Source organism: Humulus lupulus, chromosome 9, assembly GCF_963169125.1.
Source record: "Humulus lupulus chromosome 9, drHumLupu1.1, whole genome shotgun sequence".
Classification (NCBI taxonomy): Eukaryota; Viridiplantae; Streptophyta; class Magnoliopsida; order Rosales; family Cannabaceae; genus Humulus; species Humulus lupulus.
In genome coordinates, this window is record NC_084801.1 from 162,953,965 (window position 1) to 163,026,053 (window position 72,089).

The window sequence follows — 72,089 nt, forward strand, 5'->3', positions numbered from 1 at the left end:
AGTCATGCCACCAATTATATATCACATGTCCAATACTCATAAATAAGGTGTTCATCATGCTTACTAAACAGATACTAGTACCATTAGGACCATGCATAAACACAGAGACTCAAGCTCTGAACAATATCATACCCAGTATACAAAGCATGTCCTAATCAGATGTTTCTCATGCATCATATGCAATATATCCAACAATCCAACATGCACCAATAACATCCATGCATGTCACGTTTAATAGTCAACCAACATGCATCAATAATAACCATGCATGTCTCATATACACAGGGTGCAATTTTCTTACCTCAGATTCGAGCTAGAATGATTTAAAGAACAACCCTTGAGAATGATCAACTTTTAGTCCTTTAGCGGTCACCTAGTCATAACCAAATATACGATACCATCAATAAAAATGGTCAACATAAATTCCCAAATCAATATCTAGCCTCCGGGACATCAATCCCCACTTAACCGAGTACTAGGTACAACCCCGAGGCCTATGGCTTGAATCCCCAAGCTAAAAACACCATTTTGGGCTAAAATGACCTTAAGGGCCGTGGCCCTCCCCAGCTGCGCCGCGGCGCGCCCTCAAACAAAGAGGGCCTCCCTGCCAAACGCCAAGGGCCGCGGTGCACCACAGCTGCGCCGTGGCGCTCAGCCCAGACCAGGCAAAAAGCCAGCACGCACCTGAATCTTTCCCCTGTGTTTCCCCTTAAAACCAGTCCCTCAAACCTGTCTCAAATCACAACTTAACACCTAATTCAACCACCAAACATCCTCTACCACTCTCCCTCATCAAAGCCCAAAGAAAACATCACCCAAACTTCTATTAATCCAAGCTTTCTACAAGAAATTCACAAGCTGAAAACTAAAGCTTAAAAACAGAGCACACCATTGGAACTCACTTCAAACACGGTTTTGAATCCCCTTTAATGGCTGTGACAAGTTCCCTAGTTTCCCCCTTTGATCTCCAAGCTTAACTCCTCAAGGTGGCTTTCAAACTCCAAAGAAAAGAATGAAGAAAGACTTGCACGGGAGAGAAAGAGAAGTGATGAGGATAGGCTCTGTTTTAGTTCTATTTCTACAGCCTTCCAAACCCCCAAAAACAGATATAAATCCTTAAGGTCAAAAGACCATAATGCCCTTAAGCCAAATAAATCCCTCTAAAAGCTTCCGAGGGTAAAACCGTAATTTCCCACCTATCTCGTTAATTATAATTAACGCTCTCCAATTCCCGCTATTCTCAATATTCCCAAATACCAATAAATCATATCCCATTACTCTTTAATTCCCAGTAATGTTCTAATCATTAAATTCACCCCGAGACTCACCCCGAGCCCCGAACTTAAACCCGTTATGACTAGTCCGAACACTTACATCTCATGATCGTCTCATGTCGAATAGCTCGAACCAATCCACCTTATAATGTGGCTATATTAATTAATCACAGCCATGCACCCAAAATATACAATTACGCCCACAGTGACCAAATTACCAAAATACCCTTATAATAATAAATACTCCCATATGCATGCATTCACCATCACATAATAATATAATTCACGTAAACATGCATATAACCATTAAATACTATAATAAATCAATTATGGCCCTCCTGGCCTCCTAATCAAGGTCCTAAACCTTATTAGGAAATTTGGGGCATTACACAGAGCCTTTAGATCTTGGTACATCTTCTTCATGCCCGGATGTAGGGAACAAGGAGTGGTATAAGACTCATCCAGAATCTCTTGCCTGATACCAGAATCCATCGGAACACAAATCCGATTTTTATACCTCAACAAATTTGCCTCTGAAATAGTAAAGCCTCTAGCCAATCCAGCTAAGACATTCTCCTTGTGTTTCTTCAATTGAGGATCCTCCTTCTGTGCTTCTCTGATTCTCTCAAGAAGTGTAGACTGAAGGGTAACTTGGCTAGTTGACCAACTACCAGTTCAATTCCCGCTCTCGTCATTTCTTCAGCTAACTTTTCTGATATCTGCTTTGAACTAAACAACTGTCCTGAACCCCTCCAACTCAATGCGTCAACCACCACATTGGCCTTCCTTGGATGGTATAAAATCTCACAATCATAGTCCTTTAACAACTCCAGCCAACGCCTTTGGCACTTATTCAAATCCTTCTGAGTCAAGACATAGTTCAAACATTTATGGTCAGTGTATATCTCACACTTTTCTCCATACAGGTAGTGCCTCCATACCTTCCGTGCGAATACCACCGCTGCCAGTTCCAGGTCATGAGTGGGATACCTCTGTTCCTACTCCTTCAGCTATCTAGAAACATAGGCTATCACCTTTCCAGCTTGCATCAATACACTACCCAATCCATGCCTCGAAGCATCACAGTAGACCACAAACCTTTCCTTGTGTGATGGAGGACTCAGTACTGGAGCAGTAATCAGTCGCCGCTTCAACTCCTTGAAACTGTTCTCACATCTATCTATCCAAATAAACTTTCTCTTCTTACGCATCAACTCAGTCAATGGTATTGCTATTATGGAGAATCCCTCAACGAATCGTTGATGTACCTTGCCAACCCCAGGAAGCTTCCAACCTCTGGTACACTGCTTGGTCTTGAAAAATCTCTCACTGCCCCTATCTTAGTTGGATCCACTAGAATCCTCTCCTTACTCACAATATGGCCTTGAAATGTTACTTGGGGTAACCAAAATTCACACTTAATAAACTTAGTGTATAGCTTATGCTCCCTCATCCTCTGTAATACCAAACGAAGAAGTTGCTCATGTATTGTTTCTGATTGGAAGTGCATCAGTATGTCATCAATGAACACAATTACAAACTTATCCAAATAATCCCTTAATACCCTATTCATCAAATCCATGAAGGCTGCTGGGGCATTGGTTAATCTAAAAGACAGGACCAAGAATTCATAATGTCCATACCACATACAGAATGCGGTCTTTGGTATATCCTCTTCCTTAATCTTCAACTGATGGTAGCTAGACCGAAGGTCAATATTAGAAAATACTGTCTTTCCTTGTAACTGGTCAAACAAATCGTCAATCTTGGGTAGTGGGTACTTATTCTTAATAGCAACTTATTTAGCTCTTGATAATCGATGCACATTCTTAATGACCCATCCTTTTTCTTCTCAAACAACACTGGAGCACCCCACGGTGAAAAGCTGGGTCTAATGAATCCTAGATCCAGTAATTCATGCAACTGAATCTTCAGTTCCTTTTTCTTCATAAACAACACTGGATCCATTCTATAAGGTTCCATCGATATTGGTTCTGCTTCTAGTGCCAATTCTATGACAAATTCAATCTCTCGGTGTGGTGGTAACCCTGGCAGGTCTTCTGGAAACACATCAGGAAACTCACACACCAACCTGGTCTCACCCGGTCCAACTGAAACAACCTTAGAGGTATCTACTATGTTTGCTAGGAATCCTATGCAACCTTCTTGCAACAGGTCTTTAGCTCTCAATGCAGAAATCATAGACACTCGTGGTCCACTCATCGTCCCCACAAACATAAAGGGTTCCTCTCCTTCAGGATAAAAAGTTACCATCCTTCACTTGTAGTCTATCGTTGCCCCATACTTTGCCAACTAATCCATTCCCAAAATCATATCAAAATCATCCATCACTAGATCAATCAGATCCACAGATAACTCCTTACTGTCTATTTCCACTGGTAATACTCTAATCCACCTCCTAGAGACTACCAGTTCCCCAGTTGGCAACAAAGTTCTAAATCCCCTAGCATATAGATCACAAGGTCTACACAGATGGTTTATCACTCTGGCAGATACAAACGAATGAGTAGCTCCTAAATCAATCAATGTAGTAAATGAAGATCGAACACTAGAAATCTGACCTATCACGACCAAGGGACTAGCCTCAGCTTCAGTCCGTGTCAAGACATACACTCTGGCTAGAGTGAGGTTGTCGCTCTTCCTTGGCTCTTCTTTCTTGACTTATGGCGTGCCTGCACCATACACATTATGGGAAGCTTCTCCAATTCTCTCCTCTACCATGACTGCCACCAAAGGCACCCCATGCCCTCCTATCTGGGCCCGAAGGAACAAAAGAATATGGGGCCTTTCTCTTCTTCTCACTAGGGCCACTACCCCGGCCAAAACCAGTGAAGGGAGGAACCATCCTCCGAGCGTCACGCCTTGTGGTGCCTTCCTTCCATATCTGGTCTCCAACACCCTCAACAGTAAGGGCTTTTTCCACTACTTGAGCATAAGTAGTAGTCGTTGGATCCAGTGTTATCTTGACATCCCAGGCTATCATTACAATCAACCCCTGTACAAAACAATCTTTCATTGCCATATAAGTAGGCACCAAATCTGGCACGAATTTAGCTAACCGGTCTTACTTCAGAGCATACTCTGATACAGTCATTATATTATGTGTTAAACTAGTGAATTATCCGCCTTCGCAGCTCAAACTACAATATTGTAATACTTCTTATTGAAAACATCCATGAACTCATCCCAAGTCAAAGTGACCACATCTCTCCTCTGAGACACAACTTCCCACTATATGTGGGAATCATCTCTTAACATATAACTAGGACAAGCCACCCTCTCATTTCCTTCCACCCTTATAAAATCCATAATAGAAGTAATCATGTTTATCCACTGCAGTAACGTCCCAAAATTACCTAATAAGGCTTAGGGACTTGATTAGGGGGCCTGGATGGCAATATATGGAATTATATGTTTACTTGATATATTTAATTGTGATTATGTGAGTTATAGGATAATATAACTAGTCGTGCATGTTTAGGGATATTAAATGTGCATGTGGACCCGTTTCTTATTAGAAGGGCAACTTTCGTAATTTGGCCTGTTATGGGCATAATTGTATATATGTGCATATATGTGAGAGACCATATTATTATGTGGGTTTATTTGGATTATTGGCATGAGACGATCCTAAGGAGCAAGTTAGCGGGAAAGTCACAACAGGACCCAATACCCGACTCGAGGTTAGTCAAGGGGTATTTTAGGTAATTGGCATTAAATCGGGTTATCAGGTAATGGGAATGAATAATTGAGGATATATTTGGAGTTAGCGAGATTAGGAGGGAATAATGGGGATTTTGACCATTTTGCCCTCGGGGACGTTTTTGGTACCCCAAGCCTCGAGATTAGCTAAAGTAAACTTTAGCTTTAAGAAAACACAAAAACACTCAAACACTCAAACACCTCTCACAACTGACTCTCTCCTTCTCTGTTTTTCTCTCAACTTTTCTAAGGGAGCTCTTTGAAGAACTAAGAAGATTTTGGCTAGAAACTAAGGAATTGAAGACTTGGGATTAGAATTCAGATAGCTTGTGGCTAGGGGATCACCATTCATAGCTGAGGTAATGTGTTTAGCTGAATTTTGTTAGAATTCATAACTATTCTTGAGGTGTTCTTGAGCCTTATAGCTCAAGAGTTGAATTGGGAGTTTTTATGAGTTTTGCATCTAGGTTTCAGTTGGGTTTTGTTGCTGGGAAGATATTAAACTTTTATGTGGATTGAATTATTGTTTTAGGGTGAAATTGGGATAGTTTTGGTTGAAGAAAAATGGAGGAAATCTGGGTTCGCTGGGCCAAGTTGCGACCCTATTTTTGAGGGGCCGCGACCCAACCGAACCCAGGGCCTTGGGAGGCGCGTCGTGACCCTCAAGGGCAGGTTGTGGCCCGTGTTCCATTACCAGGGGAGGGGAGCCTTTGACTTGAGGGGTGCGCCATGACCCTTAAGGGCAGGTCGCGGCCCGCCTGGGTTGTATTTGCCATGGTGAGTTTTTAGTGACAGGAATCTTTTCCTTAGGGCTCGGGATTGATTCTACTACCCAGTTTAGTAGAGTTTGAGGTACCAGAGGCTAGGGCTCAGTTCAAAAGCCTTTATTTGCTCGTTTTTGATGGAATCTTATAATATGGTTATGACTAGGTTATCGCTAGGGGCTCAAAACCAGGATCGTGCTCGAGGGTTGTTCTTATTTATGTTATACTTGGACCTGAGGTAAGAAAACTGCACCCAATACGTTTTATATGTGATTAGGGCTTGGCCCGACAGTTAATAATAATTATGAATAGGGCTTGGGCCCCTAATAACGATTATGTTTAAGTTATCGTGTCACTTGTTGGTTAAACACACTTTAATATTCTATACATGCTTAAATGTTACATGACTGTTCCATGGGCTACGTGGCTAAGGCTTGTCCCCGTTAAATAAGCATGATTATTACTATGAATATGGTTATTTGATGATGTTATGTGATTAATATGTATGCATGCTTGTCTTGTTGGGGTATGCCTATCCATATGTTTCTGTGTTGATATTCAGATAACTAGTACATAGCTTGACTTATTAGTCAAGGACGGCAATAGCGCGCTACACACTGGTCGAAAGGCTTAGGCCTAAATCAACAACGTACTATTACGTTGGCCGACCCTATGGCCGTTGGAAAACCAAAGGTGTTTGGCTAGCATTATGGCTAGTTACCCAGAGCTAAGGGCGAGGGCCCCAGGTGACTCTATGGTTACATAGCTAGAGCATAGGGCCCCGAGGTTGACTCTATGGTCAACTGTTCAGGGCAGCAGCCCCAAATTGGTCCAATGACCATTTATATGTAATTGAATGACTGTATGAGTAGGTTATTACTGCAGGACATGCTTGATCAGTATCTGGGAATCTGTATTATCTGTTTATGCACATGCTTGAGTTTTCTTGCTGAGCCTTGGCTCATGGGTGCTTTGTGGTGCATGTGAGGGAAAAGGAAAGCTTGACCAGCCATGAGTTTGAGAGCTTCGATGGAGGTGTGTACATATGTGGCTTCTCGTCCACCACGATCGAGGATTTCTCAGAGGAACTAGGGTTGTAGCCCTAATTTTTCCTCTTAGGTCGGCCGGTTGTAGCTTTTGATGTATATACACCCTTTTAAACATTTGTTTGTTATATTTTGGGATCCCATGTATGTATGAAACTTTTTAAATAAAAGTCAATAGTTCCTTTGACCAAAATTTTTAACCCTAACCCTTGACATTAACCTTAGTTACATGTTTATAACCAAATGACTTGATTAGCAAGTCTGAAACAAATTTAAAATACACAGTGTAACGATCCTAGTTTAGGAGGACGTTACAACTACTCTACCTGCAGTGGGTCCGAACCGCCTTCAAAGGTAGGAGGGTGCTGCTTTCTGAACCTCTCATATAGAGGCTCCCACCTATTCCCCACTATAGGTCGGGCCAGCACTAGAACCACAACCTGTTATATTATTTTATAATATAATGTTTTAGATTAAATAAATGTGACATAGAGTGTCACATATTGTAACATATAATAGAGAGTTACATTATTTGGATATATGTGAAATATCCAAACATGTAACATATTTGGTGTTACAAATTCATCACAAATTTGTAACTCCTAAATATCACTCATTATTGTGTAGATTTGTTGTTACACAATATTGAGATGAATTTCTTAAAGCCATATGAGAAATGGCTGATAGAGATGTGATTTTAACTCCCATATTGTGTATGGAAGTTACAAAATCAAGTGGGAATAAATTGGAACGTTTTGGAAAAAACTGAAAAAATGTGTTGCTGAAATTGACTGAGGGCCGCGGCGCCTGGAACAAGCGCTGCGGCCCTAATGGCTGACAGCTTCATATAATTTCGGTTTTTATCCATTTTTGAACGATTCCAACAGCCAAGTAACTCCCAAATCTCTATTTTAATTCCATAAAACACCCAATTAATCGTTGGTAACAGCCATGGGGGTTGGTGGAATTTGAAATTCAAAGGGTGTCTCTAAACTCTATAAATAGGAGCCTAATGCTCACTTGTAAGACACACCATTTTTCTATCCACTAGAGCACTTGGCTAGAAACACCTTGAGGCTTGATTATTCCAGAAAGCATTTCCAAAATCTGTGAGAGATCCCTTAGTGCTTGAGTTAGGGGGAAATAAGCTTTTGGACGAAGGTTTTAAACCTTGTTCAAGTTGGTGATCCCCAATCCTCTTCACTTAGGTTGTGTAAGTGAGAGTTTGTTTGTGGTTTATGTTCTTCCTTTTATTCTATTGTTCTTCTTCTTATTCTCTTGTTTTATTTACTTGTATATTTTGTTTAAGAGTTGTAATCTTTTCATTTGGTCCAAACACTTTATTTTATTTGTAACTTTTGTTTTGAGTTGTATTTTACTATTCTCTTCTTCTTCATCATCTTCTTCATTTCCTTTGTTTTATTTGTATTTTCAGTTATAGAGTTGTAACACTTTATTTAATCAATCTTGTCCATTGTAATATTTTGCATAGAGTTGTAACATTATCTTACCATTTCCATTGAGGCAATATTATTTTTCTTAACACAACCTATGGAGCCTATATTTCAACATCCCGAGGAGGAGCCTGCTGTCTTAATTCTCGAAGTTCATCTTCTGGAGTCTTGCTTGCATTTCTGCGAACATCTGTTGTCAGTTCTATGGGGCAGGTGGAGGGTCCGGGCCCTGGTTATTATCTTTGGCCATATTTCCGTGTATTCGGTTTGATCGCGAAGGCATAACTTCAATATGCCTGCAATGAATAACGCCGCACATTAGGCACGACCACAACATCCAAAGAACCCCCCCCCCCCCCCCCCCCGATTCATCCGATTAATCACAAGTATAAAACCAATACAATATACACATAGCATAATTATATAACAATCAAGGGGCCATTCCATAGCATTATATACGCATCATGCTCTTTATATCAACAGGAAGATAGGGAAATTTAGATAAACAATCAGACAAATATTTCACTTAATACCGACCAACCCTAAGTCAAGCTTGTCTTTGTGCAACGAGCATACATATTCAGTCAATCTCCAAGAACCATAAACCTTGGCACACTCTTATACCAAGTTGTAATGCCCTACTATCCTAGAGTCATTACAATGTGGTTTTAAAATGTGTATTTGACTCGCTAACCGAGGTGTTAGACTCAAAAGTGTAACTAAATTAAAGCAAGGACTCATTTAATAAAACTTTCATATTAAAGGATTAAAATTTCATTAAAATCATAAAAGAGTTACATTGGGATCCAAAAATGTTGTTTAAGACATATTTAGAACTCGAAAGTCACTGTACTGTCGACCTAGGTGACAAAATCTGACATTTATACTATGCTCCTCAAAAGTACCCCAACCATGGCGGCCAGGTAGGCCAAACATGTACGCACCTCTCCAAGTCCTCCAACTCATGGTTGGTCGCCCTTTTCCTTGCCCTTACCTGCACCATAGAGCATCTGTGAGCCAAGACCCAGCAAGAAAACTTCACCAACATAGCATATAATAATTCATTTCAATAAGTACATAACTAATCAAACACAAAAGATAATCCACATGTTACCATTAAAATTCACAACAGCGGCCTAAGCCAGTCAAGGTGCGTTACTAGGAACAAAGTTCACGGTCCTAACCGAGCGGGTGAGTACGACACCCTTAGATGGCCCTGCCATGTCGGCCTGCATACAACATGCCCATTGCCGATCTCGGCTCTTGTCGCACAGTCACAACACATATAAGAAATACTAGTTACAACCATTTACACATAACACTAAGCACAGATAATCGGGTCATGCCCTGCTCTGCGTGCATAGACAGTTTTCTTACCTGAACTCTGTAAGTTATCGGTAAGCGACCTAGATATGATCCTCGTCAAACGCCCGAATCATCCCTAAGTCACAATAATATGGAACCTCCATCAATCTCTGGTACCTTAAATTCTACTAAACCGGGTAGTAGAATCATTCCCGAGCCTTTAGGTTTGAGTTGTCGAGCTTAAAAACCCCATTTGGCCAACATTTTCTATTTGAGCTGCGACACTCCTCAGAGGAGCTGTGGCCCTCTACAAGTCAGAGAGCATTCTTAGGCATTTCCGTGGACACGCGCCACGGTGCGTCTTGCCCAGCACCGCGGCGCTAAGGCAGTTTAGCAAACCCCCCTTAGACCTCTGAGTTCATGCTGGCCACGACGCTTAAGAGCAGCGCCGCAATGCGACCCCGTGAACCCAGATTTTTTAGCACTTCTCCTGCATTTTCCCCTGATCCAAAGTCACCAAATCTTACCCTAAACATATTTCAAAGCCAAAAGCAACTCTAGAACTCTTAACAACACAACATGGGCATCACAATTACCCCAAAAACAAACCACAAATCCTTCCCAAACTCAGCAACCAAAACTAATACTAAACTTACTCAATTGCTCTTGGTGTTGTATACACTACCTAGACCTATTGTATTTGGCTATTTTCTAGTGAAAGTCTTTTAACTTTCCTTTAAAAAAAACAAAAGACCACTAAAGGACTCTGTAACACGATTCAATATTTTAGCAATGGTTTATACTTTTTTGGATCCTGTGTTTTGTCCTATTACTTGTTTGGATCCTAAATTTTGACAACTTACTTTTTGGACCCGTATTTTGTAAAATAGTTTAAATAGATTCCTAAGCCCGATTTTGATTAATATTGTTTTGAACTAAAATCACAAATAATTCACAAAAATAACAATTATAGACAAAATCATAACTATTCTGCCTATTAATTGTGTTGTCATATTAAGTTTTTTCTTCATTAAAATTAAGTTTAGTGGTCTATTTTAATCATTTTAAAAAAGACAGGGTCCAAAAAGTAATTTATCATAATATAGAGTCCAAACAATTAATAAGACAAAATACAAGGTCCAAAAAAATATAAACCCTTTTAACAATGATTTACATTGATTTCATTTCAATAAATATCGTTACTTGTTACCATATTAGTCTTTCAATTTTTTTTTTACTAATATAGATTATTTTATTTGCATTCATTCAACATATTTTGATTGACAATGGTAACATGTTACCTATCGTACTAGTGAATAAATTTTTTAACTAATTTGATAGTGGTAAATGTTACCACCACACCAGTAAAAAATACACAACTAATTTGACAGTGGTAACTAATGATGGTAATATAACTCATGATTATACAATCTGAATGGAGTGAAAATAAACCATTGAAATAGAAGAAAAAAAATGACTAGGACTTAGATTTAGTCTTATTTTATAGAAATAGAACTGAGTTTGTTTTTTAAGGATTTTTTTTTTTTTGCTAATATACTAGAACTCTCATTTTTTTTACACTTGAATATTATAACTTTAATTTTTTTGCAGCGAAAGCACCAAATATTACCATTTATTGGCATTCCGTAGGCACCAACCACTAACTTTGATTTTTGACTAAAGAAGGCCACATATTAGCAAATGGTTGGTCCTTAGTGTTAATTAAAATATATATATTTTCTCAATTTTTAAATCTATAAAAATTAATAAATTTAATCGAATTCTAATATTAATATTCCTATTTTAATCATGTTTATTAAAAATTTTGTTATAAACATTAATATTCCTATTTCTAATAGGGAAATTTGAGTTTTTATGCATGATGAGGTCCCCTATTACAAAAAAAATGAAATCCTATCTATGTACACATGACATTTTCATGCTACTATTTCCCTTGTTTCAAAAAATGCCCCTCTCATTATATCTTTCATCTCTTTCTCTAGATCTCCTCCATCTTTTCCTCTCTCTGCTCCCATGGCCGACGCACCTCCATCACCACCCGCCCACCTCCATTTTTTTCTTAGATTCCCCCTCTCTCTTTCTCTCTTCCCCTCTTCATTTCTCATATCTCTTTTCCGCTCCATTTCTCCTCTCTTAAAGTATCAATGAAGACTAAAAAAATCACATGATAGTTTTTGATGATTTGTAACTTAAAACCCAAAAAAAAAGTTTAATTAAGACACAAATTTATGCATTTCAAACATATCTGGGCATGATTTTTTTTCTTCAGTTTTTTCACAATTTTTTTCAGCTCTAAAACGTTAAAATTTGTTGAAAATTGATGTACCTTGATGGGCCCTAAACAATCATGATTTTCATGAAAACACATGATTCACCTTGGGGTGTTTTCAAGATTTAAACTTCCCAAATATGTATGTTTATATCTTAAGCATGTAGATCTAAAAAAATTGCTAAATTAAAAAAAAATCACCTCAAATGACACCTAAGTGAAAAATTATGGATTTTCAATTAATTGCATCGAGATTTGATAAACGAGTTTTAGGCTCGTTTATGGTCTAGTTTTAGGTTGGTTTTCGTTAGTTTAGGATTATTTTATTGTAGAATTATGCTCGTTTGTTCATGTTTCAGGTTTTCCATGCTAAGTTGGTGAAAAGAGTGAAAATGAGTGAAAGTGGAAGAAAATATAATTAAGTTGGAGAAAATCTTGTTTTTCGGGGTTGATATGTGCGAGTTTTGATGCTGTCAATAGCGCTACAACGCTATCAAAAAAGCGCCATAGCGCTAGGAAGGATATGAAGGGCTGTTGAATTAGAGGTGAGCAACGGTCGATTTGGGCGGTTTTTTCACAACAAAAAATCCAGAATTCAGTTTTTGGTCCGGATTGGTGCAATCCAAAAACTGACCGAACCAAACCAGTTTAAAAAAAAACCGACCGTTTTGGACCGCGGTTTGGTCGGTTAAACCGACCAAACCGAATTGATTTTTTATTTTTTTTTAGTTTTAGTTAAAAAATTAAAAATTTTGGATTGTTGGAATCCATTTTTGTGCATTTTTAAAACATAAATATATAGAACATAATTACATTTACAAATTTTAAAGTTTGAAACATAATTAAAAGTCCATAAGAGCATAACATAATCTCAAATCACAACACATCATCAAAAGTCTAATACTCCAATATCTATTAGTTAAATCCAAGACACAACCCAATTAAAATTTAAAACCAAAAGACTACAATCACAAATCTCAACACATGATTAAAGTTTAAACTTAAAGTCCATAGTCCATTACAACACAAATTAAATCTAAGTCTAATCGACTACAACAACACAAATCAAGTTCAAATTTCAAAAGAATAGATAGAAAACAAAGTCCAATCCAAAATCCAGCATTCATTCATTTCATGGGCTGCATCAAGCAACCATGACCACCTGCTCCTAAGACAAAAAAAAAAATTATAATGTATATATAACACATGCTACATGGCACTTTTTAGAGAAATAAAGCTACTAAACTACAATCTTAGAATTCAACTAGTTACCTTGAGATTTCAATTGTTCTTATTGGTCCCACTCCCAGACCCACTGCCAAGATTCTCAGGTACATAGGTAATACACGAGCCATCACCTGACAAATATTCAATTAATACAAATAAGCTATAATATATATATATATGTATATATAATATTTCAATTAGAATAAGCTATTAAATAAATAAATACCTGGAAAAACTTGTTCACATGCCTCTAAACCATCAATCTCATCCATGTATTGTCGAAGCACAACAGGCTCTTCAGACTCACAAGTATACCAATTTTTAGAACAAATCAAAGCCTCCACCATCCTCGGGGATAAGGAACTCCTAAATGAATCTAAGATTCTTCCCCCAGTAGAAAAAGTTGATTCAGATGCTACTGTAGACATCTGAACAGCCAATACATCTTTTGCCATGCGCGCAACTATTGGATACTTGAATCCATTCTGTTTCCACCATCGTAGAATATCAAAGGTAGGATCAAGTTTCTCACGACGATCACTCAAGTAGTATTCAAGATCATCTTCTTCAATATCATCACTAAGTTGTAATTGCCCTTGAAGAAATGATTCTGTAGTGGAATTGATAACAGGCTGAGATGGCTGAGACTGAGATTGAGATGGTTGAGCTTGAGATGACTGAGATGGTTGTTGTTGTTTATAAAAAGCATATAGCTGTGCCAAAGTATTTGTCACCAACTTTATCATTTTTTCAGCCTCACTTGAAGTGTACACAAATTTAAAACCACGATTCACAACCTCTAATTTATACCTTGGATCAAGGATATTGGCAATAAATGTCAACATATTCAGCTTCTCAATCCTTCCCCAGTACTTGTCATACTTTCGTTTCATACTAACTGTCATAGCCCCTAACAAAGTATCAGGATTAGAAGCCATAGTAGTTAAATCAGCTTGAACCTTCAAAATATCTGGAAGGAATAGATTGGATGTGACATATAATGACCCACTAAATCGATTAGTAAGATCATAGAATCTCCTCAAAAAGTCGATAAATACAACTGCTTTTCCCCAGTCTAGGTTGGTTGGTGGGCCATCCATTCTTTCTTCATCAAAGTACTTTGTGTAGTTCACATCTGCTTCCAAATTCTCAAAAGCCTTCTTGAATTTTATAGTAGATTCTAACATCAAGTAGGTGGAGTTCCACCTAGTAACCACATCCAAGCATAACAAGGCTTTTGATTCAATGTTTGCATCCTTGCAACTTTCTTTAAATCTTTTCAGTCTAGCTGGAGATGACCGGACATATCTCACCGCATTTCGAATGCTTGAAATTGCATCATTCAACTCTTTCAACCCATCAGTTACTATCAAATTCAAAATATGAGCTGAACACCTCATATGAAACATTTCGCCATTCAATGGAATGGTATTGTCTTTGTCCAACAAGTGCCCCTTCAATTTTCTAAGAGCAACGTCATTTGAGGAGGCATTGTCAACCGTCACTGCAAAAACTGAGGAGATACCCCACTCATTAAGACAATTTATCAACTCTTTCCCCACCAAGTCCCCTTTATGGCTAGGAACTTGAATAAAGTTGATAATTCTCTTTTGCATTTTCCAATTATCATCAACCCAATGTGCAGTCAAACACAAATAACTAATATTCTGGATTGATGTCCAACAATCAGTGGTCAACGACACTCTGTGCTTCACCAAAATCGACTTCAACTCTTTCTTCTGATCTAGAAACACATTGTAAATATCTCTCGCAACAGTAAATCTTGATGGGAACTGAAATGTGGGAAAGAAATGTTTAATGAGCTTTTGAAATCCTTTTCCATCCACGTGCCTAAAGGATAACTCATCCATAATGATATATTCGGCGATCACTTTCCTAACAGCATTTTGATTAAACCTTAGCGGCAACCCACTTGAAGCAACTTCTTCTTCATTGCAGGTTGTTGTCTTTTTAGTAAATCTATCCATAGTTGATTGTTGCGTCTTACTTTGCTCAACCCAGTCACTGAAAGGACACTTCTTACATTTTCTCTCCACATGTGCCCATAGTGTGCTAGTCCCATTCAACTTTGTATCAGCAGCATAATCGGTGCCACAATAATTGCAAGCAGCTCTTGGCTTCTTAGGATCTCAATCAGGCAACATAGTGTAATGATCCCACACGCTCGATGTTTTCTTTCCAACCCTTTGCTTCTTTTCTGGTCGTTCAACCTCTTTCTCCTTTTCTTTTTCATTATCCTCTTTCTCGGTCTCTTTGTCTTTTTCCATATCTTGATTTTGTTGATCACTCCTCTTCTTTCGTACGTTCTCTTTTTTCCTTTCCTTCGCTTGTTCTTCTCCATCAGAACTTGACAAATCAGTTTCAGCATACTCCAACCACTCCCCATCATCCCTTCTAAATTTTCCTCGTTATCCATATTAACGATCTATTTACATATTTATAAACACAATTTCAGCAACAAATATAAAACATAATATGAATGTGCCCATAAAACATAATAAATATAAGTAAGTTTATTCAATTATATGACTATCAAGTTGGAGGATCACTGGTGCTTATAAAAGGCAAGCTAATAAGGTTAAGATCAAAACCAAGACCAAACTTGAATATTAAGAATAGCATTGAAGACAAAAACGAATATGGCTTCGAAACATGAAGGTAGGATCCTCTGCTTCTCTCTTATTCTGCTCTTCATGGTAATTAAACTCCCTTCTAAATTCTATTATTATAACACTAACACTATTAATGTGCATATATATACAAGAATATCATATTTAATTTACAATTAAATATGCATGATGCATCTAATAATATATATATATATATAACTATGTCATTATAATGTTTTTTTTTTTGAAAAATAAAATATAATGCTGTAGTTATATATATATATTATAATTACATATTGATGCATCTAATAACTACATTATATTTGAGAACATAAATTTACTTCTCTTTTTATGTATTAGTTTTTGTTCTATTTTACTTTGGGAGATAATAATTAATTATAATAATAAGATCACTCCAGATTCAACATCAACCAACTACAGTGATATCATAATGGGGCTAAGGTGAAACAGTTTTATTTTTTTTAAGAAAATAAATTATTAAAAGGGTGACGAAATCAGTAAAAGGGGTATTGAAGAGAGCATAAAAATGATGATAATGAATGATGGTGATCATCATCATCATCATCATCATCATCATCAATACCTCAAACGTGTGGTCATCATCAAGCAATAAAAATGTCTGCAAATTTTACAAGATCCTCACTTTCAAGTTTTTACTCTTTCATTAAGTGTTCTAATATTCCTTAATTCTTTATTTTGTTCGATCTTTGCTGACTCGATCCATTAGCTTAATTAAGTATATACTTACTGAGGTCAATTATTATTATATTTTACTGAGAGAAAAAGAGAGAGTTGATGATGGTTTCATCACTTTCACTATGAAAGTGAGTTGTTTGGTCTTTTTTCAATTCCTTGTCTTGCTTTCACATATATATATATATATATATATCAAAACAAAAGTAAAGTAGACTTAATAAAATGTTGACAACAAATCAAACCAAAGCCATAAAGAAAGTGCAAAGAAAAGACTCATCTCTCACTCACTACAAGCTGGTTGAAAGTTACTCTTAGCTAGCTATATAGCTATAGCTCTATATATATAATAATATTACCGGCTATAGCTACACTACCCTTATATTGATCTCAATATATTCAACAAAACTAGCTAGCATATACAATGTTGACAACTATAAGATAAGAAAATTAAAAGGCAATTTTTCACTGAAGTAAAATTATAGTACACATACAGACAAATTTTTCACTCTTTCATTTCAACTAAACAATTACTTGTTTTTTCTTCTTCTTCTCTAAATTATGCTCTGCTAAAGCAGTATATTTAAGTTTATCAACTTCAAGATTATGCTCATCTATATAAATATATATATATGTCAATCTGTTTTCACGAATCTATAATGATATATATATATAATAATACAATAATGGCATACCTCCGTGAAGTGGTCGCCGGAGTGGGAAGGGAAGGCACTGTGTCCGTGAAGCAGTCGCCGGAGTGGGCTGGGCAGTGCTGCCGCCGCTGAGACGTGTTTGCTCGGTCCGTTTCATTCGCGAAACAGAGAGGAAGAGCAGAGGAGGAGATGAGGAAGAGGTTGGGCTGGGCTGGGCTGTTCCGTTCGTTTGGGCAGTCGCCGGAGGGAGGAGAGACAGAGAGGAAGGATGAGTACAGTAGGGGGGCTGAGACCTGAGAGAGTATACGTGCGCCGTGCGTAGAGAAGGAAGAGATAGAGAGACTCTTCTCTGATGCCCTAGTAAAAATAAAAAAACAGATTTTATTTATTTTTTAATTAATAATTATATAATATTATATTATTATATATAATAGTGCTCGGTCGGTTTCGGTTCGTTCGGTTGGTCCGGACGATATTTCCAAACCGACCGAACAGTGGTGGTTTGCGCCGTTGACGGTTTTTTCGGTTTTTGGTTTTTTCGGTGTTCGGATGGTCGGTTTATCCGGTTTTTTCGATTTTTCGGATTTTATGCTCAGCCCTATGTTGAATCTGTAAGTAGCGCCCCAGCGCTACAAAGCCAGCGCTATCAAGACCAAAACATAAGCGCCCCAGCGCTGCATGAAGAGCGCTACAACGCTAGTGCACTAATTCTTGAGGAAATTTGATTCTGACTATAGCGCTACAACGCTCAAGACATGGCGCTACAGCGCTGTCAACATGTTTTTCAGATTTTGAACCACTTTTTGAAAGGCAAAATGGTCTTTTCACTTGGGAATCTTGGAAGACTATTTAAGCAACATTATTCTGTGATTTTGGGAGGCAGTTCTGATTTTTTAAAACCCTAGATCTAGAAAAGACTGCTGCTTTAGATTGTTTTTCTGATTTTAACTTTCTGGATTCTTTTTTCATCTGAATTCCTTAGATTATTTTCTATGAGTAATTATTTGAATGTTATTTCCATCATGTTATCTATGAACTAATTTATTTTATCTAGGGATTAATGTAGTCACTGGGATTTTTATTTAATTTTATTATGATATTCTATTGATACTTCTTCTCTATTCTAATATATATGATATTTGTTTAATGCTAGTAAATACTTGATCACTATTTACTTAATTTAATGGTTTTGATTCAAAATTCGAAATATGAGAATTGAATATGCTATCATTGTATAGACATAGGTTGCATATTGGATGAAAGTACATGTATGACTTGTGTAGTAATTAGGTTTCCATGTTTAATGCCTTCTATATGTTCAAGTTTATCACAAAAATGTAAAAAACCTGCATATAGATTGAGATCTTATATCTTGAAAAAGAATAGGAATCGATTATATTAACCTGTTATTAGAATAGTAACACTATAAGAAATTCGGCCTTTACCTACCGATATTATTTGTGGGTAAAAATTTTGCATTGGTAGGTAAATGTCTTTACCTACATATTTTGACCAAATAACCTATTGGTAGGTAATAGTTAGTCGAGAAAGATATTATTACCTACGATTAGTATATTGGTAGATAAAAATTACGTGGGCCCCACAAAAATGAGTCAGCTGCCATGAGATAGTGTTTGACGTGGCATCATACGTGGCAAGTGATGTGGCACCTAACGTGGCACCTGACGCAACAATTGTGTCAGATAAAGGATGACATGTCATCCAACGTGGCACGTGACATGACTTAGTGGTCATTTTCTTACATATGGCAGTAACCTATTGGGCCATGTGGCGTGCTCTCAAAGGGTCATGTGACACGTGATCATTAGGCCACATGGCATATTCTCATTGGTCTACATGATTTTTTTATGGATTAAATACATGAATTGTTCTAGTTAGGTTGAATAAAATTTTTATTAATGTTTAAGTAAATAGCAACTTTTTATTTTTTTTACAATATTAATAATTTAAAAATTTTCATAAAAGCTAACAATAAAAATAAATATACATAATGTACATTACATTAATTTGAAATTTCATAAAAATGGAAGTTCAAAAACAAATACAAAGTTACAATAATATAAATTCTCAAATTAAAAATGAATAGTATAATAAATCTTTGTAAATACAAAGAATCTCCCTAATTCTCAACTTTAAATCAAACGTCTCTCTTTCTTTTCCTTTGCCAATGTAACCAGTTTTGGTTTTATTTCTTCATGTTCTTAGTCTTCTGAACTGTAACTTCCCCACCGTTTCTCCAACTGCACAAACTAAAAACCAAGTCCCAATTAGAGAAATGTCATCATATGCAAAAGGAAATCAAATAACTTGTCAATAAGAAAGGCTCTTCCCACTCTCCATCATGATAAGCAACATATTGAATACCTTTGAATGTTTGGTGGTCTCGAATCAGAGTAAAGAGTTAGATTGGATGCTTGTGGCAGAGGTGGAGAGTTTAATTTCAACACAATAAATATCCCCAATTTAATCATCATAAGGATTTCAGAAAATATGTGACTTATTATTATGGGCGTTTATGACACTTGACACAACAACATATATTAAAAACAAATATATGAGCACATCAAATCTCATAATCACCAACATAAAATAAGTACACTTATTCTTGAACATCATAGGCAAAATAAATTCAATGTAACAATGGCATAAATCCACAAACTAACAAACAAACTAAAAATCAGATTATAGACACATAACCAGACCCTACAGCCAAAGAGCAACACTAAATCTTAATACAAATATCAGAAACAAATTACCAAACAAAATATACTAAAACATATCCTAGCTCAAAAGAGATCCCTTCATATATAGATATTAAAACAGACTCATTCCTCAAAACAGAACCAGAACCTACAAGCAAAGAGAAATAAAAATATAGCTGGTGAAATGTGTTAATAGAACCAGACCCTAAATTAACTAACAAACTAAAAATCAGATTATAGACACAAAAAATGACAGATTAAGATTAACTAACAAACAAACCAGAATCTGAATCTGAATCCAGATTCACTCAAACTAAATGAATAAGGTATTTTTTAGATTAATGCAAAACTTTTGAAATAAGACAAAAATAAATAAATAGACTCAGTGAACAAAAAAACAAGAAAACTACTCAATTCTTGAACATCAAAGTAGAACAGAAATTCCCCAAAGCATTCAACAATAATTACAAGCTTTAACAAATCACATATTCTTCACAAAGACATCTCAGAACCATCTCAAAAAATTAGAAAATAAAAAAAAGCCTCGGGAGAATTTTTCATCATAAATCCTTCAGACATGTGGAGATTAAATCAATAATAATCATACAAATATACCTCAAAACTTAAGGCAGATTGACTCAATAAATGGAGAGAGCTAGAGGCCAAGGGTGCTACAAAAAACAACTAATAAAATATCCCCAAATTTAATCATCATAATGATTTCAGAAAAAAGAAACTAATATGACTTTTTATGGGCATTTACAACACTTGGTTAGCAACATATATTAAAAACATATGAGCACACCAAGTCTCATAATCACCAACATAAACTGATCATACTTTATTATTCAAATATCATTGGCAAAATAACTAAAATACACATTAATCTTCAAAATAGAACATAAACCATTTTCCAAAGCAAACAAAAACAAAATGACAAACAAAAACAAGTCAACAAGGACTAGCCAAAACAAAAACAGAGAGGCACTAAGGCACAAATAAAACAAAACAAAATAGAAACAAAACAAACATTACAAAATGAAGGTCTAGTCCCTAATAACAATTCTTAGTTTGTTTACATAAACTTTAAACTTCTATTTCAGTGTGACTAACTTACAACTTAAAAAAATTGCTAATAGTTATACAAGTTAGAAAGAATCAAAGAAACCAGAGCATACACGTTACAAGTTACTGATTTAGAAAGGACATAGAACCCACAATATTTTAAAAATCAAATCAAAGAAAGAAAAACATAGATTAGAAACTATAGAAAAATAAAATAAAATTATGAATGGTTTCTAGTTTCTAGAATTGAAACAATTTATTTATATATCAACCAATCAGACATGTAAACCAAAGGCACACATTTAGATTAGATTCAAACACAACAAACCAGAGCAACAAAAAAGGATCGATGTTTTATCTCTATATTTTCAAGAATATATTTTTTCTAAGGAAATAACTTGCAAAACTCCCATGTGCAAGAAACTCTTTTGGTCTTTTAGTATGAACATGGAAATATACAAAACAAAGCAGTATAACACACTGCAAAATAAACATAGAGAAACACAAAACAGATTAGAAACACAAAAATAAACTAAATCTAAAACTAATATGGTATTTTAGGCACAATCAAGCTGTAATCCAGATTATAGTCACAAAAAGTAACAAATTAAGATTAAATAACAATAAACAACATTACTATATATAATCAAACCAAGCTTGTAATCTAGAATATCCAAAGCCAAAATGAATTACTGATGAACATAATTCAAACCAGAAAGTCGATCATGGTAAAAACAAAAATCAAATTACAATTGAAGAACAAAAGTTGTAATGTCACTAATCTCAAAGTTAATATAGAATCTCCAACATAATAATAATCAGATTATAAACACATAATGACCCAAATCTGAATATATATATATATATAAGAAAAAATCACAACTCTAATAATAGCCAAAATCAGACATAATATATAAGAACGCCTTAAAAAAATATAACAAAATGCCTCAGAACAATGATTCATCATCAATCCTTCAGATTGTTGGGGATTTAATCAACAAAAATCATACACATTTACCTCCAAGCCACCAGTTCAAAAATCTTAAAGCAACCAAGCCTAATCCAAAAATCGAAGGCCCACCAAGCTTAATATGAAAACTCAAAGCCACCAGCACCAACCAAAAATTCTTAAAGCAAATGAAACCAACCTGAAATCACAAGTCCTCTAAACAAATCAAAACCTAATGAATCAATACACCTAAAATACTAACAGTAATCAGAGCAAAGCCAACATAATCTTCATGAAATCACAAAGCCAATAGAAACAATTTTAATCAAATAAAAAAAATTAGAGAGGCTAAGAAAGGTTTATGGTTTACAGAGCTTTAACCAACAAAGGTTGAGAGAGGCGTAAAACAATGGCGATGGCTCAGATCGTCGAAGGATTCGATCAAGCTCACAAGAGTCGTGGAATGATGGCGGTGGCTCATATTGTTCTCGAAAGAGGCAGTCACTCACTAATTTCTGGAATGAGGCAGTAGCTCCAAGCTTTGTTGAAGTGAGGCAACATAGATGAAGGCGAAAACCAGTAGGCAACGGCTCAGTGATTCAGAGGACAATGGTGGGGGCTCAGAAATTTGAAGAAAAGTGGCAGCGGCTTAGGGATTCAGAGGACGATGGTGGCGGCTCGGAGATTCGAAGAAAAATGGCAGTGCCTCAGAGATTGAAGCAAACGTACACGTGTATGAGAGGGAGCCCGAAAAGAGAGCTATCTTGGGAGAGGGGGTCTGAAATGGGAGGGATCTGTTGAGAGGGAATCGGAAATGGGGAAGAGAGGCAGTCAGAGAAGGGGAAGACGAGGGCACATGTGGGAGGCGGCAGAGAGTAGATATGAGAGTTAGTGTTAGGTTAGGGTTATAATAGAATTAGGTTTATATAAAAAAATATTTATTAATTAAAAATTAATAATAATTAAATTAAAATTAATTTTTTTTAAATATAATGTTCGTGTCATGAGTCACTTAGTAATACATCCACGTGTATTACTCACTTGACATGTCACTAGATTTCTCACATGTCAGCAGCCACGTGTTTTTTATTATTATTATTATGTAAAAATTGGAGGGAAAAATAAGCGGGAATCAGCAAAAGATTTCCCTCCAAACATAATCGTAGGTAAATCTTTTACCTACGATTACTAATGGTAGATAATAATAAAATTTATAACCCCACCCGTTTTATTGGAGAATCCCCTACCAATAATTGCTACGAAAATATAATCGTAGGTAAAAACCATATTTATCTAGCAATAAATATTCGTAGGTAAAAAATTAGTAGGTAAATGGCGAATTTCTTGTAGTGTAAGAAGAGATTTAGAATTAATTATTAAAATTAATAGAATGAATAGTTGATGAAATTAATTCCTAGGCTTTTTATTATTGATTTTTTATTAGTTGATTCATTGTGTTGTTTCTAGTTATTTAAATTCTGTTCATAAGTTAGAGTTTTCACTTTAATTTTATTCTTTTCATCATAATTTTAATCCACCAAATAGAAAGTTAGAGAACAATTAGTGGTATTTGGAAAACTGTCTTCGTGGGATCGACACTCTACTTATCATATATTACTTGATTCGACCACGTATACTTGCGTGTTAATTTTCATAGACCAAGATTCATCGAGGTGCATCGAGGCCCAACTCGCACCTCAATGGGGCCTTAAAATCATGAATTTCATAATAAAACTTAATGCACCTCGTTGTACCTTGATGCCAAGCTCAATAGGCCCTTAAAAATCATGATTTTCATGAAAAATTCAATGCACCTCGATGAAACTTGATGCAATTCATTGTAAGTGCATAACTTTTCACTCGGGTGTCCGTTTGAGGTGATTTTTTTTACTTTTAAATTTCGGTATTTTTTCGAGATCTACACGTTTGAGATGTGTACATACACATTTGGGAAGTTTAAAGGTTGAAAACACGCCAAAGTTCAAAACAATACCCCAATTTTTTTTAAAAAGTTTGGTATGTTTTCAACTATAAACTTCTCAATGTGTATGTACACATCTCAAACGTGTCGATCTCGAAAAATTACCAAAATTAAAAAAAAATCACCTCAAACAAAAACCCAAATGAAAAGTTACACACTTTCAAATTATTGCATCGAGTTTCATCAAGGTGCATAACATCGAGTTTTATCATGAAATTCATGATTTTAAGGCCCCATCGAGCTAGGCATCAATGTACCTTGAGGAAACTCGATGCAATAATTTGAAATGGCATAACTTTTCACTTGGGTGTTCGCTTGAGGTGATTTTTTTTATTTTGGTATTTTTTTTCGAGATCGACTCGTTTGAGAAGTGTACATACACATTGGGAAGTTTAAAGGTTGAAAAAATACCCAATTTTGAAAAACAAATTGGGGTATTGTTTTGATTTTTTGGGTGTTTTCAAGATTTTAACTTTCCAAATGTGTATATACACATCTGAAACGTGTAGATCTCGAAAAAATACCTAAATTAAAAAAATACATCAAACGGACACCCGAGTGAAAAGTTTTATATTTTCAATGAATTGCATCGAGTTTCATCGAGCTACATCAATGTGTATCGAGGTGAATCGAGTTTTTCATGAAAATTATGATTTTTTAGGGTACATCAAGGTGCATCAAATTTTCTACAAATTTTAATGTTTCAGATATAAAAAAAATTACAAAAAAATAAACTAAAGAAAAAAAATTGCAGAAAAAACCAAAAAAATCATACCCAAATACATTTGAAATACATAAATTTGTGTCTTGATTGAATTTTAGTGGGTTTAAGTTTCAAATCATCAAAAACTATCATGAGATATTTCTTTTTTAGCCCCCATGGATACTTTAAGAGAGAAGATAAATGGAGCGGGAAAGAGAGATAAGAAATGGAGGGGGAAAGAGAGAAAGAGATAAGGGAAATCTCAAAAGAAAAAAAATAGAGGTGGGTGGGTGGTGATGGAGGTGCGTCGACCATGAGTGTAGAAAAAGGAGAAAAGTGGGGAAATCTAGAGAAAGATATCAAAGATATAATGGGAGGGACATTTTTGGAAACAAGAAAAATAATAAAATGAAAATGTCATGTGTACATAGGATTGTATTTTTTTGTTATAAGAGACCTCTTCAAGCACACAAACTCAAATTTTCCTTCTAATATTCAAATTTAAAATTAATAAAATGGTTAAATCAAAACCTAAATCTAATGTTCATCATATTATTTATATTCATCTCTACTTGAAGAAAACAAAATTCAAAAGTGATTACAGATGGGAAATTTCATATTATATGCATAATAACTTAGTAAATTTTTTTAATATGCCACCATAATTTACTATCCCAAATATATGACAATTTCAATTTTTTAGACAAAAATACCCCTAACATCGAAATTGCATCGAAAAAACATCGTTTGGGATAATAATAAAGTTTTCATGATTGCATCGAAATAGCATCGATGTACCATCGAAACACCATCGGCATCGATGTACCATCGATTTTGCATCGAAATTGCATCAAAAAAGCATCGTTTGGGATAATAATAAAGTTGTCATGAATGCATCGAAATAACATCGATGTACCATCGATTTGGCATCGAAACACCATCGGCATCGATGTACTATCGAAATTGCATCGAAAAAGCATCGTTTGGGATAATAATCAAGTTTTCATGATTGCATCGAAATAGCATCGATGTACCATCGATTTGGCATCGATGTACCATCGGCATCGATGTACCATCGATTTTGCATCGAAACAACATCATTTGGGATAATAATCAAGTTTTCATGATTGCATCGAAATAGCATCAATGAAAAATCGATGGTACATCGATGCCGATGGTGTTTCGATGCCAAATCGATGGTACATCAATGTTATTTCGATGCAATCATGAAAACTTGATTATTATCCCAAACGATGCTTTTTCGATGCAAGTTCGATGCAAAATCGATGGTACATCAAAGTCGATGGTGTTTCGATGCCAAATCGATGCTATTTCGATGTAATCATGAAAACTTGATTATTATCCCAAACGATGCTTTTTCGATGCAAAATCAATGATACATCGATGTCGATGGTGTTTCGATGCCAAATTGATGGTACATCAATGCAATGTCGATGCAATCGTGAAAACTTGATTATTATCCCAAACGATGCTTTTTCGATGCAATTTTGATGCAAAATCGATGGTACATCGATGCTATTTCGATGTAATCATGAAAACTTTATTATTATCCCAAACGATGCAATTTCGATGCAAATTCGATGCAAAATCGATAGTACATCGATGCCGATGGTGTTTCGATGCCAAATCGATGGTACATTGATGCTATTTCGATGCAATCATGAAAGCTTGACAAACGATGCAATTTCGATGTTAGGGGTATTTTTGTCTAAAAATTAAAATTGTCATATATTTGGGATAGTAAGTTATGGTGGTATATTAAAAAATTTTACTAAATTATTATGCATATAACATGAAATTTCCCTTACAGATTTACAAAAACATGTTTGTTACACATTTACAATCAAAATCCAAAATCCAAAATCCAATGACACATATAACAATTTCAACTCATACAAATTATTTGGTATCCTCTCCAATGAGATTTTTTTTTTATCATTTGGCTGTAGCCTATATTGAAGCATAGAAAAATATATTCATTATGGTTGATAAAACAAAAATTGAATGATTAGTTGGATGTAAAGATACAAATTGGTACCCAAATAGTTTGATCTTACCACTTTCTTCTTCACTGTACTCAAGAGGCCTTTTTTTTTCTAGCAAGTTTTATTCTTCCATTGGTCAGCTTGAAGTGTATGAAATAGGCCAGTTAAACACTTTAAAAAAAAAACGATTTGATCAAATAATAAATTATATTTAATAATGTTATACCTATTTTTTGGGCAAGATGATGTGTCAAAGAATAACAATATTAATGATCTCGGACCTGCTAGTTATTTCCCTCAAAGGAAAGATGAACAAAACTTATAGCATGCTTGTTCTCATAAGCATGGCATGCATGCGCTAACCGGCAAGTATAGTGTGCATGTTCGCTTATATCAAGTCATCATGTACTAACAAATAAGTTCTTCTACCCTTGTTCGCACAAGACAAGTTCTTCTACCTATGTTCGCACAAGGCAAGCCATTACACGCTAACAGGAAGATTATGGTCGCCTAGTAACATACTCGTGTTCCTGTTCGTTCATGAGTGCCTATAGGACGCTAACAGAGATGCCTGGTCGCAGAGCCTTGAGTAATTGCATTCTTGTTCTCACAAAGTACAAAGTAAACTACTAAACGCTAACAGAAGGGGTTTGGTTGCCTAGTCATATTCTTCAGTTTGCTCAAGAAGGTGGTAATTCGCTAACAGAGGCATATGTTCGTGTCTCTTGGTTATTTTATGCATATTCGTTCAAGATAGACTATCTACGCTAACAGAATCAACAACAGATGACAGAGTCGTCATTTATCAAAATACAATTATATTTGTGTTATTATAATATTGTATGTATTATTTACAAGCCAAGTCCAATGGCTTAGGCCCATGATTTATATGTAACCCTAAACTCTTCACTATAAATAAGAGGAGATAAGATAGAAATGGGGGAGACAATTGGTAATGTTGAAATTTCATTCTTGTATAAAAAGTTCTTATGTAAAATGAAGGAGGAGTGTAGAACAACAGGCAACGTAAGTTCGCTGAAAACTATGGTTCTTCAAACTTAAATATCAATAAAAGTGACAAAGTGAACGTAAGTCATCTTTTTGGGGCCGAACCACTATAAAATATGATGTTATTTATTTTATCGAATTTTTATTCTTGAATCTATGCTCTTATGTTCTCAAGTTGACGAAAAATGGTGTCAACATAAATGTTAAGTGATATTTAATTTTTAATGTGTAAAATGGTAAGAATGTGATATTATTTCAATTATTTTGGCTAATATTATGTTCTTCATACATGGTTTGTAATTATGTTGATTTATTACCATATTAGTGTAAAGTTTCTAAATGAAAAGCCCACCACTAACCTAGTCTATTAAAAAACATAAAAGTGGGAAAAGAAAAAAATGTGTATATAGAAAAGAAAAAAAAATCCACATGTTTTTGGCCATAGCTTTGTACCATACCATTACAAGTAGCAATTTCCCATGTAAACTATATGAGATGTTGGGTACTAATTTGTTTTTTTTTTCTTTTTTTATAACAAAAATCCACATGGTTTTGACCATACCCTTAACCATGTTTTGCACCATACCATTAAAACTAGCAAATTTTCATGTAAAATGTATGAAATGTTTGTACTTATTTGGTATTTTCATTTCTTAAAAAAAAAAAAAAAAAAAAAAAGCCAAGGAGAGCACACATGCCACGTGGCAAGTAGAGAAATGATTTTTCTTTTTACTGAGATTTGCTAAAGTGTACCGAGTAGCGCACTGTTCCAATCGTCTTTTTTTCTTGGTATTATATAATAGCGTCGCATAACTGCACACAAACCATTTCGCGCTTTTGCTTGGTTTTCTCAGGCAAAGGCAAGAAGAGTCATTTCGCTGTTCAGTTGCAGCAGTAAACCGTACAAGTATGGCTTTTTTTTTTCTCTCTCTAAATTTCTTACCGTCGAACTATCTAATGCACTAACAATGGCCTTTCTTTCCATTACATTCACTCTTCTTTTTCATTTCCTCATATCATAAAGTTGGTACCTTTTTCTCTTTTCATGGTAGATTCTAAGTTGCAGATTCTAATGGATTTTCTAGGGTTTCCACTGAATTTTCTTTTGCAGAGTTATGTGACATTTGACTCTCGATTGGCTGCATTTTTCTGCTTTCGTTTCGTTTCATTAGATATTCGATAACCACAGCGATCATCTTTGATCTCTTATGTTTTTATCTGGGCAATGAACACTTATTTTAAGTTACTTGGTACTTTTATGGTGTTTTTTCCCAACTGGGTAAGGGCTAGGGAATAACAATGATCATTGCTGATAAAGATCATTCGTGTGACTGTGTTGTTCAATCTTTATTGCCCCTTGACATTAAACTAAAAGAACGAAAATTTCAGTGCTTCTTTTGAATAACGTCAATGGATTTTGCTTCTATGGATACTCATCAAGGAAAACCTATTAACTTGTTGTTACTGTTTATTTTTTTGGATTTTTTTTCTTCCAATTATACTGTTCTTGATAAAATATTGGTAACTTAACTGATTTGTAGCCATATGTTTGTAACTCGCACTTCTTGTACTCAACTTAATCAAAATTGCCCTATATCCTGTTATTAACTAATTGCAAGTAACCATATGGTAGTTACTATTTTGTTTTATTATATTTGTTGTCGCATATATTTTCTTTCCATCTTTCTTTCATATGAAGCTAATTTATATTTGTTAAGGTAATGCAATGGTAGATGACAGCTTTCTTCCTGTCTTGATTCCACAATGCTAGTTCCTATTCGAGCGTAATATATATGTATAAACTATTTTCTCCTGAAGTTTACCTCTTCTTCTCATGTTGAAACTGCTAGTGCAAATATTAAGAGCATTAGTTATAGTATGCATCTGTTGTAGAAATGTTTCACTTGTATAAATTTGAAGAAGGTAAATTTCCACTTCGTTCATGACTATATTGCTTAGATTATATCACAAGACTTTGTTTAAGATTCTGATTGATGATATATACTTATGTCCAGTCCTGTTTGGATCATAGAATGGGGAGCTGGAAGAAAGTACAGTCTTCTTTTACTGATGGAAGCACAATGCCTTCTCCCACCAAAGCTCCCAGCTCTTTAACTGCAAGAAATTTGAGCAAGAGTCAACTTGGTGGCGTCATATTTGGTTGCAAGAATAGCACAATAAAGGAATGTCTTCTTAAACAACTCTTTGGTTAGTGATCTTACTTAATTGCATGTGTACTTCTTGGTGTTGGCAGCTTTACATTTGGTTTTCAGACTTAAGGCTTTCCATGATCACACCGTCTTTCCTAATGAGCTCCCAAAATAGTTTTGATGGTAGTTATCTGCATTTTTAAGTAAATTGTGTTATTTCTTTGTGGAAGGATATTGTTCATTCATTATTTTGTTTATTATTTGATGTCAATAATTAGTGAGATATATTTATTTTTTTCCTTTCAGGTTTGCCACCTCATCACTTTTCATATGTAAAGAATATTGATCCTGGGTTGCCACTTTTTCTGTTCAACTACAGTGATAGGAAACTCCATGGGATCTTTGAGGCTGCATGCCCTGGTCAAATGAATATCAACCCATATGGGTGGACCACTGATGGTTCAGAGAGGACAATGTATCCCGCACAGGTATTATATCAAATTTCACTCACTGGTCTATGTGTCTGAGATAAATTTATGTAAGACACCTTCTTGTGGATGGCAGAAAATATTTATCTTTTAGTTGCAGTCATATGTATTGATATTGTTTTTTTTTCTTATTTAGGTTCAGATTCGTGTTCGATTACAATGCCAGCCACTGGCTGAAAGTCAGTTTAAACAGATTATTGGAGACAACTACTACAGCCAACAACATTTCTGGTTTGAGCTTGACCATGCTCAAGCAAATAAGCTGATGAGTTTGTTGGCTACTTTAGCAGTTGCTCCAGGTACACCAATACTGCAGAATACAATGAAGTGGAGTATTAATTTTCCAGCCAGTTATTCTCGTGACACTAGAAAGGAAAGTACAGAGTTTTCACCACTTGCTCTAGTGGACAAGCAAGCGGTTGTTCCAGGTACATTAGCACTACAGAATACAGTGAAGTGGAGTAGTAATGTCCCAGCAAGCTCTTCTCGTGACACTAGAGATGAAGAATTTCCACCACTTCCTCTAGCGACTCAGCACTCAGATCAATCAAGTCAGAGATCAGGTTCTACTGATGTTTTGTCATCCTTTGATGGAGAAAACCAATCATTGGAAGCTCAATTTAATGTAAGAGTTGTTCATGGAGAGGAGGAAGATCTCCTATGCACAGAACTGAAGCAATTGGCTTTTAAACAGGAAGTTAATAATGGACATCAAGACTTGTCTCTGACATCTGATACACAGGATACTGATGTAACAAATGGCACACACTTGGAGATGGGTGATGCAGAATATGCTTCTGATAATAATAATAATAATAATAATAATAATAATAATTCCTTGAAGGACAAGGGATATCCTGGGGAACCATTGGGTGCAGAAGATAATAATGAGCAGAATTCTGGTTCATCACCAAAGTATCAATCCATTATAACTCAGGTGGTCTCTATCTCGGTATTTCATACTTTCTGTTTGGAAATATCTCTTGTGCCTTTCTTTTATTACAAGTGTTCTGATATTGTCACGTATGTATGCATAGTTAATTCATGAGGTGGAAGAGCTAAAGGCTTTTAAAACAGAACAAATTCAGAGAATGGGTCTTCTCCAACAGAAGCTGGTATTTGATAGTTGATACAATTCCTATACGTGTGTTTATTATTTTTTGATTGTTTTGTTTTCTTGTGTCTTTCATAGGTGCATTTAGTCATGTATTGCAGGTTAAGGAATAATTTGTTTGGATTGACTTGAATTGAATCATGTGATGAGCAGAACCATTCTATAATCTTTTTTTTTTTTTTTCTAAAGTGCAAACAAGGCTGGAATTTATAGTTGGAAAATGGTCAAATGTTATGTTGTCGTTTTTTTTGCTGATAGTGGGTGTTTTTTGCATTTGTTCTGTATGCACTCTTTGTTCCTGTATAACTGGGTTCTTTGTTGTATAACCTCCATTTATAAATTTTGAAAAGTTGGGTTTAACAGTGGGTAATTTGCTTATCAAAAATTGGTTGTGGAACTTATAAATTTATAGTTATTATATAATAATATGGTCATTACTATATAACAAGTCATAACCAGAAAATTGTATGGCTGAACATGTATCCTTATTGTAGTTCTATACATGGGGAACTTTTCTTTGGCTAATAATTAAATCGCTAACAATCAATGGCGCTTTAGTATTGCCATCTGTTGCCCTTTTTGAATGGTTGTCCAATTAATGGACTCCTTTGCCCTGCATTTTAGGTGCGAGCAGAAACAGAAATTCAACTTTTAAAAAAACAGCTCAGTTCAGACTCTGAATCTAATCTCTCCAGGGTGCTTGATGACGACAAGGTTATTGAATCATTTGATGACCTGAATTTGGATCCTAATGAGTCAATATTTTTATTGGGGGGTTATGATGGTGAATCATGGTTGTCAACCTTTGATTCATACTATCCTTCTCAGAATTATCTGAAGCCTCTCAGACCAATGAATTATGCTCGTTCATACGCTTCAGTTGCACAGCTAAATGGTGAGCTTTATGCAATTGGTGGTGGAAATGGTCAAATTTGGTATGACACAGGTATGTGTCACCACAATAAGTTTAGTTTCTCAATACACATATATATCCTGACAGTTCATTTAACTCTTCTGTTTTTTTTTTCATTGGTGAAGTTGAATCTTACAGCCCAGATAAAGACCAGTGGACATTATGCCCTTCTTTGAACAACAGAAAAGGAAGCTTAGCTGGAGCTAGAGTGAAGGACAAAATATTTGCAATGGGTGGTGGGAATGGTGTTGAGAGCTTTTCAAGTGTCGAAATGCTTGATTTAGATATTGGAAGATGGATGCTTGCACGGTCAATGCTGCAAAAGGTAAACTTAGAGAGTTAATTTGATTTAAGCTTCATGTTTCCTTAAATAGATTTAGCAACTAAGATTCATATGTGCGTGACAATCAGGTAATAGAAATTCAAGACTATTTCCATAAATTGTGCTAGGATTTAAAGAAATGGGACGTTCAGTTTTCCTAGAATAGTACGTTATTATTGTGAATACCACTGAAGTGGTCTGGGGTTCAAATCCCACTGAACTAATGCATCAAATGCGTAATGACCAACTGTGTACATATTGAAAATGTAATAGGGAAGAAAAGAACAAAAGAAAAAGTTTCCGGGACATCTTAGTATTAATTTTGTTTTGAAGTGCAACTCTCTGCCTTTTGTAATTTTGTTTTGATAATACTATTTGCTTAACAATTGATTCCATTGTTTTATTGCCTCTACTGCTCCAGAGATTTGCTCTTGCTGCAGCTGAACTCAATGGTGTCATTTATGCTGTTGGTGGATACGATGGGAAAGATTACTTAAAGTGAGATGTTACACCTGTTTCCACTCAATTTTATAAACCTGTAATATTTATGTATTACATTCATGAACTAAATGCACCATTCTCACCCAGGCACTTATAAAAGCCTGTTTTAGTGATCTGTAGTTCAGTCACTATATGTAATTGCATCACAACACATACACATTACCTCATATATCTATCTAAACAAGTCTTATATTTTATAGAGGATTGATTTGTGTGCAATTTTGCATTATCAACTATATTTATCTCATTTATCCTTTGGATGGAGGCATTGGATTTTTGGTCTTTTTAGTTGTCTAATCCTATCATACTAAATATATGGTGTATAAATATTTATATCAAATGTTGTAGAAGTATAAAACTACGAAAGGAAAAGGTTCTTGTGCATCTTTTGTTTGTCTTTCAATGAGAAAAATAGTTTGTCTAGAAGACTTGGACAGACACAATATATGTATTATGACATATCTGTTTAAGTACTTGACAAAAAGAATTCTACTATTTCAGGTCTGCTGAAAGGTTTGACCCTAGAGAGCACTCCTGGAGAAGTATTTGTAGTATGGATACTAAGAGGGGCTGTCACTCTTTGGTGGTTTTAAAAGACAAATTGTAAGATCATAATTGTTCTCGTTTTCTTTTTCCAATATTGGATTTTTCATGACGTTAAACATGAGTGTAAGAGGTGTTGCATCTCATTGAATGTCAATACAGCATGTTTGATTTTAATCATAATTGAAAATCTCAATTTGGAACCACTAAAGAAAATATAGATGTTTCATGATGAAGAGTTCTCAAATGAGTGATTTATACTCTTTTTAGTACTTAGCAGTGCTCAAATGACTACTAAATATCAAAGAAATTTTAGTTTCTGGTCAATAAAATAATGCAAGGGAAGCTTGGACAGCTCAAACCATCATTTGGAGTAGAATTTTTTTTTGTTGAGTTTAATAGTGGTAAATCAAGTGTTAGGCTTAAACAAGTACATAACACCTTGAGCTTCAACTTTTGTAGGTATGCTCTAGGAGGTTATGATGGAAGTTCTATGGTTTCAAGTGTGGAAATTTTTGATCCAAGACTTGGATCATGGATGACTGGGGAACCAATGAACTACCCTAGGGGATATTCAGCTGCTGCTGTTGTTAATGAGACTATCTGTGTCATGGGTGGGGTGAAGGATGGTTACAATATAGTAACTGAAGTAAGTAACATCATGCCAATGCTTTCATCTCTCTGTTTTTCTAACTTTTTCCTAAAGAGTACTCTAAATTGCACAGACAAGACAAGTTTAATTTGGTTAACCTACTGATATGTATGTAATCTCTTACAGATTGAGAGTTTTAAAGAAGAACAAAAGGGTTGGCATGAATCCGGAAATGCCATTGGTAAGAGGTGCTTCCATTCAGCCATTGCTTTATCGCCTTTTGACGTCACCGGATTTACGTGAAGTTTGTTATTCCACACCGTTGAATGTGTGCGGAAGGTGCTTCCATTCAGCCATTGAATAGAAATTTTGTGCAGTCATTTTGTTTAACATCGTCAGATTGAAAGAAAAGATAAAGGAAAGAAATTAGAAAGTTTTTTTTAAAAAAAGGCTATTATGGACCTGTTATTTTTTTCGGTTTGTAAAGGGACCATTTCATAGTCAATCTTGAATAGATTGGAAGAAAAGGTAAAGGAAAGAAGTTAGTTGTTTTTGAAAGGCAATGGCTATTATGGACCTGTTAATTTTTTTTCATTGGTTTGTAAAGGGACCGTTTCATAGTCAATCTTGAATACAAAGCATTAGTTTCTGATAAAATTGTGTAGAAGAAATGTTGTGTATTCTCATCTTTTCTAAAACAGTAAAGAATACATATATAGAGCCTTAGCTCATCAGTACCAATGCCAAACAGAAAGAATATACACGTGCAAGCACCAAAGTGTGAATGAGTAAAGGAAATAACTAATTACATAAAAGATATAACTAATTACATAGATTAATTATGACTTAACATCCCCGCAAACTCAAAGGTTTGGTGAGTTTGGATCGAAGCTCCTAAAACTGAGAAGTGACAAGAGGTTTGGTGAGATAATCTACCAGCTGATCAGCGGAGGAAACATGTGAGTGTCAAGACGTGATTGGCAACTTTGTCACGGACAAAATGTTGATCAATTTCAACGTGCTTGCTGCGGGAATGTATAACGGGATTAGAAGCCAGCCTTAATGTACTGATGTTGTCACAGAACAACACAGGTGGGGCAGCCAAAGGAACACGCAACTCAGATAAAATGGATTGAATCCAGGATAACTCAGCAGCTCCGTTGGCAAGAGCACGATACACAGACTCGGTACTAGAGCGAGAAACCACCTTTTGTTTGGAAGAGTTCCAAGAAATGATATTAGGCCCAAAAAAGATACAATAGGCTCTAATGCTACGCCTATCATCAGGGCAAGAAGCCCAATCAGCGTCGGTGTAACAGGTTAGTGAATGCTCAGAGGACAAGTGAAGTGAGAGGCCATAATGAGCAGTACCACGTAGATAACATAAAACACGCTTGACAACTTGAAAATGGACATCAGTGGGTGCATGCATGAACTGACATAGCTTATTTACAGCAAAAGAGATATCAGGACGAGTTATGGTGCAATACTGTAAGGCACCGAGAATGCTTCTGTACTCAGTGGCATTAGGGAGAGATGTACCATCATGTAATGACAAAGAACCAAGAGCCAAAGGAGTAGGAAGAGGTTTGGAGTCACACGTGCCAGTCTTAAGAAGAAGGTCGCGGATGTACTTTGTCTGACTGAGGTGAAGAGAGTCCGAAAACGAATGCAACTCGACACCCAAAAAATAATACAGAGCACCCAAATCCTTAACAGCAAACTGACCTTTTAAGAACAGAAGAAGTTGAGAGATGAGCTCTGAGGAAGAGCTTGTGATGATGATATCATCAACATACACCAAAATGACAAGAGTTTGGGCAGCTGAATGGTAGGTGAACATGGAGGTATCAGCCTTGGAAGCATGAAATCCCCATTGTAGAAGAGCATAACTCAATTTGGTGAACCACGCCTGTGGTGATTGCTTAAGACCGTAAAGAGACTTCTGGAGCTTACAGACATGGCGTGGGTGAGTAAGGTCAACAAATCCTTGCGGTTGAGACATATAGACATCTTCCAATAGATTGACGTGAAGGAAAGAATTTTGAATATGAATCTGGCGAATAGGCCAACCATGAGAGACAGCCACACTTAGAACAAGTCTGATAGTAGTAGGCTTAATAACCGGACTGAAAGTCTCATGAAAGTCGAGACCAGCGGTTTGGTGATAACCCTGCGCAACCAAACAAGCTTTAAACCTATCCACAAAACCATCGGGGCAAAGTTTAATAAGATAGACCCATTTGCAACCCACAATGCCAGATCCCAAAGGTGGAGGCACTAAAGACCAAGTATTTTGAGATTGTAATGCAGCAAATTCAGTAGCCATAACAACTTGCCAGCGAGGATCTTTGTGGGCCTCGGTAAAAGAAGATGGCTCAGAAGGTGTACCTACAGTCCCACTAAAAAACACACGGGGTTAACTATGCCAGACTTAGATCTCGTTACTATGGGATGATCGTTAACTGTGGTAATGGAAGTTGGAACAACAAGAGTGAGGAAGATCAGCTAAGGGAATAGACAGAGGGGAAGTGGAAGGAGAAGGCAAAGAGATAGAAGGACGTGAACAAGAAGAGGAACGCACAGAAGGCAGAGGAGAAGCGTGAGTAGATAAGAGAGAGGAATGAGGGGACAAAATAGGTGGTATAGGTGGCCGATGGGAATAAGAAGAACCAAGAAATGGAAAAGAAGAAATTATAGGGACAGAGGGCTGAGAGGCAGAAAGAGAGGATGTAGAGTGAGAAAAAGGAAAACAAGTTTCATTAAAAACAACATGGTGAGTGACATAGAGACGGGCAGTCTCAAGTTGAATGCAAAGATAGCCCTTATGATAGCTGTTGTAACCCAGAAAAACACAAGGGCGAGAGCGAAATTCCAATTTGTGAGAAGTATAGGGACGAAGGAAAGGAAAACATTGGCAACCAAAGGTTTTGAGGTGAGTGTATGATGGAGATTTGGCATATAGAATTTGATATGGGGAAACGCGACCAAAAAGACGAGTGGGCAACCGGTTGATCAAGTAAACAGTTGTGTTAAAAGCATAAGGCCAAAATTTGAGTGGCATGGATGAAAGAGCAAGCAACGTCAAACCGGTTTCGACAACATGACGATTCTTACGCTCAACGCGACCATTTTGCTATGGTGTGTAAGGACAGGAAAGTTCATGGTGAATACCCTGAGAGGAAAAAAACGAGAGAGAGAGCGGAATTCACCACCCCAGTCAGAGCGTACAGATTTAATAACGACATTAATTTGAGTTTGAACAAGTGTTTTGAAATGCAAGAAGGCAGAATATGCCTCATCCTTGGATTTTAACAGATAAAACCAACAAAAATGGGAATAATCATCAATAAAAAGAATGAAATATTTAACACCAGGAACAGAAGCAACAGGAGAAGGCCCCCAAAGATCAGTATGTATTAAAGCAAAGGGGCAGGAAGCCCGAGATACAGAATGTTGAAAAAGCAGTCTATGGGACTCAGCCAATTGACAAGAAGAACAAAAGTCCATACAGGAAGATTTAACATTAGACAAATTGCAAGAAGAAAGAAGAAACTGAACAACATCTTTGGAGGGATGGCCCAAACGATAGTGCCACAAGTTGGAAGGATTAGAGACTGTGAGATGAAGCTGAGGAGCAGATGTAGAACGAGCATTGGAGATAGGAGGACAAACACGATACAAGCCATTATCAAGCCGTCTCGTGAGCAGGAGATTTTTTGTGACCTAATGTTTAACCAAAAAAAAAAAAGAGGGATAAAATTCAATGTAAGCGTGGTTATCTTGACAAAGTTTAAAAACATTGAGCAAATTTTTGGCAAGAGAAGGTAAATGATAAACATGGTGAAGTTTAAGAATAGAGTTATAGGCAGGAAGAGAAGCAGAGCCAATGTGAGATATGATAGATGTCTTACCATTACCAACAATTACCTGATTGGGCCCATGATTAGGAGATGCAGAGTCGAGCAAGTTAAGGTCAGGTGTGAAGTGGTGAGAGGCGCCTGAATCCATATACCAGTTGGGGTCAGTGATAGTAGAAGGGAGGGTTGGGTGAGATGGCAAAGGAGGAGAGGGCAAGATGGGGGCAGAGGTGTAAGTGTTGAAATTACGTGGTGAAGGAGAGGATGGGTCGTACTGAAAATTTGCTCGATGATAACAAATATTTGCTGTATGACCAGGCTTCAAACAAATCTGACATCGGAGATGATAATCAGGACGACAGCCAGAGGATGGGGGAGAGGGAGACCAGGGAGGGTTAGAGAAATGAGAAGGGTGTTTGGAAAAATTGGTGGGTCGAGGAGGTGGGCGAGAAAACGAGTGGGACGATGAGAAAGGGGTGGTGGGTTTGGGTTTAGATGGCTGATTTGGGAGGTGAGCCATATTGGCTTGAAGGGAGCTCAGGGTATCACTTGCATTTTGCCTCTCCAATCGAGCCTCACAACTGAGAAAAAGATTGTAAAGCTCTTCAATAGAAGGCTTATGAACCCGAATATTTATTGAATCTACAAAAGAGTTATACTCACGCCCAAGACCACCTAAAAAATAGAGAATCTGATCCTTGTAAGGGACAGATTCACCAATGGAGGCAAGAGTGTTGCAGGCAGATCGAAACTTCTGAATGTAGGCCAGAGCAGGGAGGCCATCTTTCTTCATGGTCTGAAGCTTGGTATGGAGTTCAGAGATGTGGGCAAAGGAAGCAGACGAATAGATCTGCTCTAGAGCGTGCCAAATCTCAGAGGCGGTAGAGAACCTAACAATTTGATCAAGCATTGAGTCACTAAGAGAAGCATAAAGCCAGCTCATGACTAGCCGATTGTAGCGGTGCCATTGAGGATAATCCGGGTTTGGTTGAGTTTGAGCTAAGTCAAGAAATTGTGAAGGACAAGGGCACGTACCATTCAGAAAAAGTTCAAGCCCATTGGCAATAACGATATTAAGCAGCTGATTCTTCCAAACAATAAAGTTAGTCTCATCTAATTTGACAGTAAGCGCCTGATGAACAGAGGGCAGCGAAGGGAAAACAGAGGAAGTGGCTATCGGAGAGGAAAACCCAAGTGGAGAAGAAAGAAATGTTTCCATAGGTTGGGGTTGGGGTTGTGGGCGTGATGGCGGGGTAAAGAGGCTAGTCGATGTAGGAGGCGGGGGCGGAGGAGGAGGTGGCGGCGGACCATCGGAGCCAGTGACGCTGATACTCGAAGCCATGGAGTTGTTAGTGGCTTGATACCATGATAAACGTAATATGGGAGAATTGTGTAGAAGAAATATTGTGTATTCTCATCTTTTCTAAAACAGTAAAGAATACATATATAGAGCCTTAGCTCATGAGTACCAATGCCAAAAAGAAAGAATATACACATGTAAGCACCAAAGTATGACTGAGTAAAGGAAATAACTAATTACATAAAAGATATAACTAATTACATAGATTAATTATGACTTAACAGTTTCATGTATTCACAAGTTCTTTTGCAATTTTTCCTGGTTTGCTTCCCATTAAATTTTTTAAGTGGTATAGAATGCCAAAAAAAAAAAAAATGGTTTGAGGCTGAATTGGTACAAATTGCAAGAACAATTTGTTTATAATATAATGCAATTAAATTAATTTTTTCTTTTTACATATCAATGAAATTGTAATAGAAATTAAATGTGCTGTGCATCTTCCTACTGATAATTTATCATATTTTCACTTAGGTTTTTCATTCAATATAATAAAATAAAATTTGCACAAAAAAAAAGAGTTAAATATATAAAATTAGGGGGAAATACCAAATTGGATTTCGGTGGAAGATTTAACATATTTAAAAAAAAAAACAAAAAGAGAGCAAACGGTAATAACTAAATTTCTATAATCTACGTAGAGATTAAATCCCCGTGTGCTCTTGTTAGCCTTGATTAATGAAATTATTTTCATTTAGAAACCAATCAAAAACCCCCTAGATTAGATTAGTAAAAGAAAGTAAATTTTTTACAATAACTATAATAAAATACATAAGAGTGAAGCATACAAGTCGACATTTAAATATATTTTGTAAAAAAGAAAATGGTATCCAACAATGCTATATGCACTTGATAAATAATAAGTATTATTATATATATATACTACTCTGCAAATATTTTTTTAAACTTAGTGTTTTTGCAAATTTTCATATTAAAAATGTCTATCTCCACCAAAAATACAGGAGTTTTAATGATACTTCTTCAAATTATATTCTTAAACTTAAAAAATAAAATTTTTGGGGAGCGAACATTTGATTTGGTTAAAAATGCTCTCATGTTAAGTCAAAGGAAAAGTGCGTGATATAAAGTTGTACAACATAATAAATTGAAAATAAAAGTTGTAATCCATCAGCATCACCAAATTTTCAAGCGAATAGAACCCATGTCATGTAAAAAGTTTGGCTCGAAAATGAAGATGAAGCTTAGTCACCTAAAAAATACGGTAATTTCATTTTATTTAGGCATGGATACAACTCCAATTTTGAATGACATATTTAGCCACATTTAAAAATCCTTTAGTGGCTAAGTTCTAACAATAACGAATGTCAACGAGGGCTGCAGTTTTACTTTATTCCAGGCAGGTGGCAGAGTCGTAAATCGTTCAAATTACTTTATCCCGGTCTGGCGGCAGCAGAGTTGTTCATCACTCGATCTTATCACACAAGTGTTGGAGCAATGCCAGGAACTTGCAACCATATCTTTTTGTGCTCTGCATAAACTTAAGAAACAAACATCAGCATTGTGAAAAATTTCAGACCTACATGAACAGCATCAATAAATTTCATATATTTCAAGACATGGCTTGCAATTATAAAAAAAAAGAATTTTACCTGAAACGATGAAGCAGCGGTGTAAGATTTTGATACAGATATTGGACATGATTTCCAGAAACTAGTTGGATTTTGGCTCCACCGTCTCCAGCATCACAAAAAGCTTTCACATGCAATCTCCTATTATACTAGAAGAAGCCAAAAAACATTAAAAGAAAGCAAGATAATTTTGATGGATGAAAAGCACAAATTGTTTTATGTTTTAGTTCCCTGACAAATCAATCTATACACATGTAAAGACTACAACTATGAGATGAATTATCATTAAAATAGAAACTGGACGACTGAAAGATATCAAAGGCAAAATATTACTTCCAGTGCTTCAACCAAAGCTTCCTGAAAATCCAAATAAGTAGAAAATTGCCAAAAAGCAATACCTTTTATGCTTGGGAGAAATTATTTGTTTCCCTTTCACCAATTTGCCTATCATCATTTTGGTTTTTGACAACAAAATTTGATTGAACCAACCTTGCAATCTAGACCTTTTCTCTGATTCAAAGAGCATTAAGCAGCCATCTGGAGAAAGTGAATCAACAGAGATATGTTATCATCATTTTAGCTGGATGTCTGAACCGTACCGACCACAAGGTTGCCTTTTCCCCAATTTACATAAGAGGTAAAACAGCTCACTTAGCGTTTAGATATCATAGACAGAAAAACCTCCCTTTCTTTACAAAGATAGGCCAGTTTGTGCTTAGGACCCACGCCACGTTTGACAAAGTGGAGATCCTCGAATGGGCATTCTATACCAATACACAGCCTAATACTAAAGGACATTGCTTTTGGGGTTTTGTAGAAGGGTGCAAGAAATGAAAATCTTCTATAACCATTACATTCTTCAAAACAACTCAAATCCAAAAAGATAAATTGAGCTGATCCATCACCCATTGTCATCTTCAACCACAACCTACTCTCAACCAAAATGTTGTGAACAGTAATTTGGCATGCTATGCCAACAGGTAGTCCTGGAATATAAATAATAGGGTTTTCAGGGTCATTATTAGGAATGTTTAGTTCCGCTTTTACATTCTTGAGTCTCCCACAAAACACAATCTCTTTGAGGCAGAACATTTCCAATAACCTTCTAAATAGAGAGCGATCATAGGATTCACCACTGGCAGATGTATGAATTTCTGCTGATAACTTACCTACTTCAATTACAAAACTAGAAGGTTGAATAAAGTCTTCTTTAAGGAGATTTTCCACCTCTGAAAGAGTAGTAGAGAGTTTTTCTAGTGTATCGTGTTTGCAGAAAAATTCAACTTTATATAGCTTGAGTATGCAAGTCAAAAGAACCAATTCCAAGACATGCAACTCCTCCTCTTCAGACAAACATATAAACCTACCCCTCAATTCTCTGAGCCTCCTCTCCAGTTTTCCAAACAAAAGATCCAATGTTCCCATTCTACAGGCGAGAAAATTTGGAGGCAGGAAGTGACCCCACACCTTGGCGAGCAGTTCAATGGACTGGAGATATAGCAATGTGAAGCTTAAAACCCCAGCAGATTCACCGGAATTCGAGTCAAACAATGCTAGCTCTTCTTTGCAACTCCTGCATGAACCCGGATGTTAAATATATATATATATTTAAAAAAATTATATTGACAGTATTAAAAACAAAATTATTGTAATTCAAAACATATAGATCTCAAGGTGTAATAAATGATCAAGCAATGAGATGTATCTTAAATTTTGTCTTTTGCAGATTGATATAAAGACATTACTTTAGTCATGTAGTTCCTCAGTTGGCACAAGCATCTAGATCCTATTGAAGAGATAGTTTACCATCTACATGCATTAAAATCAAACCATAGATAATAGAATGGCAACACAGTATTTCCCTTCCATGAAATATGAGGTCTCTCCCCAAAATCTGTGTTCCCTCTCTTATATTACCATGAGAAAAGATGACAAAAAGATTAGTGGCCCTTACAAATGAAGAAACACGATAGTACAGAATAGAGAGAGTAGAAGGCAACCTCAACATTCTCAGCACTTCATGCCCATATCCCGATTGTACTAATGGCCAAATATCTTTGACCCTTGCTGTGATAGCATTTATAGACCTAATTATTTCATCATGGACTTCCAGCTTGCAATTTAAAAGTGAAGTGACTTTTTGTGGCTCATCAATGTCTAGAAACTGAATTTCAGAGGTTCCATCTATCTTTTGCTGTGAAGGTTTTGCAGGGGAACCAATTATGTCATCATTAAAGTAAACTTGAATGTCACCTTTGACCAAAGGAAAACATTGTCCTCCCTCTTTGAGCTCAATTGCGGAGAGGCTTCTGGATTTACTGCACCGAGACAAGTAGACTAAAAGATCACTTTGGTCCATAACATCACTCAGTGAATCAGCTATCCTTCCTAGCATTGTAAGTGCATAAGAATATACTCTCTGTGGAATTTTGGAAGCATTTTCACCTGAGAGTGGAGCTGAGATTGCCAAAACTAGCATACCAGCTACTCTCACATTATCAAAATCCAACTTGCCATCAGATGTTGGCTCTATCTACCAAAGGAAAATGAACAGTTAAAAAATATTAGCTATCAATCTGACCTGAGAAAGGAAGATAAACACAAAGAGGACTCAGGAAAAGAAGTAGAACAGACGGGACAACTATAATTGTCACATAGGTTAAACAAAATACAATATTTACCCATATAAGAACATCAATCCATTCATTAATAAAAGACACATAAAAGCATGCAATGAATTGGTTTAAAAAACAAAAATAGGATGTAAATACTATACGCATATTAGTTTATTGTAACACAACACATTTATATTGTATTACGGCCTCTTTTTAAAAAATACCATTTTAACTCATCTTTTGATGTCCATGATGGTTATTTAGCTTCTCATCTTCAAAAACATTTTTTCACCTAATTTGGTAAGAAGTTTTAGTGTCAACCCAAATAATGAATGGCTCAATGCATTATCACTGAAAAAAAATAGGAGCATCAACTAGATTATAGGATTCAGATATTATAATGCGAATAAGTCCTGAAAGGTACAGTATACAAGCACCATAGCAGTAGCAAACAAGAGTCTGCAACATGTTCTACAGAAAAGAATTACAAGATTTGCATTTACAAAGAAGTTTCTTAAACCATAACACTCAAGAGACTTTAATTTCATGCCAGGAACACTTCTATGATGACCCTGCACGAGATTTTCTACTAGATAGATCACCTGGGCCCTCTAGGTTAATTTAAGAACTAGTAATACTATTTGCCAAAGAATGCTAACCTGTTGTAAGATATCCTCAATAATGCACACTACAAATTTTCCATTATTTCGACCAAAGTGAAACAAAGCTGAGAATGTATCAACTTCATCCTGGAAGAAACAGACTACACTAGTCAAATCAAATGAAAGAACAGCATATAATTTTTATTATAAAATTTCAGATCATCAAAGCCACACTTAATAAAATGACTGAATTGTTATAAACTTCTATGAAAACAATAATAACGTATGGAAAACAATTGAAGCAATAACAACAGAATGTAGCTAAGTAAAAAGGCCAGTGTACCATGGTACCGCCTTACTATTGAAGGAAAGTCATAAATTATACAAGTTTGTACTGAGAGGAAGTAGCAAGGAGGACAAAATTTTACCTCTGGATATCTTGCTAAATTGTCTAGCAGCGCATCTACTGTTAGAGTAAAGAGTTTCAAAACCGAAAGCTTCACTAATTTAAGTATTTTCCTAGTGGCACATCTGACGGATAAAGTTTTGTCAACCAGAGGACCAAGAAACTGAATAACCAAACAAGGATAGATTAGTCAAGTTACAATGTCATCTTTTACAATAAGAACAACACCAATGAAAACAAGAAGAAGAATGTGCATAATTATATGTGAAGAGAAAACCAAAAAAAAAAAAAAAAGGAAAACAACAGCAACAACAAGTTCATACATAATAAGCTACAGCAGAAGCCATCTAGTCAGTCTGACAATCAATCAAATATCATAGATCAAAACAATTAATGATAAGTATCACCTCTTTGTGCAAGAGATATATTACATACACATACAGCTAGTAAATTAATCATATTTTGGAGTTCCAGAGAATATTACTGAAAAACCAATTCAAGTTTTTAGAATCCAGAGATACCGTGTGCACATGTTTCTCTTGCAATTTCAGGCGATCACAGCTTGCCATACAATGCATAGTTTCCAAAGCTTGTAACCGAACAATGACTGAACCATCATTCAGTACATCAATCAGCAAGTTTAAGGCTTCCCGAGCAAAGTTAGCAGAGAGGATGATGAGTGTAGACAAAGAATGACAAGCAGACTTCCGCACCTTCAGATTCATTCGAGTGTTTAAAATCAGAAAGTAGATTTGTGAAAATTTTACTACAGAAACAACAAGATATTAAGATTGAAGTCTTGAACAGATATTCATGGATCGCCATCCAGCTATGGCAAACAATGCAAAAGTAACAGATCCTGTAAAGGTCAGATAAAACTATGGCATCGAGCATATTTATATGAAGTGTAAATTCAAGGACAATATCATAATCATATCATAATTCCAAATTGACACGAGAACACAATTATCTCCCTTGATCTCCATAGCAAGAAGAAGAAACAAGCATTGGAATAACAGGGTGGACATATAAGGCCTTGAACAAGAAAATGCGATAGTTTTGAACAATATAGAACGCATGAAAAGATTAAGAATATGTTACCTCAAAGAATTCATCCTCAAGTCCATGCATTAAAGCTCCAGCAACACTTGATGCCAATATTTCAAATTGTTCACCAAAGCACAGACCAAGAGATCTCTTTTCTTTAACAATTGCAAGAAGTCTCTTCGACAGGGTTTGCAGAAGAATGTCCTCGGATACCACTTCTATTTTCCTTAGGCCATTGAAAGCTTCAACCCTGACCTCCACACTCATGTCTCTAGCCATAGAACACACCTACAAGCATAAACATAGCACAAACATCATCTTACAACTTAACTTATAAGTTTAGTTAATTTCTGCTCACTTTCAGAGAGAACAAGAAAAGAATATCCACCCATTCAACTGCAGCAGGTTGAGGAGGGTGGTAATTTAATTTACCTAGTGAAATCCTAAAAAAGAAATTGACTTGAACAGATCAGTAGGACTACCTAGACTCTTAAGAGAGATAGACTACTTCTAAACTGATAACTTTATTGAATAATAGTTAAAATTCTTGAGTTCTCTTATAGACTACCAGAGATGCAGGGGGAAGAAAGTAAATGTATACAAGAATTATGCAAATGAATAGTTACACTCGGTGTTCCCCGCCCATATTCATGGGCTCTTGAGCTATACCAATGTATCGAATTACAGCTGAAACACTTTTAGTATCTGTTGTACATAAAAAGCCAAAAGAAGGAACATATGCCTTCTTAAAAAACAAAATGTGCAGAGCTTTTTGCCTGGCGAAGATTGTAAGGTTCAGTGGGAGAACCCATATCAAAAATTAAAATAAAATTGGGTAAAATTGGGAAGTCCATTAGACGATATTGAATCTTGAAATGAAAATTTCAAATATATAAGCAGAAGCGCCCTTCCAAAAAGAGGCTTCTTTTCTGAGAATAAACAAACTATACCCATTCAATCACAAGCTTAAATGCAATATTAAGTAAAGCAGCCTTTTTTTTTTAACAATAAGTAAAAGCAGCCTTTGAACAAAGATAAATTCATAAGTTTTCCCATAACATCATGCAGGCGGACATAATAAATTCGTAAATATATGATCTTTAGAAAATACCTTGACAAATAATTCATCAGAACACTGTAATTTTGTTTCAGGGTTGAATGCCGCGAGGACTAGACCCCAAGCACAAACCTTCATTCAACATATACACGAACAGGATTAGGAAAAGCAAACCTGAACTCAATAGTAACTACAGTACAGCTCAAAATTCAAAGCAATTCTCAACTTATATTGATCCAGTGTTCTATGAAAGATCTTATCAAAGCTTATAGCACATCAACTCCATACTTTGAATTAAAAGAATAAATGAAAAAAACCCCATTATATGTAGCATTGTATCATGAGAATTGCCTTGGCCGATAAGCATGCGCAAATACTTAAATAGATAAATATATGAAGCACCAAACACAGATACATTGGACTAATCAGAGCTTACCGCACGAACTGCAGCCGACCTTACGCTATCTTCCATGTCGCGTAGAAGATCAGCGGCACGGTTATAGCAGCCGCGGATCATGTCTTCGTCCTCGATGACATTGAACTCGCTCAAACGAACCAGTCCATCAAGAGCAGCTCTCCTCACGCAAGGGTAAGGGTCCTTCGTAAACCCGAGAAACAGAGTGAACGAAACATGCGGCCGAACACGAAACCTCTCGGCGTTCTTCAGTAGCCACAGTCGCACGGACAGCGATGGACGGAAACACAGCGAGGGGAAAAAACCGTCATCGTCAAGCTCGTATACGGCTGGAACCAACGCAGGGTCACGTTCCGCGATGGAAACGATGACATCGAGCGCCTGGACGGCAAGGTGAGTCGACGCGTTGGAGAGGAGTGAGTGAGAGCGGACCGAGTCGAAGACGATGCGGGAGAATTGAGGATGGTGAGAAGATAAATCGGAGAGGAGGTGAAGTGCTTGATGAAGTACGACGGAGTCGCGGCTGAGTTCAAGAGACCGAGTTAGGGTTTGAAAGATGGAGGAGATTGTGGAATCGGGAATTGAGGGGCTTATGATCAGGGCTCTGATACGAGGTAGGGCTTGGGAAGAGAGGGGTTGGTCAGTGTAATTCGTAAGGAAGCCGCCGGAGATCTCATCGTGTTCTTCCATTGACGAGACTGAAAGCTTCGCCTGAGTTTGCAGTCAGGCGCAGCTCATGGAGCCGTCCGAGGCGGGAAAGTAATGAGAGAGAAGGGAGTCGTTGAATCGAGACTTGGGCCGGGAGTCGTTGAATCGAGACTTGGGCCTTGGCCTTGGCCTAGGCCTAATAATGAATGGAGAAAACTGGGGAATTTTTAGAAGGGTATGTATGAAAGTTAGGAAATACGATGGTTTTTAATTTTGTAGGAAAATAGTTTAATTATCTCTTTAATATTATATATTATTAAATATATTTTAAATAAATTATTATTTTATTTTAAATATTTTAATATTATGGTACATATATATTAGTTTTGTTTAATTAATTTTTATTTTAAAGTTATTTTAATTTTTTTTTTATAAATTGTTGAATAATATACCATACCATAAAATATATATACTGAGTTAAAAAATAATATATCATCAAAACTTACAAAATTATTACTAAAAAACGTATATAATATGCTTACAAAATTATATACTACTATTAAAATGTATATACTATGATACAAAATTATATACTACCACTATGTATAATAAAATAAAAACTAAATATAAAAAAAAATTATATACTATACCACAAAAAATACATAAAATACATATACTAATTAGAAAATAATATACCAACAACCTATAAAAAACTTAAAAAATCAATATAACTTTAAAATAAAAAAATAATTAAACAGAACTAACATACATATACCACTATATTAAAGTCATACAACCCTAAATAAATAAATTATAAAAAATGACAATTTAGGTAATCAACAATATAAAATTGTCACTTCTTTACAATTTTAAAAATGAAGACATTAGTTGTCATTTCCTATAATTTCTCTTTTTAAAAAATATGGTTTTTAAACCATTAATGTACAAAATATGAGAATTTCACTTTTCTTAATTTGTATGAAAAATTTAATTAAAGACAAAATTAAAGTATGAGAAATACAATTAGTAGCTAATTAAAATATGAAAATGACACATTTTTTTATCATAATTATAATTTCTTTAATTTTGAAGGTGATTTTATTTTATTTTTTCTACTTTTTTATTTTTTAATTATTTTTTTAGTTATTTTTTCTTTCTTTTTTTCCTTACTTATTTTTTCTACCATTTTTTCTTTTTTCATTTTTTCTCTACCAATTTTTTCCTTTATCTTTTTTTTTCTTACCATTTTTTCATTCTTCTTCTTCTTCACTTTTATTAATTTTTCTATTTTTTTATTTCATTTGTATTGTTTTTTTTTCTTCATATTTTTTCAGTTTTCTTTCTTTTTTTTCCCTTTTCTTTTTTTCATTTTTTCCTTCTATTTTTTCTTCATTTTTGTATTAATTATTTTCTCCTCCCATTTTTTTTCTTTTTTTCACGCATATGAGCTTTTTTTTTTCTTTCTTTTTTTCTTCTTTCATTTTTTCTTTCTTTTTTTTTTAATTTTTTTCTATCAATTTTTTCATTCATTTTTTTCTTTCAATTTTCTCATTATTTTTCTTCTTCTTCTTTTCATTTTTATTCATTTATCTATTTTTTTCCTTCATCATTTCTTTTGTTTTGTTTTTTTCATATTTTTTTTTAGTTTTCTTTCCTAAGTGTTTTTTCCTTCTTTTTTTGTACTTATTCTTTTCTCATTCCATTTTTTTCCTTTTTTCACACATATTTTAATATTACATAATTATTTTATTATTTATTATATTTAATTATTTGATTTTTTTTATAGTTTTTTCCACTATATGTAAAAAAATTCAAATCAATTTTTTCAGCATTTTCTTTTTACTGTAACTCTTACAGGAATACCAAAATTTGGAAAGAAAACTAATAAAAATATGAAAACGTGAATGAGTAACCAGTTACCCTGATGGGAACATTCAGATCTAGAAAAATAAAATTATATGAAGAAGATGGGAGAGAAGGGAAAGGGGTGGAACTGATTTTTTTTTTTTCTATCTTCAAATTTGTGGAAATTGGTTACTTTCTCATTATTTTTGTATATATTTCTGGGGTAACTGGTTACCTTCACGTTATGATGTGTGTGTATATTTTTTTGTTCTTTATGGTAACTGGTTACCTATGTTACTAAAATCATAGTTACTTATTCATTTTTTTAATGAAGTGTTCTTCCTCGTTTTCATTTAGATTTGATGTTTCTTTTCATATTTAATGTGAGTAACCCGTCACCCCTCTTATGGTAACTGGCTACCCTTCTTATGGCAGAATGTTACTCCTCTAAGGATAACTGGTTACTTCTCCTGGTACATGTTATTTAACCTAGCTCTAGGATTTTTTTTTACATAATTGTCAAAGATCAATCAAGTAGCTGGTTACCTTATCCAGGATTTGAAAAAAGAAACGTACAATATAAAAATAAGGAAAAAATGATTATAATAAATAAAAAAATAATAAACACAATTCATATGACAAAATAAAGAAAAAAATTGTAAAACAACCAAAGAAAATTTTAATATAAAATTAGTTATGTTAAAATAATATAAAAAAATAAAATAAGCTAAAAAAATAATCAAATTACAAACATACCCTTCCAAATTAATAAAACTTGATTAAGAGTAAAACTATGGCATAAACCAATTTTTATACAAAAATATGGGAAAATAAACCTGTTATACCTATTTTTTGGACATTTATGACATTTAAAAATTAATAATAAATAACAATTACGAAGGGATGATGAACATAACACTTTGCCTTCCTGTGCTCACGCAGTGCAAAATAGTTATTCTTCTCACAGAGTACAAATTAGACTACCAAGCGCTAACAAAAGGAATTTGGTCGCGTAGTCGCATTCCTCAACCTTTGTTCGCACAAGACAAATCATTACACGCTAAAAGGAGGATCTTGTTCGTTCAGCACACAGTATCCGTGATAATATAGTTAGCATAGGAGTACAGAGTTGTCATTTATCAAAATATAACTGTATTTATGTTGTAATGTATTATTTGCAGGCCAAGCCCAATAACTTAGGCCCATGATCTAATTATAACCCTAAACTCCTCACTATAAATAAGAGGAGATGGGATAGAAATAGGGGGAGGCAATTCAGAATGTCGAATGACCATTCTTATATAAATAGTCCTTATGTAATGTAAAGCGAATGAGAACTATAGAACAACCGGCGACGCAGGTTCGCCGGAAACTATGGTTCTTCAAGCTTAAATATTAATAAAAGTGACTAAGTGGACGTAGGTCATCTTTTTGGGGCTAAACCACTATAAAATGTGGTGTTATTTATTTGATTATATCTCTATTCTTGAATTCATGCTCTTATGTTCTCAAGTTGACAAAAACGGCATCAACAGTTTGGTGCTTTCATTGAGAGAGTAGATTCAAGATAAAGAGGTTCAATCTAACGAAGTCTATGAATAAATACTTTGATGAAATCATCTCCAGAAGACTCCATACGTCATCAAGGGCCAGATCGGCCAGGCCATTTGTGGAGTGATTGCAAGTTGTAAGAAAACACCATATTTGTCGAGACAAATCACAGATCTATGTGAAAAATAATTTCACTTAATTGCGTCCAAATTAAGGCACAATGTTGGAATTAAAAATCCAGTGATTCCAAGTTACAAGGTGGAGCAATCACGGTGACTCAAGGATAGATCCACTTATGGCGGCGGCTTGTTCAAGTTATGAACAGTGATAAAACCATTGCTTGTAACCCTATGATAAGTCTATTTTTGTATAAAGTTTATTTCTTATTCTTTAGGGTTTTATGTTAATAAGTAGTGTGTTTGAGGATGGTTAGAATCGTTTTGCTAATTTGTTTCATTTAAACTGAATCGTCATTTTTGAGGATAATGTATATATTTTTAATGAGTTTTTGGTTGGATGATAATATTGTAGGGTTCTAATCATTGGAGTGAAGTTAAAGAGGAGAAAAAAATCGAAAAAAGAATGAAAGCATAGTCAAGCAGAGAGCTCGCCGCTACAGGAAAAAATCCTTGCCACTACGAGCCAAGGCAGCAGAGTACTGTTGGGGTTTTATGCCCTAATTAAAACCCAAATTCTTTGTAATCTCATTTTATTATCAATAAAAGAATAGAAATCATTTTTTGACTTGGTCAATCACTTTGCTCACATGTTTTATTTTCATGATTATTTGTTTAATATAAACTTCTATTAAATCCCGAGCATATAGCTAATCTTATTTATAGTGACGTAATCACAGTGGAATATAAATATGATTATATGTTCAAAATAAGTTAGTCCTAAGATTAGTCAGTGCACCGGATTTACACTGACTTGCCAATCTACAATATGATCTACTTACACATTACAGTGTTATGTTCTTTCCAGAACATTAGCAAAGTAGATAAGATCGGATGTATTTGTTACATCGGACAGGACCGATATTGACAGTTGATAAGATAAGTAAACATACCGTTATTATCTATTCTAGTCATATCATATAGTTGACCATAGATCAATTCAATCTCAATTCTGAGTGGTTAGTATTCTAACTGATTGTATTATTTGAGTTCTTTGACTTGTTCGTTACCAGCTTACCCTACGGACTAGCCCATACTTACATCTTGGGAACTCAGTAGTATAATTGAGTGGGAGTGTTAATCATAGATATGAACATCTATAACTTTTGATGAAGAAGTGAAACGATGGTTTCCTTTTAGTTTGGTTCAAGGTGTTAAATGATAGAGATCTCATTTCAGTAATTAAATTAGTTTACTGAAATATCATTTACAAGGAACTAAGTGTTTTAAGGATAAAATACAATGAGGGGTAACACGGTATTTTAGTCCTATCTCATTGTAGACCGTCTATAGAGGATTGAGTGACAATTATGGTTGTAACAATGGATAATTAATAGCGTATCTATATTTGTTATAGAGCGTTCTATGAATTCAAGAGTGCAATTCCAAGTCTATAGTGGAGTCACGAGGAATTAGTAAGTTAGTAAATTTATTTGTTAGATTTATGATAATTTATTGGAGCTTGATTTCATAGGCCCATGGTCCCCATTGTACCTTGGATAAAATCATCTAGATAGTCTCAATTAATTGATTTAATCATCAATTAGAATTATCAAAGTTGACCAGGTCAATTTTGGATAGTTTCACAGAGTTATGTAATTTTGAGAAGGAAAGAGAAATTATGGCAGATTTATTAATTAAGATAAATTGGTATCTAAATTAATAAATAAATTTAAATCAAGGTTCAAATTATAAATAATTAATTTGATAAAGGATTTAAATAATTATTTAATTAATTAAATCAATAGAAAATAATACAGGCCTTGATTTTAAGTCCAATGGGCTTATAATCAAATGAGAAATTTCACGGGCCTATAGCCCATGATAATTTTGACCTAGGGCTTCAAAATGGCTGTTATTTTATTGATTTTTTAATTAAATTAAATGGCCTAATTGAGTCTATAAAAGGAGTGCTTAGAGAGAAGATTTTAGAGACGGCAGATAAGTCACAAGTCAGATTTTCTGATAGTTTTATATTCTCTCTAAACACAAGTCCTTTTCTAAGCCACTTTGTTATTTTCTCTTCTTCTCTCTATATCTATCTCATGTGTTGAGAATTGCCCACACTAGTCTAGGTGGTTCTAAGGATACATTGGAAGATCGTGAAGAAAATAGAAGATCGATTCAGTTTCTTGATAATACTCTGCGACAGAAAGGATACAAGAGTTAGAGAAACTGAAGGAAGGACTCTTAATTCCGCTGCGTATACTGTAAGTATTATATTATTTGTTTCTCTTTGAATTCAATTTTAGAAACATGTTTTAGGCTATCTCGTATTAATTTGTTTAATATTAGATATACATGAAAATAAATAAAGATCCTGTATAAACTTTTTCTAACAAGTACTTGCCGCTACAGGGAAAAATCCTTGCCGCTACGAGTAAAACAGAGAGCTTCTTGCCGCGGCAAAGGAAAATCCTTGTCGCGGCACGACAATCCAGAAGTGCCATTCGTAATTCCTTGCCGCGGCAAGGGAAAATGCTTGCCGCGGCACGAGTTTAAATTTTGAATTCTTTTAGATTTTTCTGATTATTTTAAGAGAGATAAAAAAGGGGATTAAGGGGAGAATCGAAAATTAGGTTTTATTTTACGTTTTTAGAGAGAGAAACTCAAAGAGAGCTTTGGAGGAGAAGGAAGATCGCAATCAACATCTCAATAGTTTTCTTCTTCCCCTACTCTATTATTCTTTATCTATGTTTATGTTTTTAATCATGATGAAGATTATTGGCTAGTTTCTTTTAGGTTAAGGGTTATTCAAAACCCAGACATGATTGTTTAACTTCAGTTATGAGTATTATTTCTTGATTTCCTTCATATTAAATTGATTCTATTCTTCTATGCTTATCTTATGAATTTTGTGATTCCTTGTTAGGGTGTACAACTAATTAGGGTTTACATTATTTCATTATCATCTTAGAATTTCTATTCACCTAATAGTTTAGGGTTCTAAGTATTGGTGATAAATTGTAATTGATGATATGGTCAAATATGTTGTTGATTGTGATGAAGGATAAAACCTAGGTTAAATGAATTATATGCTAAATTGATTTATTGCCTAGATTAACCTATCTCCATTGTTCTTAATGCTTTTACTAAATTAAATGAATCATATGCTTCATAGGTTTGTTATTTGGTAAAAAGAGTTAATTATTGAGCGCTTCGCCGTGATTGATTGTAATAGGGAAATTGGGATAATTGACTGCTTAAGCTTTATCTGCGGGGTTAATAGTTTAATTGGGAATCGGAATAATATTCAACATTGATATTCATGCATGATTGTTTGAGGTGGAGAATAATTCTTAATTATTCTTTAAAAATCGTTATAAATCCTTATTTGTTAATCGTCTTATTAGTTTTAAATTTCAAAATCCCCTTTTCCTTTTAACTTTGTTAAACTTTGTGAATAATAAATTGAATATAGTTCCCTTGGGTTCGACCTCTATTTGCCATTGTACTAAATTAATTGGTGATAGTGTAATCAAAATCTTTATTAAATTTGGTACGCCATACGACACGCATCAAATTTTTGGCGCCGTTGCCGGGGAACTATTTAATTCTTTTTATTATTCATATTGGTTTACTTTTACTAACTTGATTTCTCTTGGTATCTCAGAGTTATATGTCTGACGAAGACACTCAGAACATGTTGGAAGCAATCAAGCAGTAACTTGAGTCATCGTCAGCTTCTTGGTCTTCAAGAATTATTACTAATAATCCGCTCTTTCAACGTCTTGCTCCGCAAGAAAATCCTGTTAAAGTGCCATTACCGTCTGACAACGAATCTGATTCTGACGATTCAGTTCGATCCTATAGAACAATGGCTCAGCAAAGGACATTGAAAGAGTTGGCAGCGCCAAATCTTGACCAACAACCACTATGCATCCAATATCCACCGTTGGATGTAAACTTTGAGCTAAAGTCGGGCCTCATCCACTTATTGCCTTATTTCCATGGGCTGCCTGGTGAGGATCTGAATAAACATGTGAAGGAGTTTCATATTGTCTGTTCTAGTATGAAACCCGCTGCAGTGACTGAGGAATAGATTAAGCTGCGAGCTTTTCCTTTCTCTCTAAAGGATGCAGCTAAAGAGTGGTTGTACTATCTTCCACCTGGTACTGTTGAAACTTGGAATGGTATGAAGACTATGTTCTTAGAACGATACAGCTCGGGGACATTCGAGCTATAGACATAATTTATCTTCGAAGCTGACTTATATGTACCCCTCGAGCCAACTCATATAAGTTGTCCGAGCTAATCACCCCTCTGTGCAAGCTATGTGAACGGTATCTGGTACTCACACCCAAGCTGGTCATCACTCCACAAAAGTCATTCGAGCCATAAACACAGTTCGTCTCCAAGCTAAACCACTGTTTGCAAGCAAGTTGGGAACGAAGTTCATCTCCGAGACAGTAATCACCCGAGCAGAAACTACAACATAAATTTCTGTGATCAACCGTACTTATTTTTGAGACAGTGATCAGACTAACAATTCCATGGTTTATTCGAGATGACTTTGATTTCGAGGTCCTACCCATTCATGAAAAGATCATGCTGCGTGACCATAAGGGAACTGAGCTCGAAGTATAAGGCTCAAGACCATTTCAAGGTCACTACAAAACCCTGTTCGCACACATAAGGGACAACTTGACATAACCCTTTAATGAAACTTGTTCGCCCATGCATTCTTACAAGGGGCGAACAGGAATAAGGGAGTGCATCTCGAAAGATTATGCTCGAACCATTTCAAGGTTACATCTGGATGGTTAGACCAAAGATTTACGCACACAAAGATTATGCTCGAACCAGTTCGAGGTCAAAAAGAGTTGGAGACATCTCAAAGTTTTGCCTGCTTGTTTGATCCTTGAATGAAACCTATTCGTCCATGCATCCACACATGGGGCGAATAGGATATATCGAAGGCATTCCGAGGAAAAGCATGTGATATTTGCTGATGAGTTTTTGAGCTTATCGATACACATTATCAAGATAACTTCCGAGTTGACTTGAACAAGTTATGTTCGAATAACTTGTACATGATGCTAACACGTGGAACAAATAGGAAGAGCCTGTTAGCACGAGCTTGACTATGTAACGAGTCCAGATTAACCAACAAAAATAAATCGATATAAGGATAAAGTTGGAATTCTAGATTAACCATCAATATTCATAAATCAATACAGTTGGATTTTTTTACAAAATAGTTTCAGCCTCGCAACCTTGAGAGCATACTCGAGGATGAGGAAAAGTTACTATCACTAAGTAAGAAATAACTAGATTAACGAGACTACAAGAACAAAACAATAACTGTTCGCACACAAGTAGGTTGGAGCACGTTTTCACCTATTTACACATCTACATAAAGAAAGCAAGGAGAAAGAATTTTAGGGCTCACCTCGGAGTCATGACCATACTTACCCCAAGACGAGCCTGTTCACCTAACTATGTATATATTCCATTTATGATATACATAGAGAATGAACAGGAATGAAGAATACTCCTACTCACTTATGGTATGGAGACATTCTGTTCGACAGCCACAAACAGAGTTTGTTCACTCATGTGCCTTAGCAAGGAACCAACTGGTACTCCAACCTTGTTCGTTTACCTTCGGGACTAACAAGCTAATGGAGTAAGGGAAATAAGGAACCTGTTCTCCTGAGATTACTTCCACGATACGAACAAGGATAAAAAATGGCAAAGCATGCTTTAAAAAATCTGTTAGCGTTATCTCTATATAGCTCGGTGAACCCTGAGCTGGAGAAAGGTGCCGGATGGGAGATGTTAGTAGAATAAATGGAGATGTTCCTCAGAGATCATTTCGTGAGCTGAACACTGAAGACAGGCCTTAAGGGGTATTCTGGTCGCCTATACGATGTAACCAAACCTGCTAGGGTTATGAACAAAGATTCTTCTCAGAGGAATCACCATTAAAGATTGCTTTATAAAGTGATCGCGATCAGGAAAGAAGATAACCTCGAATTCAGATTAATCATGAAAGAGGACAACTTTGAATTCTGATCATTTTCAGAAAAGAAGATAACCTTGAAAGAGGATAACTTCGAATTTCGCACTATAAAACCAGGCCGAACCTGAGGAGAAAGTAATCCAAGACTTGTAACTTGGTTATTTGGGGGGCATATAGGTGTTGGATATAACCATACCACGAGCTCGGAAAAAATCTATACATCTTTTAAATAAAAAAGGTTGTCTCGAACTTTTGGAAAAAGGTTAAAGTATAGAGATGACCGAGCATAAAAGGAAAAATATTACAAATTTTTTGTGCAACAAAATTTTGAGTAATATTCTAACCTATCATGCTTCTATGAATAATGGAGTATGAGTTTCGAGCAGTTATAAGCTCATCGTACTTATATTTTTAAATAAGTTTGCACAGTGATTGTGACAATAAACGAAACGAGTAGACGTACTTGAAAGTTTAAATAACGCAATCAAGCTTTGAAAAATTCAAGTTAGTATAAAAGTGAAATTTGGAAATAAAAACCGAGCTAGAACTTTAGCTCGGATCGTCAAAAGATCATTCCAAATAAAATTTAATAAACTAACATGAAAAATCAAAGTTATAAAATCTTGGTCCTAACTAGGAAGAAGGCCTGAATACTAACAGGTAGCTATTAAGCAAACATTTAAACCTAGCTGAACCAGGTTCGAACTGAGTGATGAACAAACTCGGAAGCATTTTCAGAAAAGAAGATAACCTTGAACTTTGATCAAGGATAGCTTCAAATTCTGCTAGTTTGAAAGATAACCTCAGAACCTAATCGTTGTTAGGAAAGAAGACAACTTTTAAACCGTGTTTGATCACTATTAAAGAATAACCTCCAATTCTGGTCGCCTACCAGTTTGAGGAATAACCTCCAATGACCTGTTCGCATAGCATAACATATTCGACTATGTTTAGATACGTGAAACAAACAGAATGATTCTGTTAGCCTATGGTGATAAAAAATGAATTTTACTATCAAGTGATCAAGGACCGAGACTCCTCGATCACTTGGGGAGCATATGGTTGTAAGAACACACAAGATAAGATAAGAAACTTTTTGCAAATTCTCCAAAAAAGTGTTCTGTTCGTTCTACCCGAAAAAGGAAAAAATGTGCATGCTCATGCCCTGTTCGTTCTACCCACAAAGGTGAAATTGTGTCTAAAGGTGAGACAAACACAAGCCATGAAAAGAGAGAAAGTAGATATAAAAATACACAAGTTGTTTGTACCATTCACAAAAGACAAACTAGTCTGTTTGTATCATGCACTTAAGGCAACTAATCTGTTCGTACTAAGAACAAAAGGCAAAATGGTTTGTTCGTTGGCATGCAAGTACAGACTACAAAAGAAAACAAAGAGTCAAGAGTATGCTAGTACAAAATACTCCAACATTAGGCACGCTAGAAACTAAGCTATCAAGACTTTGGCTCAAGGGTCTGGTCTCCTGAGGCAGCTAAGGGGTCAGCAGAAGTGCGGGTAGCGAGATCTTTAGGACGTGAAACATCATTATTCCCCGATTGTGCTAAGGAGGTACGAACAGAGGAGCTTTCTTCATCAACAAGTCTATGTTTGCAAGCTTCTAGTAGGGATTTCTCTCCGCCATTCAGAAATGTTAAATCAATACTGCGGTTGTGTTTCCAAACCTGAAAAAAACATGTTATTTAGGATCTCTCCTTCTTCTTCAAGGGCTTGAAGATGATCAGCTTCCACATCAACTTTAAGTTGCTCAACCTCAGTAGCATGAGACTTCTGAAGATGGTCAATCTCAGTCTTTAGTTGATTGATCTCGGTACAAGAAGAACTTTTAAGTTGCTCGAGCTCAGTCTTACAACTGTTCCTCTTACCACGAACAATATCTATCTCAGACATGAGGGCACGACATGTATCTTCCTTATCCTTCTTCAACTGCTCGTAGGGGTGAACATTTGACCCGAAAAACCCAAAAAATCCGCAACCTGACCAAACCCGACCTAACCAACCCAAATATTTGCAAAACCCGTCAAATTCGGGTGAAATCCGATCCGAACCCGACATGGTTCGAGTCAGGTTTGGATTTTGAAATTAACGGCACAATTACCAAGACCCAATTTGTAAAAAATCAACATTACCAAACTAACAACAAAGTTAAAAAAAAACATGTGAAAAGTAAAAAAAATTCAAAAAGTGTCAAAAAAATGGTATTTTTGAATTTTTTTTACCAATGCCCATTTTCAGCCCAAAGCCCATTTTTGGACCACATCCCACCCGAAACCCGACCAAACCCGAAACCCGAAATCACCCTAAAACCCAAAAATTTCGGACAGGATTCGGTACCACTTTCATCCACCCGAAACTCACAAAACCCGAACCCAATGCACCCAAAACCCGAAAACCCGACCCGTGTGCACCCTTAACTGCTCGATATATTTAGATAAGTTGGTCAATGTGATCATTGTATGCGAAGGATAAAAATAGTTCAATATAAAAAATCAAGCGGAAAGATAACAAGTACGATAATAAGAGAAGAACCATACTTGAACAGTGTTGGCAATAGAATGATGAACGATCTCACTGGGGACGCAAACTCCGGAGAAAGATCATTCTGCCCGTATCTGGTCACTCTGGATGACCTCTTCAAATCTAGGTACCACCATTTGAACACGAGAAGGTAATATAGGTGATAAGGATCGAGTCGTGGGAACCACACTAGCAGTCGCGGGAAGGGCCAGCGGTGTAACCTTAGCTGGAGGTCGACTCTGACCTGAACGAACAGAAGAAGACTCTTCAAGGATCCCCTTATTCTTGTTTGCTAACTGTTTCCTCCTCTTGTTAGCTCTTACACCTACAACCTCAAGGCCACCGAACAAAGCTCGAGCATTCATGTCTCCTGCCAAAAGAAAAATGGTCAGATAAGATGCAAAAAATATATATGTCATAATGTGGTTAAGAAAAAATAGTATACCAGAAGGACTATCAGTGCAAGTTTCCTCTGGAAAGTATTCATTTAACCAATGAGGGAGGGATACTTCCTCATTTCTAAGGGATAGACCAAGACCTCCCACGTCACTAAAAAATTCAGAAGAGAGAGGCACTTGCAATAAGTCAAACTCTGAACAGTTGGGCAACCTAGAACAAAGACTTCTTGGGGAAGAGCAAGTAGATGAAACTTCGAAGTGAACTGACTCAGGCTCGTCACGGACAACAAAAACCTCTTCTGATCGCCTCTCATGTATAGATTCTCGAACCTCAGAAAAGGGAACGTAGTCAAACTCCGGAGGTGGCGATAGATGATCTAATGACTGGTGTGGTTCGAGTAGACCTACCAATCATAAATTGTCATCATTGATAAGGAAGGATGCATTCCTATACTTGCCATCCAATCGACGTAACTGAGAAAGACGCTCTCGCATCTCAGAGGTTGGAGTCGGTCACCTATAATGACCTAAAACAGCAAGTTAGGCGAGCAGAATAAGCTTAACGTGAAGGAAGCGAATAGAAAACTATTGAAAGGGAAACAATCAGATACTTACCAATATCACGAAATGACCTATGCTCGGACTGGAGGGCATTGGTAAAAAAATATTGACTAAAGTAGCGACCAGGGTTGGAAACACCACTCCTAAGGACTTCCCCACCAGAATAGCTACACAAGTGGTAGAATCCTTCATAACCCGATACACGGTTGGACTTGAGATTGAACAAGAAGTGAACCTCCAAAGCATTAGAATGAGGCCAATCTAACACTCTATACTGAATACCCAGTAGAATCAATAATTTGTAGCTGTTCGGCGTTAGTTGGAATGGAGCTATTCCAAAATAGTCACATATTTCCACAAAGTATGAATGAAGTGGAAGGAAGGCCCCTGCTTGGCAATGCATGGGACTCCAAGCGGTATACTCGTCGGGTGGGGAGCCTGCTTGCTCATCATTAATAGGGAATCTAAGTCCAAGTTCGCCAATAAGTCCATACTTATCTATTAAATGGGACAAGTCACTTGTAGAAAAGACGGATCTCGATGTCACAAAACCATCTGAGCTAAAGATTTCTCCAAGCTCCTTTTCGGTATAGTCGAATTTTTTCCTCTTCCTTAATACTCTTGATTTCTTGGGAGGCATGGACTTGGTCCTAGATCAGAAGCAAATAGGGACGAACAGATCCCTATACACTTCGAAGAACGAGACCTAACCGGATTGTAAAAGAAACTGGACTCCTCAAAGACCAAGCAAAACCAAGTACCTAAAAAGGAAAGGAAATAGTAAGATTATGTTCACACATACACAATATGAGGCTTGTTCGCCCATAAGTGTACAACTAGGGCAAACAGAACTGAAAAGGTACTAAAACACATGAATAAGCTAGCTTGTAAAGATATTAATACTTTGTGGGAACAAGTATACTCGCTCATGAAAAGTAAGCAAGAGGAAAGCGAACTGAGTAATAAAACTGTTTGCCTATGTGTATGCATATTCTATTCATTTGGAACTAATTAGATTAACCACGGTGTGGATGCCAAAAATTCACCAAGGAAAAAAATCTATAGTCCCTGGTTGGAGCACAGGGATGACAGTCACTTAGTCATGTCACTGGGCTCGTGCTCATAGGTCTCATGAGACCACGTTTTGGCCAAAACTCTTAAAACCCCATAAGTCTCTTCCTTTATGGAGACTAAGTCACCTTAAGCCAAGGAACCACGCACCATTACACCTGGCGAGACCCGCATGCTCAACGGGACCATCCCGCCTCACATGCGGCCAAGGAACCCCGCGCACTGATGCCTCGGCCAGGAGGGCATCACGCGCACGCTGGTGGCCTCGTACACACACTGGTGTCTCGGCCAGGAGGGCCTCGCGTGGGTGCTCCAGCCGCCCATGCACCTCGCCTTGCACGCCTCCACAACCAGGCACCTCGCGCGCCTTGCGCACCTGCACCATCATGTGCCTCGCGCGCCTCCACAACCAAGCGCCTCGCACGCCAGCATCACTAGGCGCCTCGCGTGCCTTGCACACCTGCACCATCAGGTGCCTCGCACGCCTCCACAACCAGGCGCCTTGCGCACCTGCACCATTAGGTGCCTCGCGTGCCTCCACCACTAGGCGCCTCACGCGCCAGCGCCACTAGGTGCCTCACGCGCCTTATGCACCTGCACCATCAGGTGCCCCCACAACCAAGCGCCTCGCACACCTGCACCATCAAGTGCCTCGTGCACGCCTCGGACCAGCTCTACCTGGACGCCTCGCACACCTGAGGGTCTCACACCACGATGGGGCTCACGCCCTCGCATGCCTCGCCATGCGCCTCGCCCATAAGCACCTCACGCCTAGGGTCCAAGATCCCCGTCTAGTGCCAACGCACCAAGCACCCCTTGGCCTCGCACCAAGGGCCCCGTGACATGGGTCTCGCACCAAGCATCCCTTGGCCTCGCACCAAGGGCCTCACAATGATTCGACATAAAGTCATAAGAGATACAGAATGAGCCTACAAACCAAGAAGAGTTAGAGTACGGATATGGTGCCCACGCCAGACAGGTAGTGGCGGTACAAGAATGGTACATGGTCAGGACTCCCTCAGCCCACTTATGAGGTCCGTACCCGACAAGTAGTGGAGGCATAATATGGTACCAAGATAGGAGTACTTTTGCAGACCCCTGACACGTACTAGAGTAGACCACCACTCTTCCAACACCATTACCACCTGTGCTATTACCCTGACAATGTACTTATGTACTATTTTTTCTCGAGGGACCACCATGTATAAGGGGTCGTTAGAGCCCAGCTATAAATAAAGCTTGACGCCTCAGAATAAGGGGTTGGAAAAACTCATTGTACACTTAGGCTATTGTGCAATATACAAAGGCTTACTCCATTGTTGATCTGTGTTTTACCTTTCCTTAAGCTTATTATAAGTTCTTATCTAAATCTAAACATCACCATACTTATCTTTGAGTTTTCCGATCTAATTTCGTTGATGAGATTTCACTGCCAACACACGGGAAACTTGTTCACATGTGAGTGACGAGAACAAGAAATGAAAACTAAGTTATATCCGGGTATGACAAGGCAGAATCAAGCGCATGTATATGAGAAAATATGCTCTCAGTAAGGTGAAAAGTAGGTTTCAAAATAGGCTATTAAGTGCCTTTAAAAGAATCATACAAAGCCTTATGAAGAGCAAGGGCCCTGATCGTTTTTACTATACTCAGTTAATGGACAATTAACTTGTCCAAGTGTTGTGTAGTGAGCGAACAGGGATCAACAGAGAGGGATCTGTTCTTTTATGTTTTATCTTGGACCAATGAACGTGAAAAAGATACGATTGTGTGTGTGTGTACGTTTTAGAGACATGCTGTTCGCATAAGGACACCTATACCATTTGGGACCTCAGAAAATACTCAAGAGTGGTTATTTGTCTGTGGATAAATATATATATAAAAAATAGTCTATTTGTTTGTTTGTTTGGAATCATATACCTAGGAAACGATAGGAGTTCGTTTACTAGTGTGAAATAAAAGGTTCTTGTTCGCTAGTGGTGAATGCAATAGAGGCATGTTCATGCATAACTACATTTAGAGGATAAAACCTTGCTTCTGTTAGTATAAAATAAATGAACAAAGATGAAAATGGTTGATCTATAAAAATAATCTGTTTGTTTGCTGGCACAAAGGAGGGTCGATGACTCCTTCACTCGTGTATGTTTCTTGGAAACGCAACTAAACTAGAAGAATCATCAAGGGTCTATTCGCATATATAGAAGGTCACGTGAAGGATAAAACAAACAAATATTGTTCACTTATGATAAGGACTCTCAAAATATGTCGCTGTGGAGTACTTGTTCGTTTGGATTTAGACGATGCGGCCAAATGACAAAAGCACCTGGAAACTCACCAAAGATGATATTGATGGGGTAAGTTCAAAATTGCAACACTTCAAATCTGGGGTTTAGTTGGAGAGCTTTCTTTAGATTTAATTCAGATTTTCGAAAGGAATAAGGGCTTGAAAAACTACAGTCAATTGAATAAGAAAAAAATGCTTACCCAATGGCGAACAAGTGGGGTGACAACCTTTTTCTTTCCCTGGCAACCACTTCACTCCAACTGAGTTACAAATCCTTCCTCATCAATGACAACAGGTTCTCCTTAGAAACTCACAAGGATCGGCAGAAGCAGCTTACAGTCGTGTTCATTCCTAAGTGAACAACAAGGAATCTTTTGCTTAGGGTTTGTAAAGAAATGGGCCCGAGGTTTCTTACAAAATAGTGGGCTTATTATTATGGAGTGCAACATAATACAAGCCCAACAAATTGCTGTAAAAAAATTGCCTTTGGAACGATTAGAGAAGTGATCGTGAAAATGATATTTTATTTAAATATCATATAAGTGTATAACAAAAAATGAATGGGGAAATTGTCGCATAACTAAGTCAGAATTGCGCAAAGCACGAAAACTGACTTTGGGGGGGCAAATGTTATACCCATTTTTTTTGGACATTTATAACATTTAAAAAAAAAAAAAAATAACAATTATGAAGGGATGATGAACATAACACTTTGCCTTCCTGTTCTCACGCAGTGCAAAATAGTTCATGTTCTCACAGAGTACAAATTAGACTACCAAGCGCTAACAAAAGGAATTTGGTCGCGTAGCCGCATTCCTCAACCTCTGTTCGCACAAGGCAAACCATTACACGCTAACAGGAGGATCATGTTCGTTCAGCACACAGTATCCATGATAACAGAGTTAGGAAAGGAGTACAAAGTTGTCATTTATCAAAATATAACTGAATTTATGTTGTAATGTGTTATTTGCGGGCCAAGCCCAATAACTTAGGCCCATGATCTAATTATAACCCTAAACTCCTCACTATAAATAAGAGGAGATGGGATAGAAATAGGGGGAGGCAATTCAGAATGTCGAATGACCATTCTTATATAAAAAGTCCTTATGTAATGTAAAGCGAAGGAGGACTATAAAACAAATGGCGACGTAGGTTCGCCGAAAACTATGGTTCTTCAAGCTTAAATATTAATAAAAGTGACTAAGTAGACGTAGGTCATCTTTTTGGGGCCGAACAACTATAAAATGTGGTGTTATTTATTTGATTATATCTCCATTCTTGAATCCATGCTCTTATGTTCTCAAGTTGACGAAAAACGGCGTCAACAAAACCCATAAAAGTGAAAAATCTTAAAAAAAAGCCATAGATTAACTTTTTTTTTTTTTGAAAAAAAAGTCATATTTTTGAACACTTTATTAAAAATCTCATATAAAATGTAATTTCCTCATAAAATTGGGGTCACTAACATATTATAAGAGGAAATTACATTTTTATTGGGTTTTTTTAACATGTGTTACAAAAATATGGTTTTTGTTCAAAAGAGCTCATTTTATGATTTTTTTTAAAAAAAATTCAATTTTATGGATTTAGATTTCCATATTTTTGTATAACAATTAGTTTATACCATATTTTTACTCTTAATTAAGTTTGTTTAAATTAGGAAATTATTTTCGTTTTTTAAGTGTTTTTCATTTGATTATTTTTATATTAGTTTCATTATACAATATTGACTTAGTATTTTAAAAAGGGAAATTAATCTATTTTATTTTTTTATATTGTTTAATGTTTATTTTTCATAATTTAATGTTACAATTTAAAATCACAAATACATTTTCACTTTACTATTTTCAGTTTTTATCTCTTCAACTTCTCTTTTCGTTGACGTCTTATTTCTCATCCCTCTTTGTCAAACTTTTTTGGATAAAGCTTCTTATTAAGTTGTCTCGCCTTCAACTCAAAATATTTTATTATTTATTATCATTTTTTCATTATTGTACTTTTTTTTTTTTACTAGATGTTTATCCAAAAAACAACTGTTGATGACGTGGTAAGAATTTTCGACACGTGGCAGAGATACTGCTCGCATATCGACCAGAGATATTTCCGTATGAGAAGTTCAAGTTTTATATACAACCAGCCTGGTCGTATACTCTGTTTATTTATGAATAAATCTGTACAGTTGTAATGATATCCGAGAATAGCTCTTCATTATGACCTGAAGATTCGTTTATTAAGGGAAGATATTATTACTTGACTCATGTAACCCTTCTTGAGCCTATAAATACACAAGAAATAGCTCAAGAAAGGGGACCTTTTTCTCTTTTTCCGAATTATATTACTATTATCCATCATTTGTATTGTTTTCTCCTTCTAAGGTCTGTGAAACTCAGGAACCCTAGTTCTTTGATCACACCTTTGGAGCTCAATATTAATAATAGTATCAAGTGGATGTAGGTCATTACCAATCATTGGGGCTGAACCACTATAATTCTTTGTGTTCTTTATTTCCCATTAGATTGTTTTCTTAAGCTCTGTATTATTTTTCTGTCGTTTTCTAGACTCCGTGTCGTTGACCAAAACGAGGGTCAACATTCTGGTGCTTTCATTGAGAGCTGAACTTAAGACGATCTAATGGCAAAAACTACCAAGAAGACTGGACAGGCTGCTGCTGCATCATCCCAGCCTCCTCCCCCAAATGTGGCTGAAGACGAACCTCATTTGGAGTTTGATGAGGAGGAGTTGGACTCTGAGACCCTGAAGACAACACTAGGGGTGTTGCAAGACGAGTTGGCCAATTTGAGGGCCAATTAGGAGAATGCTGCCGAGATAATGGCGTCGCAGCAAAGGGAGATAGAGCGCCAGCGCCAGGAGCTAAGCAAGCGGTAGGCGGAGATGGACCGTCGGCAAAGGGATGCCATGGCAGCCCTTGAAGCAGCCATCCAGCTGGCTAGGAATCAGGCTGCGCCAATCTCCCAACCTGATCAACTCCCAAGCGGGCCACCTCAAAGGGGTCCCAATCCTAGTCCTCCGCTCCAGCCAATAAGCTCTCAGAGGCCGGAGCAGCCACCTATGCCTCAGGATGATATCCCACCTAGGGATCCTGAGACGCAACCTCCGTCTCAGGCTGGTCGAGGCAATCCCCCACGTCCGAGGAAAAATAGGGCCGGTCAACAGCCCCGCAGCCCTAGACGCCCAGGGGGTGAAGAGCCGCATCCACCGAGCAGGGGGCAGCGTCTTTCTGCCAACTGAAGGAACTCAAAGACAGGCTCTGCGGTCAGGGGCCCCCCACGGCATGACAATGCACGGGGACCCATCGACCAACGCAGGCCTCCCCCTAACGCTCGAGAAATGCCAGCCCAAGGAGGCAACAGAGGAAATAGTCGGTCGCACCATAGCCAGTCACGGTTTAGAGATGGCCACAGCTACAATGAGGCCGACTCGGGCAGAGGAAATGCTGGTCGGAGGAACGAAGAGAGAGGTGGAGGCAGGAGCCCCCCACCTAGAGAAGACCGACAAACAGGTCATAACGCTGGGGGGTAGCCCAGGCAAAATAACGTCTTTAGCCAGCTTGGAGCCAACGAGCAGTAGCAAAGAGACGATGATTTGAGGGATGTACTCAAAGACCGCCGAGAAAGGCACGATGAGTACATTCCCCCGACACCAGAGGCCCCAACAAGCCGTTTAGGCTCAAATCGATGCCCTAAACTAGGCTGTGCAGCAGCTGGTTGGGGGCGGACATCGCACATTGAGTACGATCGGAGGAGAGGCACCCCTTTCGTACAAAGGATTGTTGTGGCAGAAACCCCCAGTAAGTTCAAGATGCCGACTCTGCCAAATTTTGACGGGTATGGAGACCCGGTATCTCATGTTAACAAGTTTGAGATAAAAATGGACATTCAGAAAGTCTCTGAAGATGCTCGCTGCATGATCTTCCAAGCGACACTTTCTGATGCCGCCCAGGAGTGGTTCTTTAAGTTCCATCCTGCAAGTATAGTACCTTGGGAGATGTTTGTGAAGGAGTTTTACGGACAGTTCTACGCGGGTCGTGTGCACCCCACCGAGGCGAACCAACTGGTTGAGATACGCCAGAAAGAGGGGGAGCCCTTGTAGGAATACGTTCAGCGCTTCATGCGAGCTGTAGCAGGAGCCAAGACTGTGGGCGATGAAGGCAAGATGATGGCTCTAACTGCTGGGGTTAGGCACCATTCTCCCCTCTGGAGTAGCCTCAGAAAGCATGGGGTTAAAAGTACCTAAGAGTTTTTAGATCGAGCTGATCGGTACATCAAGCTCGAAGATGCGATTGACAATGAAGGGAAATCACCAGCAAAAGACAAGGGGCCCAAGGAAGAACCCGCCAAAGCCGCCAACGGGTCTAAGCCTAATGGCCACGACAAAGGCAATGGGAATGGCAATGGTAAGAATGGTGGAAAGCGGGCGAACAGCGAACCCTCGACCTCCGAGAGTAAGCGCCCCAAAGGTAATTGGTATGAATCGAAATTCACCAATTACACTGCCCTTGTTGAAAGCCGAGCCGAGGTTTACTAGGCGACCAGCTCGAGCGTGCCCTACAAACGACCCGCACCAATAAGGAAAGATATCTCCAAGAAAGATTCAACAAAGTTCTGTCATTTTTATAACGACTACAGGCATGACACCAATGAGTGTAACCAGCTGAAGGACGAAATTGAGTTCCTGATAAGACAGGGGCATTTAAGAAGATATGTACAAGCCGCGAGAGGTTCTCAGCGAGAGGCTCAAGGTGGCAACGAGTCGGCGCCTGCACGCCAACGCTCGCCACCTTTACAGCCAGCTCCCGTGGCAGGTACCCTACTCACCATCTGCGGAGGCCCACATCTTGTAGGAGATAGTGGAAAAGCGAGGGAACGATCTGCTCGAACCCCACACCACGACCAGGACATCGAGATGAAGAGTGTCGAGGATCGTGCACCAAAAAAGGCTCGAACAGAGGAGGAACTGATCACCTTCTCTGACGACGACGCCCAACATGTGCGATTCCCACACTCTGATCCACTGGTCGTGGATGTACAGATCGCGAATATGATGGTGAAAAGGGTGTTGGTCGATACAGGAAGTTCGGTCAACATCCTATATAAGTCCTCGCTGGAAAGGATGAAGTTGTCCGTAAAGGACCTGGAGCCGTGCAACCAAACCATTTATGGTTTTTCCGGAGAAGGGCTCACCCCAGTAGGGTCAATTAGACTCCTAGTCACAACAGGCACTGCACCTACTAACAGGACATTACTCACTACTTTTATAGTAGTTGATTGTCCTTCGGCGTACAACGCTGTGATAGGGAGACCAATTCTGGTCGACCTGCGAGCCGTCACTTCTATATGGCACCTCGCCATGAAATTCTCAATGGACGCATGGGTAGGATGCGTGTTGGGAAACCAAAGGGAAGCAAGGGAGTGATACAACGCCTCGATCACCAAGGCAAAGAAGGATGTATCGAGAGATGCCACCGGGATGGAGTTGCAAATGGCAACTGATGTTCAAGCCCGCTCAGGTGATAATCTCACCAAATAGGGCGTTGCCCAAAGTGAGGATAGAGACTTAGATCCTCACTTTGGGGATTTTGAAGAAGAAGTGGGACCCATCGAGGACCTTGAAGAGGTCCAACTCGATGAGGAAAATCCGACCAGAGTTGTGAAAGTCGGTAAAAACTTAGAGACAACAACAAAACAAGCACTGGTGGAGTTCTTAAGGAGGAACTAGGATATCTTTGCCTGGTCGCATAAAGACATGGTCAGAATAGATCCTGCAGTCATCAGCCATGTCCTGAACATCGACAAAAGCTTTCCACTAGTGCAACAAAAAAGAAGGCTGGTCAACAAAGACAGATCAAAGGCCTTGAAAGAGGAAGTCGAGAAGCTGAAGGAGAATGGGTTCATCAGGGTGGCGTTTTATCCATCGTGGGTCTCTAATCCCGTACTCGTGCCCAAGCCGAATGGAAAGTGGCGTACGTGCATGGATTTTACAGACCTAAATAAAGCCTGCCCCAAAGACTGTTTTCCACTCCCGAGGATCGACCAGCTGGTCGATGCCACTGTAGGACACGAGATCCTCTCATTCATGGATGCATACTTTGGGTATAATCAAATCAGTATGCATCCCCCTGATGAGGATCACACTAGCTTTCGAACTGATACAGGGCTCTACTGTTACAAGGTGATGCCCTTTGGTTTGAAAAACGCTGGTGCGACTTACCAGAGACTCGTCAACCACATGTTTAAGGAGCTGATCGGTACAAACATGGAGGTTTACATCGACGACATGCTGGTTAAGTCAAAGAAAGTAGAAGGGCATGTAAGGGATTTACAGGAATGCTTCAGCGTCCTGAATAAATATAGGATGAAGCTAAATCCCCTTAAATGCTCCTTCGAAGTAGAATCAGGGAAATTCTTGGGATTTATAGTTAACTCAAGAGGAATTGAAGCTAATCCCGAGAAAATTAAAGCCATGATCAAGATGAAGTCGCCAGTGAAAATTAAGGATGTCCAAAGCCTGATCGGGAGGATTGCTGCTCTAAGTAGATTCATTTCTAAATTGATAGACAAGTGCGTCCCATTTTTTAATCTACTCAGAGGCAATAAGAAATTTGAATGGACAGATGAGTGCGAACAGGCCTTTCAAGCACTAAAAACGCATATGGCGCAACCACCCATCCTGTCAAAGCCGCTCGATAAAAAGACTTTGTTCATCTACCTGGCAATCACGGATTACGCTGCTAGTGCTGTTCTTGTAAGAGAAGAAGAAGGTGTGCAGAAAGATGTCTATTACGTAAGCAAAAGGTTGATCGGAGCAGAATGGAGGTATCCCCCCATCGAAAGGTTAGCCTATTGCTTAATTTTGGCCTCTAGGAAGCTGCGGCCTTACTTCCAAGCTTATCCGATTACGGTATTGACCAACCAGCCTCTTTGGCAAGTTCTACAAAAGCCAGAGGCTGTCGAAAGATTACTAAAGTTGGCAGTCGAACTCGGGCAGTTCGACATATCTTATCTGCCGCGAGCAGCGATAAAAGGACAAGCCTTAGCTGACTTCATTGCCGAATTCACAGAGCCCGCGGTTGGCGAGCAGATTGAGGAACCCAGCGAGCCTGAATGTCAAATCGAAGCATCGTCGTGGAAATTGTTCACGGATGGTTCATCTAACGAATCCCACGCAAGAGCAGGAGTGATATTGATAACGCCGGAAGGGCATCGATTTCACTGTGCAATTAGATTTGACTTCACTGCTTCTAACAATGAGGCTGAATATGAAGCATTACTCGCTGGACTGCGGTTAGCCAAGGATATGAACATAAAAGCGCTTGACATCTATAGTGATTCTCAGCTGGTGGTGAACCAAGTCTTGGGAGAGTATCAGGTGCGAGGTTTGAAGATGGTCACCTATCTGAACAAAGCAAAGGATCTGTTAGCCCAGTTCGACAGATACAGTCTCTAGCAAGTACCTCGCAATCAAAATTCCAATGCGGACGCTTTGGCAAAGTTGGCAATTACAAAAGATGATGATACTCTGAACATAGTGCCAGTCGAGCAACTATCAGTACCAAGCATCGAAGCAGTAGAAACCACTCTGGTCATCCAGATGGCAGATACATGGATGGCACCATATGTAGAGTATCTGTCAAGCGGCGTGCTACCAGCGGACAGAAACAAAGCTAGGACCGTTCAGCGGCAAGCTGCTAGGTATATCCTGGTCGATGGAATCCTGCACTGAAGGGGATACTCACTGCCACTTCTCAGATGTGTTACAAAGGAGAAAGCCAAAGAGTTAATGAAAGAGGTGCACGAAGGATTTTGCGGGGACCACACTGGGGGGCAAAGCCTGTCAAAAAAGATCCTAAGGCAGGGATATTTCTGGCCAACCATGAATGAAGACTCAATAGAGTTCGTGCAAAGATGTGACAAGTGTCAGAGATTTTCTAAAATCCCACTAGCAGCTCCCA

General features: G+C 37.0%; 2 protein-coding genes across 12 annotated transcripts; one reads left to right on the forward strand and one right to left on the reverse strand.

The window, feature by feature from the left end:
- The first annotated feature begins 28,288 nt into the window (after window positions 1-28,288).
- LOC133800882 (uncharacterized) lies at window positions 28,289-34,795 on the forward strand. Of its 5 annotated transcripts, XM_062238974.1 has the most exons (12): window positions 28,289-28,422; window positions 29,531-29,723; window positions 29,972-30,153; window positions 30,290-31,090; window positions 31,191-31,268; window positions 31,892-31,981; window positions 32,096-32,213; window positions 32,306-32,505; window positions 32,924-33,000; window positions 33,505-33,606; window positions 34,009-34,195; window positions 34,325-34,795. In XM_062238974.1, exons 2-12 carry the CDS (start codon window positions 29,549-29,551, stop codon window positions 34,439-34,441), a joined length of 2,127 nt encoding a protein of 708 aa, XP_062094958.1. In that variant the 5' UTR covers window positions 28,289-28,422; window positions 29,531-29,548; the 3' UTR covers window positions 34,442-34,795. The 5 variants fall into 5 exon arrangements, with proteins under 5 accessions (XP_062094958.1, XP_062094955.1, XP_062094956.1 ...); XM_062238971.1 differs by having other exon boundaries at window positions 31,892-32,213; XM_062238972.1 differs by having other exon boundaries at window positions 28,306-28,422; window positions 29,548-29,723; window positions 31,892-32,213.
- Window positions 34,796-40,566: 5,771 nt separating this feature from the next.
- LOC133800883 (protein SIEL) lies at window positions 40,567-47,938 on the reverse strand. Of its 7 annotated transcripts, none has more exons than XM_062238981.1 (10): window positions 47,108-47,937; window positions 46,726-46,803; window positions 45,669-45,902; window positions 45,089-45,280; window positions 44,590-44,730; window positions 44,219-44,308; window positions 42,945-43,477; window positions 41,434-42,517; window positions 40,966-41,085; window positions 40,567-40,844 (listed from the first exon to the last, which is right to left on the reverse strand). In XM_062238981.1, the coding sequence occupies exons 1-8, from the start codon at window positions 47,774-47,776 to the stop codon at window positions 41,596-41,598; spliced, it is 2,859 nt and encodes a 952-aa protein (XP_062094965.1). In that variant the 5' UTR covers window positions 47,777-47,937; the 3' UTR covers window positions 40,567-40,844; window positions 40,966-41,085; window positions 41,434-41,595. The 7 variants fall into 7 exon arrangements, with proteins under 7 accessions (XP_062094965.1, XP_062094964.1, XP_062094962.1 ...); XM_062238980.1 differs by having other exon boundaries at window positions 40,966-41,093; XM_062238978.1 differs by having other exon boundaries at window positions 41,343-42,517.
- Window positions 47,939-72,089: the final 24,151 nt, after the last annotated feature.

What these genes read in the sequence shown, in the direction of transcription:
- LOC133800882 (XM_062238971.1), top strand. Translation starts at nt 29,549, where the DNA reads ATGGGGAGCTGGAAGAAAGTACAGTCTTCTTTTACTGATGGAAGCACA. An exon ending in TCTTCTTAAACAACTCTTTG is followed by an intron (nt 29,724 to 29,971) that starts GTTAGTGATCTT and finishes TTTTCCTTTCAG; the next exon opens with GTTTGCCACCTCATCACTTT. An exon ending in GATGGGAAAGATTACTTAAA is followed by an intron (nt 33,001 to 33,504) that starts GTGAGATGTTAC and finishes CTACTATTTCAG; the next exon opens with GTCTGCTGAAAGGTTTGACC.
- LOC133800883 (XM_062238981.1), bottom strand. Translation starts at nt 47,776, where the DNA reads ATGGAAGAACACGATGAGATCTCCGGCGGCTTCCTTACGAATTACACT. An exon ending in GGTCGGCTGCAGTTCGTGCG is followed by an intron (nt 46,804 to 47,107) that starts GTAAGCTCTGAT and finishes TGTTGAATGAAG; the next exon opens with GTTTGTGCTTGGGGTCTAGT. An exon ending in GAAGTGCTGAGAATGTTGAG is followed by an intron (nt 42,518 to 42,944) that starts GTTGCCTTCTAC and finishes GGGTTCATGCAG; the next exon opens with GAGTTGCAAAGAAGAGCTAG.